Raw genomic sequence first — 51,686 nt, 5'->3', positions numbered from 1 at the left:
TTTTAGAAAATGGTCTTATATTCGTGAGTACGCTTAAATCAATTTTCTCCTACCTTCCCTTCCAACTTCACCGCAAGAGGAGAAGCGAAGAGTGTCTGCAAACCTGGCAGTTAAAATTCCCAGTGAAAATTGCACGGGGACCAGGCCTCAACTCTTGACCCGCATGAGTCTCAAGTTTCATGTGGGACAAAACTTTGCAACCATTAGTACACATGAAGACAATGAAGAGATCTCGCAATTTTCAGGGTCCCCACCCTTTAAACGGTCAGCATTCTGCTCCTGCAGGTTTCTTGTGACTACTGTGGTCACCGGGCAAGAACAGTGACCCGTGAAGAAGGTAACATGAACTGAGCTCACCTGAGTCTCATGAACTTGCATGATCCGAGATGTTGGTCCACAAGACCTGGGGATCATGCCAGAGATCCACCGCCATCAATGGCGCTGCAGTCCTTGGTCTGATGGCCAAGTGGACCGTGCAACCAGATCACCATCTTGTACCAAAGCAGAAACATGGCAAGCTGCAAGCTTTAATTTCTGCAGCGCTGGATTGCCACAATGGGTATATCATATTGCTTTTCTGTGGGCGTTGGAGTATGACAGACTAAGGTGCACTGTCAACTCCAAGAAGTTGGTAATTTAGTGAATTCATCTGTTTTTGTATTTGCCCATATCTGAAGGGCCATTCATTGCCTACAGCTAATTCATCTCACTTTGCCACTTGGGTATCCCAAATTAGTTCGTGAGATATAGTTTTCCTTCATTTGGATGTAGAATTTATCAAGTAGAAACAGTTATTCTTCTTCAAAGATGACAAAAGAACTTTTAAAAAGCAAGAAGTGGAGTCAAAACAATGACATGCACCTCTTTTCTCAAATGGCATAAGCTGAATGATGCTGTCTTTTGACTATATAGCATCTTAAAACGCTAACCATCACTCAAGAAAGGATTTCTCTTAAATGCAAGTATTAAGGGATGGTTTTATCAACTGCCTGTGAGAGAGGGATGAAATTAGGGAAACCTGTTGATTTGTTCCTCTCTACCCTTCATGTGAAAGTATTTATTGGCAGCAGCAGACTTCTTTAAAGGCTTTTATTTTTTGTGGGGTAAGGTAAACTGCTTTATCTAGTATCTTTAGAACTCCACATATATACATAATTTATACTGTTGAGTTTCTCAATAAAGTTCTGTTGGTCCACTTGTCCAAACAGAAGTTCTTTGAAGGATGTTTAAAAAATAAACCAGATTTTATGTTAGTATTTGAGTTACCAATGAGCTAGAATTTAGGATTAAAATTCATGACTTTCTGTTTTACCTGTTTGAATCCGTAATTTGGTTGCAATGTAGCTCTGTTTGCTTGTGAACTTCAATGGTTAAAAACGTATGGAACAGTGTTAAGTACAACGATAAAGACAAATACCTACCCATTATTAGTTTGGCACTAAAATAATCAAAAGGTCTCAGTTTGGACTACTTCGAGCCATCTCCAGCTTGCTGACTGGGAAGAAACTTTTCCCGAAATGAAAATGGCAGCCGCATTAATAGTTTTTGTTTCCCAAAGGGGTTTCCGTTTCAGCTTTCATCATGTGGAAAACTCTCCCTTGATATGGAAGACCTCTTTCCCATGAGAAAGAAACAGTTGGATTTTCCTGTTAAATACATAAGAAAACAAACAGAAGAAGATCTGCAATTGCTTAGTTTCTTACAATGGTCATGGGTGTCCGTTTGTCTCTTTCATATGCTCTCACATCAAAGGCTTCTTTCACATGGTAAACTTCTCCCTGCGGAAGAAATCAAGGGTCCTTTTCATTAAATATGAAGAAACAGTTCAAAAAAGAGACAAAATTTTAGATCTCCTTGATTGCAAAGTTGATTAGTTGGGAGTTGTTTCTGTCACAAGAAAAAGACGTTCATATGGTGCCAAAGCAATGAAGAGACCTTTGCTAAGAAGCAATCTATATGATCGGACTAATCCCAAGAATATTTATCTCCAAGTTGAAGCGGCGGTTTGATTGTTAGACAGAAGACCCTGCCCTAGAGGTCCTATTTCATTCCAGGCGTTCCAGGGCAAGGAGCCGCCTCTGATGCCTAAAAAGTGCTCATATTCTCGAAAAACACCTTTTCATGTTATTGGCATCCATTGTTTGATGTGGGAACGTAGGAGTTAAACGCCTTGTTCTTGTAAAAAGCCTTCCGTCTAGCATCAAACGACCTTCAAAGTCAGGTCTTCCATTTGCAGTCATCCTGTGTGTTCCTTAAACTCATTCCCTTTGCAGGTCCAATTTGAGTTCAAAATAACAACTAATCACAAATTTATCTTCAAGAGAATAACCAATCACATTACTCTTTTTTTTTTTTTAGTTGGCAAAGTACCTTCAGGAATCTATAAGCTCAAAGTTTAGGTACAAATATCCTCACATAAAGTAATTGTTGCATAGTTACTATTTCAATGTTTATGCACACAAACATGCACATGGAAGCATGGGTGGCTATGTTTTATTTGTGTAAAAGACCCTAAAGTTGTTTTGAGATACCTTCAAACAACATTGATTTATGAGAACTTGGTCTTTTAACCAGTTCTTGTGACTTTGATTTGTGTGTCTGGATGACAAGGCTAAAACCTTTGCGCCTACGCCTAGCTACACGTCTTAAATGCTGTTTTGGATGCAAAATGACATTTGAGAGTCCCACACAAACACACCCTAAGTTTTTGTTGGGTGAGTAGGAAGAGTAATTCATCTTCCCGTCCAAAAAAAAAAAAAAGCTAAAACTCCCACCCTTCAAGACATGTAAAAACTTAAGCACACCCTAAATTTTTACAAGATCGAACTGGTAAAGCAGGTACATTTATGTAAACACTAAGCTGAAACAACTCATCAATTCTTTGCTTGACCTGGCTTCATGCCCAACCCTATGATAGATGGCACAAGCATTTATTAGTCCATTGAATTACTTTTTTCCCTAATGACTAGTGAGGCCATGTGGGGCTATAGATGAGAATCTCATTGTAGGCGCTGAAGCAACTGTACAAAAGAAGAAAAGTGTTTGACAAAGCGATACTCATCCGTGGCTCGAGAAGCCAAGAGAATCCAACGATCGAGAAGACAACAATAATAGCGCCCATTTGGGTGTTCATGAATAAAGATCCACCATGGGAAGCAACTTCCATCCATCACAATAATGGTCGTCACCTGATCTTAGCCCAATCACCAAGAAAGATGACATATTTGAGCAAGTGGATCCCATTGCCCACTTTGTTCAGTTCTCCAACCAGTTCTCACATATCCGACCATACACATCGGTCTTGTTCAAATTTACATACCTGAAAAAGAGATGACTAAAAATCTGATGTGCACAAACTTAAAATGATCGAATTAGTGATTAAGTTTGCGGATGGAATCCCTCAAGAAAGGTTAGAATGGCAGTTCCCGCTCCTTGGAAGGTACCCAATAAATGACTACTGGAATCCGGTTTTTGAGTGGATGCATGAAACCCCAAGCTGAAATATGACCAAAATGCAACCAGATTTATATTTCTTCAACCTTTAAAGAGAAAAAGAAGCACCAACCACATGGGTGGATGCGTGATGTTTAATTGACGGATGTGTCGCTCCGCACTCACGTCTTACAGCAGCCCTGAAGGCAGAAGAACAGGGAAAAAGGAGGAGCTTCAATCTCTCTAGAATATCTCTCCCCGTCATAATATCAAACCAGTGATTTCCTTTCAACTCAAACCACGGTTTATAAGTTGCCACAGGAGCTCCACCAACATTATTAAAAGGTTTGGACTTAAAGAGTTTCCAAGTAAAAATAAAAGATCAAAAGTTCAATACCATGGTGTGCCTCTTGGCATAAACTGTCAAGGTTACCAAAGAAAATGTCCCTCAAGACACGACAATGGAAAAAGCATTAAGCGTTAATTGACGTGTGCCCAACGGCGTTAGAGTTCATTTGAGCACGCCAACACAACTTTTACCCTTTTCTCGGCACCTTTCCTCTTTTCCCCATGAAGAAAATCACACGATTGTCAAACTTTCCAGAACTTGCGAACCGAAGGAGACTCAGTATTTCTTCAGATTTTGAGGACAGATACACGAAACACATACATGAAACACTAACAAAGCATTCCTCGCTGTCCCAAGAAATACATGTTACTGAAACCAATAGGATTAACTTTTCCTTTGATAATTATTTCCGCCTAACTTTTCCTTTGATAATTATTTCCACCGTGGATGTCAACTGCCAATCAGCAAAAGAGAGTTGAACGGAAAGAAAAAGTGGGCAGCATTTTGAAAAAGCGAGATGCGTACAAAGATTTGAGAAAAAAGGTTATCAGATAGAGCCGAAGGACTCCTAGTAGGGACACGAAGTGCCGGAGAAAGAACAAAAAAGGCCTACACCATGCCAACGATACTCCAGACACGTGAACCCAATTGTCCAAATGTGGAATCCTCACTGTCCCATAGAGACTTGACATCTAGAAGGATGCAAAAGTCCAAAGGGAGAAACAGTAATGGAATTGGAATTAAGGTTGTTGATTATTATAGAGGTAGGCTTTTTACAGTGACTGTACATACAAAAGCCGCAGAATTCTCTAATCCTCTTCCACACATCAAGTGAACGTCTGGAAAAAAAAAAATTCCCATCTCAAAAGAAAATTTTTCCATGCAAGTTCTCATGTAAAGACTTCGTTCTGTTTGTAGTATGAAATACAGAACAAACAAAGAGGGAGAGAGTTATAGAAAGTCTGGAAAAGTATACACTTACTCATGTCCTTGTTGGCGCCCACCCGCTCTCTGTCCTGTGCTCAAAATCTGAAGCACCCGTAAATGATCAATAAATGAATTCATCAAGCGTCCCACTTTTAAAAGGGTCATCTCTATTTTTCAAATGCGCCTGAGATTTGAGGGATAATGGGTTCAAAATCAACCTTTCATCAGTAACATAAAAATGTGACGTGAAGTGTGCACGGCAAGCCAGAACAATAAGCTTGTCACATAGAAGAGACCAAGGGATGCAAAATATGTTATAATGAATAAGCAAGGGAGAGGAATAAAAAGCTCAAACATGCTAAATTTCCGCAATGAAGATAAAACCATTTGGAATAGAAGTCTAGGATACCATGGATAAGCCAGTAAAGATCTGGCTTTGAACAACAGGCACAAGATGTAACACCAATTACCTGTGACATTACAAGATAGCAAAGAATATAGGATCAAGCAACATAGATGAGAATGATAAAAAGCAAACGTCATGGCAGAGCCGGCATCCAAAGAAGAACCATTGCTTGGGGAAAATTGCACGCCATAAAAAAATCTGGCATTGGTAAAAATTGAAAGATTCAAAGTCCAGCCAGCCAGAAATATTTGAATGGAGGCCTTCAGTGTCATTAAATTCTGCTTACCACAGTCACGCTGGCGATAACCTTTCTCTTCCAATATGGGATACATACAAAAAGCACTGAACACTTTGGACATGCATCTGGAAGGAAAGTATATCGAGCACATGTTCAGGTGAGTACAAATCAAATAACTGAATCTTACCTCAGATGACAACATGGGGACTTTGAAAGATAACATCCTAAGGCCGGAAAGGAGAACAGAAATTGTATTCAACAGACAGAACCAATTACTTTTACACTTTGGTAAAGAAATCTGAAACAGTTGTAACATGCATTTTTCTTCGAAATTGTAGAGAAAAATTTTGGATAAATACTAATTAATTCATTAGAGAATGCGAATAGTCGGTCAGGCACCTAACTTTCTCCAGAGAATGCCACGTTTTATTCAGCCAGTTAAATAAACCCACGTCAAAGCAATTTTCGCCCATTCCACTCTGAAAGATGGAACACTGTAACTTCTTCAGGCAAAGAAAAGGAGCAGCAACAAGCAACAACGAAGGAAAAATAACACATCCATAGTGCCTTCTGCGACAGTTACTTGGAATACTGGTGCAGCATAAAATGAAGCGAAATTGGGGCATAGTTAACATGCAAATGGAAAAGAAAATAGTAACCAAGGAGTAAGGACGATATTGCAGCATCAGTCTCTGATAAAAAGTTAAGAACTGCATGATTTTATATTGGACAAGGGCTGCAATAATTAGTTTTAAGATAAATCTTCACGGTAATATTACACATCAACAAAAAAGCCAACATTTTGATTATAATATAAAACAAAGGACAAGCATAGTTGCATAATTGTGAGAGACAGTAAACAGCTCGCTGATATTCAGCAGAAATTTTAGAAATAGAGCCAGCATTGAGACTGCAGTTAGGGCACTAACTGAGAGGAACTTGGGATAGAGAGATACCACATTAGAGGAACTTATAATAGAAAATGAGTATAATGTACTAGGCAGAAAATCCACCCTGTTATCTCCCGACTCGCCATTGGGGCACCTTCTTTGATACCAATAACTTCAATCGAAGAATAAACAGAGCATAGACATTAAAAAGAAGTCGGCCTGTAAAATATAACCACCAACCTCCACAGACCCTAACTACTAAGATGTCAAAGCCAGTGCCAAGCCTCCAATTTGAGAAGATGACCAGAGACAAAATCACATGTAGCAGACTTACAGACGTAAGGCCAGAAGCAACAAACTGCTTGCAGAAGATCCCAGACAGCAACCGTCAAATAAGGAACAAAAGAACTGATGAGCAAAACGAGAGTTTCAAACAGCCAAGAAGAACACGAAGCTATTTTCATATCTTGATAACAAAAATCAGATTTGACGACACATCCGAATCACTTACAAAAGAAGAACAAGAATATATAAGAAAGCAAAACAAAATGAACTCAATCTTGACAGCAACTTGATGGTGCTCGTACTGGGAAATGGATTTTCCATCCTACAGAGCACTTGAAGATTAGGCTGATGCTAAGCAAAAATATACCTCTCTGACTATTAGTTTTACAGCCTCATTGCATGCCGCCAGTAATATCATCTATGTGCAGTATGAGAGGTGGAAGAAGACCCACTTCCCCTCTTGACCAATAATACTGAAGCAGCGCTGCTCAACTTAGACCTGAGAACCATCGTCCCTTTACTACCACAAACCAAGTGAGTAGCCGAAGAGGTGACCCTCCTGCTTCTACCATGCCCACCACCATCTACACCTTCCTGTGCCGCAGCTTCTTCCTCCCTACCTCCGGTCATTGAACCTGCATCCATGGATACAACAAGCCCCCTTCGATGCAATTTCAACCAGCAGATACTGGCCTTTGTGACCGATCGACATCTCTTCACCTTCAATTTGATCAGATTGGGACACCCCCATCCGATCACCTCGATCCCGGAATCGGTGATGGGGCAATTCTTCACGCACAGCTTTCTCAGAGCCCCAAATTTCTCTGCAACACATAGCATCTCCGCATCCCCGACGGAATCAGTATTGCAGAGCGCCATCCTCTCCAAGTTCCGGCAGTTCTCTGCCAATGAATTCAACCCGGCAGCACTCACAGCAACCCCCATTAACAGAATTTCCTGCAAATCCAAGCACTTGGCAGCGATTGAGGCCAGGCCATTGTCGCCGATACGATTGAATTTACAACCATCCAAATGGATCTTCCTTAGCTTCCTGCACCCGTTTGCGACGGCCGAGATCCCAGCATCGGTGCAATCAGTCGCCCGGCTGATGAATAGCACCTCCAAACTCCGGCATTTTGAGACCGCTGAGAGACCCCAGTCCCCCAATTGCACATTGTCGATCTGTAGCTCGGTGAGCTCAGTGAGGGCGTCGGCCGTCTCCTCGAAGATCCGGTCCCAGTCCCCGGCACTCCGGCAGACAATAAGTGTCCGAAGGCGCTTGGAAGACCGGATGAGCGGCGAGAAGAGCTGCCCATTGTGGAGATCCTTGAGGCAGAGCCTCTGCAAGCCGTTCTCCACCTCCATGGTGGCGGCGTGCGACTGGGGTTGGAGGTCGAGTTTTCGGAGACGCTTAACGGAAAGATCCTCGAGCCCTTTGCAGTTGGAGACGATCCAATTGAGGCCGCGGACACCGAACCCGCAAGACCCACAAGAGAATTTCTTCAGAGATGGCGAGCAGGAGAGGGAGAAGGATCGGAGGCCGTCGTCTGTGATCTCCACGCAGCCCTTCAGCTTCAGTTTCTTAAGGCGCGGGAGGCCGGAAGCTATACGGGCGAGAGCCCGGTCGTCGAGGGAGATGAGCTTCCGGGAGCACTTGAGGGCGAGGATGGAGACGTTCTCGAAACGAAGGAGGAGGTGAGGAAGGAAGGGGGAGAGGTCGGAACGGGCGCGAAGGATGAGGCGCTGTCGGCATTTCGATTCGACGGCTTTCCACCGGCGGCAGGCAAGGGAAGAGGCGTTCCGGTCCTCGCAGCCGAGCTTGGAGAAAATGGTGGCGAGGCACTCGTCCGGGAGGAGGAGGGTGAGGTCTGCGTTGGTGGATTCGCCCTCAGTTGCAGGATGGGTCGTTGCAGAACAGGATGGTGAAACAGAGGAACAAGAGGAAGAAGAAGCCTGGCCCATATTTCCCCTTCTCTTTCTTCTTCTTCTCCTCCTTCTTCTTCTTCCTCCTCCTACGAGTTTTAGGGAGCCGCTTAATGGAAGAAAAGTAAGCGGGTAGTCAGATTTTTGAGCTACAAGCAGGGAAGGAGGTAATTTTCAGAGCGATAAGGAGGGTTCGAGGAAGAACAAGGGATTTATGACTGTGGAATTGAAGATTGAAGGTATTTTGGCTACTCAACTTCTCTCAAGTTGCCATGAAGATGTGATAATCTTTTTTTGCCAGAACCTTTTCAATTTTAGTACATGAGCAAAAGAGAAACTCCCAGAAGATACGGAGTGGGTGAGGAGTTTCAGCTAGAAGCAACAGAGGACAAGGATCAGAATAAGCATTTCCTCGCCATTCCTTTCTTACTCAGTCGAGAGAGAGAAAGAGCTCTAGAAGTAAAAGGGTAAGGCAGAAGATAGAGAGACGCTTACTTGCAGAATGGTAGAACGGTGGAATATATATCGTAGCAGAAGCTTTTTATGAGTTGCAACTTTCTTAACATAAACGAGAGAGAGAGAGACTTGTGATGCGGGTTTGGCTACTTTTCTCTTACCAAAATATAAGGCGCCATTAAAGAAGCAATGAAGCCCAAAAAAGGCAGAGACAGAGGGTTAGGAATATAAAAGGAACACAGAAAAGAACAAAAACTCATCGTTGCAACTGATGACAAGCAGGAGAAGAGAAAAAAAAAAAAAAAACTTTCGGTGGCCTCCCCGTCATAAACAAGACGCCATTGAAGGAGAAGCTGAAGAGAAGGCTCAGCCTGTGATGGCAAAGGCGCTGGAGAAAAGGAATGCAGGCGTGCAGGAACCCAAAGGACAAAACAGAATTCCTTTAAGATCGAAGATGTGAAACTGAGCCTTTTATGGCGCATGTCGCATGCCCAGATTCATTCTTTAGTTTATGCCTATATTAAAATCTTTTACTCTGTTGTCTGCCTTGAAACTACCGATGAACACATTGTCTGCTGCAGTAAGAAACAGAGAATGTAAACTTAGAAAAATTACCAGTTGCAGATTTTGTTGTCTTTAGAGGTGGAAGATCGTCGTTTGGGCCAAAGACAAGAGCGGAAGAAAGACTGAAGCCCAACAAGGATCCTATGAAGTCTAACAAAAAACTTTGCTGGAATTAGCTGCTCTTCTTCTGTCATATCCATTAAAATATGAAACTGATTATATTTGCTGAGGTTGATTCTGTAATTTCCAATGCAATAGCTCAAATCTGTCAGGAATATGCTCTTACCTGCCGAGAAATTGCTAAAACCACACCATCTCTGCGACTCTGCTTCACTTGTCAGTGAAAAAGTACAAGCCTTGGGCTTGAAAAAGTGCTTTTGGAAATTTAATTTTGAATCACAGTGAAGTTTGAGGTGGTCCTCTGCCATTGCAAAAGCCTCGAGTGTTGACCATTTCCTTTTTGTCAGTAAATATCAGGTTCAAAACTTCAAATAGATTGTCATGGCTTCTCCTCGTTAGAAATACCAAGGCCTATGGATTCATACCTTACAAAGGTTTTGGCTGAAGTTCAGAGTTTCGTAGAGTTGTTATCAAGCTTCATATCGTATCTTGCTGGTTCAAATTTGAATCTGTTGATGTTATTGTCATTATTATGTTGATTTTTATTTTCATTCTTGCTGACATATCCCTACTTTTGGTTGAAGGCTTAAAGCTTCACCAATTCGTTTCTATTGTAAGATTCGTTCAAAAAAAAAAAAAATTCTTATAGGATGATATTAAGTATTTAGAGATGGAAACGGGAGGGATTAGTTGAATAAAGATTAGCACACAAACGATTCTTCAAGTAGCAACAGAACCACTTCTTAAATTCAACACTTCACCTGGTCTGATTTAAAGCTATTAAATGCATTTATTCAACTTAAAATTGAAATTGTCATTGGTCTCTTCGAGACATCCGAAACCTAAAGATTAATCCGTGCTGAATATATATGAAGTCTTTTGAAACAAATTGTCATAAATATCTTAGGAAGAAAAAAAAAAGATACATTTTCGATGTCTTGTGTTATGTTATTTAATCGTCCCAAGTAAGATGACATTACATATTACGTCAAGAATGAATCTGAGAAAAATAAAAGAAACTAAAATTGAACATTTCTTTTTTTAGTTTGTACGCCACGTTGATTTATTAGGAAAAGAGGTTCGATTCGAATTTAAATGGAAATAAGATATATTCATGGTTAAAATGACATAAGTACCCCACTTTATATATAACAGTACAATATGGCCCCCGTGTTGGCCAACGAGCCAGCAAGCTGCTCTGCCAATTAAGGTACACGCTGCCCAAGAACTAAAAGCACTTAAACGAAATCTTCTTAAACATGAGCTGTCTTTTAGGATTTGGCAAAAATCATGTGGCTTTTAGTAAAATATCCGTTTATCAATTAGGTATTTACATTTTAAATGTCTAGTTAAAAATTAAAATTTTATCATAAAAAAATAATTAAGACTAAAATTTTAAAAAATATTATTAAAAAAATAACATAAAAACTTTGAATGATAATTCATAGCACAGCAACAGTTCATTTTGCTTTTTAGCAATGGTTTTTGATTCTCCCTGTCATAGATCTTTAATTTTCAACTATTTGATTTGAATCATATAGTGTGGTCTATATATATATATATATATATATATATATATAATGCTTAGTAAAGTTTGAATGTGAAACAGCCGTTAAGAATCATCATTTCATGAGCCGGTGGAAACATCTATAATAATTATGACCAACTTCTCTCGAACACGATAAACCATGAATCATCACTAACACCACCACCTTCTCTCTCTTTCTCTGTGTAAATGATGTTTCTGAATTCATATATACACACTCATTAGGGTCACTCAACTGTCTAACTAGGATCATCTGATCTATCTCAATGAATAATTAAAAGAAAACAATGAAAAAAGTATGATAGATATTTTCGTCATGTTAGTTCACACATTTTTCATTTTATTTTTCTCATATATATCCATATATTTTAAGTGGACCTGGCTGATTAAACAGATGGATGGCTCTCTCTCTCTCAAGGGGTTGGGAATCTGCCACACCAAGTTCAATTTCCAGTAGAACTTTGGTGAACATTTTAACTCAGATTTAACCTCTTCTCTAGCCAAGATCCAATATAAATGCAATTTTTATGTACAAGATGCAAGTCCTCTATCACATTTTTCCAGTTCCAATACTCCTTTTTGTCCTTGACGACCAAGTGATAAATGAAAAGACTTCTACGAACTAGTCTTACTTTCAGGTAATCCAATCTATTTGAACCATGTTCGGATGTACTAGTAAGCATTCCATATCCAGATACAAATTCACCAACATCCAATCCAAATCTCCTCTGAAACCCCGTGGTGAAGGAAGACAGAGGATAGATATTAATGTCAAAGCCTTTCTGGTTTCGATGGAATGGGACATATGATAACTCCAATTCATTGATTAATTGTTTAAGATATTTTTAAACGACATTAATTTCACAGTTCTTAAATGCGACACTGCACGATCCTGTTTGGCAGTTCGGGAAATAAATTAACAGGCTGAAATCTGATCCACAAGAAAACGACTCTCCACCCAAGTTGGCGCCTGGTACACGAAACGCTGTACATGAGAAAACAACTGCTCAACCTTCCCACGCCATTGATTCAAGTCAGACATTGTGATTAGAAAGGATGAAGTGGAAGCAGTCAACAGGAAAAGAACTAGCTAAAGTACTATGGGCCCCGTGCGTGCATGCACACACATACACACAGTCATGCTGAATTAAGTTGGTGGTGCTCCATGGCGATGAAGGTCATCCATTCTTATAACCTTTGGGATTCTTTGATTATCCTTAATCTTAAGTCTAAATCTCTCATTTAACATGAAATTTGCCTTAAACCCATGTGGATTTAAGATACTGATCTCAAGTTCAAGGGAAGAGGAGTCTTGACTAATCAAGATACAAGACCTGGAATTCATCATGTCTCTTTTACTTCTTTCAAGCAAAGGATTTCAAATCCTTGTTCAATGTTAAGAGCTTGAAATTCTCAAATCTAGAATCCTAAGATTTCAGATCAACTCAAAACAAATATATGTCGCAATCAAATGCCCTGTTTAAGTTTATTTATAACATCTGATATGAGTTTAAGCTCCTTTTCCTCCTATACAGTGGTGGTCATCCTGTGTTAGGCAACCCAACAGTAGTGGCCTTGAAGCTGCCGCAGATGCACTGAAAATTTTAGCGGACACCTTTCAACTTCGTGGATTTGTCTAAAAGTGTAGATTTTTTTCAATAACAAAGAAACCATTGTTGAAGCGAGAAGCTTAGCATAGCGGGTCAGGCCATTGGAACAGTTCAATTCTCAGAGGTGCTGAATCTCTGTGTTGCAAATGCAAAGGCAAACATACATTAGTTGGCATATAATGCAGGCACATCCCCCAAGACACCAAACAGTCATAGACATGAGAGTAAGGCAGCACACAAGCAGAGTCGAGCTCGAGTTAAATCAGCTCAAGCTTGACTAGACTCGAAGTTGAATCCAACTCGATTGAACAAACAAGCTTGACTTGACAAAAACACATTGAGCTTAAACTCAATTCGTTTAACTCATTTATGTTAAGCATGCCTCAGTTTTTATAAACGATTGCTACTTATTTAATTATTTTTCATTATAATTCAATATTCATTGTGTGGTGTCGAGTTTAAAGGAGTGAAGTTCTCATAACTCAAACTCAACTTGTTAACATTTCGAGCATACATACAAACTCAAGCTAGACTGGTTTATAAATGAGTCGAGTTCGAATGGCGTTCTAACAATAGCTCTACTAGTTGTGCAGCCTCACTTGAGAGGAGGGGGAAAAGGGGAAGGGTGCTCAGCTCTAGTTCTCTCTAGTTCTCGCAGTGGGATTCTCCACCCACTCACCCAAAAGACCTGCATTCATTTCTTCTTTTTAGTAAGCTTAAGATCAAACCTGGATCACTGATGGACATTGGAAGTCCTCTGATTGATAAAAAAAAAACTCATTTCTGCCCATCAAAGAACGACCAAGCCGCGACTCTTAGACGCTTCTTTGCAGGCTTCAGACCCGTAACATCCTCACTTTTATCAAGACGTTTTACAGTCACAGAGCATCATGCGATAAACAAATGAAAAGAATCCATTGATCACACAATCAATGACAAACCCTTGATATATCTAGTAAATGGTGGTACAAGCTGTTTTGACAACAAATGACACGAAGATTTGACATATCAGACAATTTATAATCAACGGAAGGGGAAACTGCCAACTGTAACGGCTTGACACATCACCTCAGCAGCTACTGTTAGAAAGGTTGATAATACACATCCCTTTGGAGCAGTTGAACTAGAATCCCCCTCCCTTTTCTCTTTTCAACGAGGAGGCTTTGACCCCAATGCTTCAACTTCAAACCCCAGCTATGACTGTGTGCCTATCATCAGGTTATCTCACTGTCTGCACTCAAGGAGCTCGATCAATTGTTGAACAACATCTGCATTTTGAAATCGAACGAGAAAGAACCCGTTTAGCAGAGCAGAAACTAGTATTCTTTTAACTAAGGGAGGGATGTCTGAGAACACAAGCACAACCGTTTCACATATCTGGACAAAGTACCTTGTAGAATTGCCGGCGAGGTCTGGAACTCCTGCCACAAACTCTGACTCGAAAACAGGTCTATATTAAGAATTTTGGACGCAAGAAACACGGCTCCAGCAGCAATATGATGTGGTTTAAACTGAAGCCATAAGGAACTTCGAAGCCTAATCACCATCAAGTTAATACCCATTAGCCGAAAATGAACTGCTTGCACATCAGAACACCACAGATTACAGAGGCAGTAAAGGTAACACAGAACAAGTACAAAGCATGCAGGGCAGCTGCACAATGCTGCAATCACAAAAATTTCTTCTCCTTCACGATGCATATCAAAGTCAAAGCAAATTCTGTCTAATGAGAAAACAATAAATAAATCTACAAGTACTCGCTATCTAGCTTTCTTACCAACTATCCGATGCAGCCATCCAGGTAACACATCTTCCATTGATGCCTCAGAAGAAAAGTTGCAAGCACTACAATGTTGAAGCATGGAGCTCCTTGAGTTCTCACATCAGTTTAAGGGCATCATATGCCCTTGGGGCCTGTAATGGATCTTAGACCCAACATTTGTAATGTAGTGTTTCAGCGAAGGATCTTGGGAGATATTTATGGCAAGAAGATGGCCTTTGAATTTAGCAAGAGTGGATTCACCCTCTCCGCATGGAACCTCCAACATAAGTTACATGCATACATATATATATATATATATATATATATACATATATATGAATATATATACATATATATAAATTTCAAGAATGTACATTTTTTTCTCTTAATAGAAATTCTGGGGTCTGCCATAGATATTTCAGCATTATGCCAAGAGATGCACTCAAAAGCATTGAACTCTTGACCTCACCTAGCAAATTATGCCAAGAGATGCACCCAAAATACTGTAACTCCTGGACCACCTTCAACTTGACAGTCTTTCAGTTCACCACCATAAGTACCAGGATGGATCTATCAATACACAAGTGCAACAACTAGTAGCCTCAAACACATCAACTAATGGTAGTTGAAGCCACTTATAAGGCTGATATTTGTGAACCTATAGCACAACACTATTCTTTTGAAACTGCGTGCCGCAAATAGATGCCCCGGAAAATGCATCTGAATAAGGATACTGAAGCTGCTCATGAGGTTGTTATCGTGACATCAATACCTTTGAAACTTGGCGAGCCCTAAATTTGTGACTGGCTTCAAAATGACAATTTTAAGATGTTAGTGACAGTGCCAAAAGGATAAACAATAAACCACTTGAAAAACCAATGCCTCTTAAGGTGGCAAGTGACATACTCATTGATGCTGCAATATTTTGAAAACATCTTGATGACATCAGCAACTAGCTGGAGCCAATAACATTGGAGAGATAACATGATATTGAAAAATATCATAAAATATGCAAAATATTGTGCTATTTATGCAAGAATTTTTGAAATTGTTTCTTCTAACATTTTTTAGTACCTTTCTCATGGACAACTAATCCTTCCCACTTTTATCTTGCCGACTGTACCACCTGGCTCCCCAGTACAGTTCGTGGTGCTTTGCACAAATCTAATCATATAATGGATACAAAATATCCAAATTTATATAACTCAAAGAAAAATGAAAATCAAATGTGTAGGAACGATTTTACGAGGGTTTTGAAATTACCGATCTTGGATGTCCAACTCATAAACTCTAATCAAGAGACCAGATTTTTATGGTTTTTGGATCCTATATCTTGGTACATTAGAAGACAAATTTGAGGTGGCACAAGCAAAGAATCCCCTTTTTCATTGTTTCTTCATATTTTCCAAGAAAAATTCCAGAAAATGTATTATTTTGCCCTTATTTTATTTTCAAATTTAAGGCTTCCAAGCTTTCCCCAAAGAAAATGCTTCAACAGAAATATACCCGGAAAGAAAATGGGGACTAGTGACTCTAGTATCAATCTTTATCTGACCAGGTCAGTGATTTGACATCTTATTACACAGATGAGGAATAACCATAGCCCTTGGTAGAATAGATCATACCAAATAGTAAAAAACAGGAGAAATTCTGAGCCCACGTAAAGGAAAACAAAATAAAAGCCGCCATTTAGAGAAAGAGAATGATCTATGGATCACTAATCCCATGTTCTATGGAGTTGTTATTTTATGTGCAATCACATGTTATCACATCAGTGCTGCAAATAGGCTGCCACTCCTGAGTAGAGTGCATGCCAGGTGCCATGTGGATGCAGTTACCAATAATTTATGGTTATATATTTGTTAATTTTGTTTCATATTTGTAATTTGTACACATATATATAGAGAGAAAGGTGAAACAAACGCATAACCATAAATTACATATATACATACACCACCCACACCCAAGATCCTTTTGTAAAATAACAGACCTGCACCCACATCCACACTCTGCACTCATGCAACAGGCGAGCATGCCTATTTATGTTACAGAGAGAGACAGCAAGAGAAAGAGGAGCTGGAATAAGACCAAATAACTATTATCACTAGTGATCAAGTTCACGTAATAAAGCACAGGATCATAAAACAATGGATAAAAAGGACAGGCAATGATTCCTTGCACCATATTCAGAAGTACCTCCAGATTTTATTCTCTTACAAAAAGAACACTGCTAAAAGTGAAAACCTTACAAATATGAAACAGTCCAAAATGTCAAATATTATATCATTTACATTATGGTATTTCACCTTTCTGTTGACAAAATTTTGGAATGAAATCACAAAAATTTAGCTATATTATAGATTTAATCTTTGAACAGGATTTTTTTCCAAAGAAGCTTGAGAAAAAAGTCTAAACACATTCCAAGAATTACACTTAAATTGAGTTCTCATTCTAATTGTAGAGAAGATGCCTTAGGACAGTAAATAAACAGGGCAATGGTGCATATAACACGATAAAAAACATAATTTAAAGTTAAAAAGCTACTTTCATAGGACAGGGCTATGCAGTGGCACAATTCTCAATGTGACCACCTCGAGAATGCAGCAGTTCAAATAAATAAGGGCTTGAAGTTGGTAAAAATGATCAAAAAGTACTTCCCCATGATCCTGATTCAGAGTATCGCTCCTATCAACTGACAAGGAATAACTCTGAGGTGATGTTACTGTTAAATGATTATGCTTCACTTATCTGGAGCAAATACTAAGAACCCTCTAAACTGAAGAAGCCAGCAACCATGACCATCATTCTTTTCCATTTAACAAATAACTAGGATAGTTAAGCATATCACTCTAACATAAACCATCATTCCTATTTTGAACCTAAAAATCTTTTTCCCTAAACTACCTAAAACAGGCAGAACATCAATAAGTTTTCACATAATCAACATACAAAGGATTTTCCAATTTTGTCAAATACTTCAAATAAGATAGCATACAAAAAAAGGATATCGGCCGGCCAAATTTTATTGAAAAAACAAGATAAACAAGGGATAGCAGGGAAGAATTTGGAAACTGAAAAGTTTCAGGAGAGGTATATTATGAAAGCACATGGTTGCAAGTTGCAACAAATAAGAGAATCTCAATGGATAAATCAGAAACAATGCTAGTGCATTAGAGCATATATACAAAACAATGCTTGCAAAGATATGCACAGTTTAACACAGAATGATATTCCTTTCAACCGATGGTGTCTCCTTTTGTTGATAGACTTAAAATCAACAAGATTATTTTTAAACTTTAAATGAACAAATCCACAGGAAAAGCAAATTTTTATTGACTATTCCAACGTGCAGAGTCTTCCTTATTTTAAGACATAAATTACCAAAGTTAAATTTAAAGCTTGCTAAGGAAGCAAATTCATTGAACAAACCAGGATATAAACTTTGACTCCAAGTAGAACAAACCAAACACAAACTGGAAAATCTACTTTTTGGTCGTTGGACATGTCCTTCTACAAACACAAATTTAAGACGTCCACAAGAGTCCGATTTTATTGAAATTGAAAGATTGATGTCTTATCATGAAATTGGCTCAATCCTATATCACGTGGGTGTGGATGCAGGTACAACATTTCTAAAAAGCTTAGGTGCAGGTGAGAAAAGTGTGTATCTCAATTGTGTATAAAAAGTTGAAAGGAACATTTTGTAAATTGTAAAGTAAGCCCCTCTTTGGAAATTGTAATGAAAAAAGGTTTAAAAGTCAAAACACCAAAAAATATCAAACCCTAACAATATGCACTGTCTCCTCTCCCTCCACCCATGGTCAATCCCTTGCTGCCGCTAACTCCCCTTCACCAGCCCCTACCAGATATTTTTTCCTCTTCCTTCCTCTTGACTCTGTACTTGCTTTACTCTTCTTCCTCTTCCTCTTCCTCTTCCTCTTCCTCCTCCTCCTGCTCCTGCTTGTGGACTTTGCCACACCCAAGTGGCAACCACACCCACAGCCACATCATGTCATGTCAATGCAGGTGCTAACCATGTCCATGTGACATAAGCTACATCTACATTTCAATTTCATTCATGTTACATATGTTCTTATGATAGAAACCCTTCTATCAGATATGCCCTCCACCAGTAAACATCACATGCAATAAGCTCTGCCAGTAATCACACCATGCTGAACACCAAATTGGACGTATATAAACCAACCGAGCCCATCATGGAAGCGGCAATCGAACAGAAAACAGAACAGGGGAATAACAGCATTGACAAAGACCAATTTTCTAGAATTGAAAGACAATTCATTGACAAGAACTTCCCTGCAACATGGAGCAGTTTACCTTTATAAACTTGTTACAGTCTTGTGGATTTTCACAGTAACCAGGGAGAAGTTGATATTTACTACTTGTGAATGAGCCATTCACAGAAATGACAACACCCTATTATAGACTACGGAGAGCCAGATAGGCTAAGTTACTTCACAGAACAGTTATGCTTTCCTAAAAATTAGGATCACTTTGAATCTTCCTTGACATTCCATTAAAAACAAAAGGCAAAATTTTCACCAACTTCTGGCAAGTTAACCAACTGCTATGCCATATGACACAACGATTAGCATGATTATGTCATTAGAAGGGTTAAGAAAAGGTCATACTGATATATTTACCAGGGAAAATGCAGACCATGGAACACAATTGTGTCCAATGAAAATAATACATCTATCACCTCAAGAGATACCTTGTTGATAAAAGCATGACAAACCAGGAACCAACTCAAGGCTGCTGGCCACATAAGAAATTTGCCCAGATGGGATAAAGAAAAGCAGTCAACCTCCAAATTGTATATCAACAATAAGTAGAAGCCTTTAAGACCTTCGGGCAAAGTCAGTGATTATGTTATTAACTAATCTCCCTTATGGTACCCTTTTTTTTGGAAAGGATTAACTATCATTTTTCTTGGCACTTTTCCCTTTTAGCTGACCACTAATCTACCCGCTTGACCAACTAACAACTCAAGTCTCAAACATCTTGGATTGACCAAGCCAATTGCTAAATGAGACTAAGACCGGAGCATACTGGTGCCAATCAAGTACCATTTCACATCTAGATACTTGCTCCACCTTCCAAGACTTGAAAAATATCCTTCTTTTTTCTCACAATTTGGAAAAACTTCTACAAGTTAATCTTAAAGTTACAAAACAACATGTTGTTTGAAAGAAACTAGACGAAGTTTAGGTGCAATGAATCTTAAGATCTATTCAATAATAGCAATCATCTTCTTTTCTCTATCATCCAGCAAGTTGACAAGTAACAATAGTTAGCCATAACTATGCCTTCAATAGCTTCACTCAGTAACAGGTGCAACATAGATTATCTAGCCAACATTGAACAGCGGAAGGACAATGTAGCACATTGAAAATGGGTTGTCTTCGACCACCAAGCAATCTGCCAACATCAATAACAAGACAATTTTTTGGTGCAGAAGTCAGACAAAGGAAAGCAACAGCATAACAAAGCTAAGAACAAGAACCATTTAACTGTATCAACAGATTATTCATTTGTGGCTTATAAAACTTCCAGTATACTAAGTATCATTCTAATGAAAGCAGCAAGGAAAAATATGGTTAAAAGGAAGGCCCTCCATTTTTAGTCAGAAAAAACGAGAAAAAAAGATGATAGAACAAACCTAATTTGATTAATAAGCTTACCCTTCATTGACCAAGTCCAAAGCCAGATTCAGTAGGACAGATTTTGTAAGTCCTAATTTATTAAGGACAGAAGTGAGAGGACCATATGGATGTTGAACACCAAGTTCAAAATCCAGAGTTGTCAATATTATGTGCTCAGCGCCAATAACACGTTCCCTATACTCTTCGAACCAGTCCTATTCAAAAAAGAAGTCCAAACAACCAAAGGAAGCCTGTGTCACAATTTGAAAAGAAGCAAACTGCTAAAAAAAAAAAACAAAATCACTAAAGAATTAATTTCCATATGCACCACCCCAGACAAAAGGGAGACATAAAATGCAAAATTTCATCCAATATTGAAAAAACTCACAAAAACGCAGAAGAGATGAAGACACTTACAAGAGAAAGTAAATAAGGAGGGAGAGAAAGACCCTGTTTATGGCAAATTTCAAATGCTGCCTTCAGCACAGTGTTCAAAGGGCAAGGAGTCTCCTCAGACTTTGCCGCTAAGAAAAGAGAAGCTGTAGCAATTAACTGCATCAACAAATGCTGATGTATTAGACAAAGGATAAACTCAAACAAGGTAAAAATAAAATATATATGGGAGCAGAATTGGAAATAATAACATGAGATAAAAAAGAATTCTTCCCCAATACCTCAGAAACGTAGATTTTTTTCGACTTGATCCTAAAATTGGGTTGTTTAAGCTTTCAATGCAAGTCAAAGGCTAACAAAAATATTTCCTAATGCAATTGAGGAAATTTGAAAAAAAAACTTAAAAACTTAAAACAAACTGCAATTTTCTAGAAAAAAAAGAGAGGAAAATATCTTGCCTACAAACACCCCTGATGCACAGAGAAACAGGAAATGTGAAATCAAAGCCAGTGTGAAGCTTAAAGCTCAAGCTTCAAAGTCCAAGCAAAATGAACCCCCAAATCCATGCAAAGAATGGCTAGAAAATAAGCCAAAATCACTAATAGAAAAGGTATCAGATTTCAAAAGATTAAGAATGCATTTCCACAGCAACCAATGTTAAATAAGATGCCAAACACATTTCTGTCAGAATATATATATATATATATATATTATACCAACATAAGAAAAAGTCACCAGGAACTCACAAATCGGTCATGGCAGGCATGAGAACGATGAACAAAGAACCGATGGCAAAGGATGATTGCAGTTCCAATTGTGGTTTGAGGCCTGCAAATATTAGCAATGCACTGTTAGAAATTAAAACAGACAAAAAAACCATATTTTTAATGAGTTAACTCTACTGCCAGGACAGAGAAGACTATGCAACTACAGCAGAATGAACAGAAAGAAGTGTCATGCAAAATATTGTGATTGAAAGTGAGAAGTGCATAGCCGAACTTGGAAGCAAGTAGAAATCAGTTTTCTAAGGCACGTGATGATGTCCCAAGCTTCTTTATTTTAAAAATCACCAAATGACCACAAGCAAGTATCTAGAAACATGTGATTTTTTTGCAAACGAACCCAGGTGGATCAATCATACACAAACTGGCTGTCTTCTGTAAGTATAGTAACCCTAAACTGGTAAGACAACAAACCCACCCACTTCCATTTGCCATCAATATCTGAGACAGTATTATAGCATGCAGAAAGACCTCAGAGTTGGAAACATGGAGTATCACTACACAATTCCATGATTTAAGTAACAATGACCTTTCCATTTAGATGTCTCCACATTAAAATTCAAAAAGCATGTGTGTCTATGTTGGCAAAAGCCTTGAACACAGCTAGCAAAATCTGGCCCTAGGTGGACGAGGCACGTGCAAGGGGTCACATAAAAAACCAATAAAATATGATCCTAAGTGTTAAGATGAACAACAAACTGAAGCATTTCAAGAAAATTTATATCTATCAACTCATAAGAACAAGGTAATCAAAAGCCATGATAATATAGATATCTTAGACATTTCATGACATGACAGCAAACATAAAACAAAAGCTTGAAAGGTCAAATTTGATAAAGTTGAAAAATTTTAAATTAAAAGTTACATAACATAAAGGAGCATGTTTACAAGTTAACCTTAATGCTTTTTAATTGTATAGAGCATGTAAAATCTTTTAATTCCTAAAAACTAAATGTAAAATCTCTAATTCTAATTTCTAAACCTAAAATCCTAAACTAAATCTTAAAATTAATAAAAATACATCTTAGAAAAAAAAGAATGAACATAAATCCTCTAACATAGTTACAAATTCCAGTTATAAAACTGTCTTCATTTGTAACTCTGATAAAAAAGAAAAATATAAGGAAAATCAAAATGAATAATATGAAAGTAGAGTTAAAAACTTAAAACCTACAATAACATACAGATATCCAAAGCATAACTACATGAACTATAGCTGTAACTACAAGCACGCACACACATACATGGCACAAAATGCACACACACACATACATGGCACAAAATGCACTCGCACACATATACTTCTATAAATTAACACATGCAATATAAAAAACTGGAAAGAAAATCCTCGTAAAAACAAAAGAAGAAGAAGAAGAAGAGAAGCAAAAGGAGGAAACAGCATCGGATAGCAGAAGAAGAAGAAGAGAAAGAGAAGAGAAGAATGACAAAGATTAAAAAATTTAGGCTGCTGAACAGAAACGAAAAGGAAAGCTAGGTTGTTGTGTGCCTATGCAAATCTAAGTGCACTAGAGCATTGCCTAGGTATTCTCAAGTGAGGTGGTTTAGGAAAAGCCAGCTTAGGTGACCACCCAAGTCTAAGGGCCTAGGGCTAACCCTGAACTACATAGGTCAGGGAGTCATAGTTATAGCTATCATTTTTGTCTAAGTTGCCCCTAAATTAGGCATTGTCAAGAAGATAATATGCATATGCACCTGAGAACACATAAGAAAAGGCACGTGCTTGTTTGCATGCTTCCACCAATGCGGACAAATGTATGAATGTAAAATTAAGATAAACGATTCCCTCATGGAGCCATGCTTTAGAGAATTTACAGAAACACAAAAGGGAGCTTCTGCAATTCAAATTGCAGTAGCCCCTTTAGAAAAGAAAAGGAAAACCTCAAACTAAGTAAAACGTGTTAACCGAGCAGAGAGAATTAGTTCATGCAGTATCCTAAGACGTTCCAAATCAGCTTAGCTATCAAGGCATCTCGAATTAGGACAAATACTTATAAGTTTTTAACTATTATAAAAGGGAACAAAGAAACAGCGACAGATCATGCACTTTTCCAGATATAAAAGATGAAACAGAACAAGATTATAAAAAATCCATCAAAAACTTAACAAATTAAAATCTCGAATACTCACAATTCCAGCCGCAGTCCAAGATTTTGAAGGAAAGAACAATATGAATATCTCAAATATGTTTCCCTATTTGAATCGATGCCATCTTTCCTTGAAGGAGAACACCGTTCAAGCTCTTCCCTGGACATGAAACCTTCTGAAGGTTCGCAACAATTCTCAACCGTCAAAACAGTATCTGAAGAGCTTATAGTGTCATAACCAAAGCTACAAAATCTGGCATTGCTATCTTCTGCTCCCCCGAGATCGATGAATCTATAGCTCGTTGACGGCGGAACACATCGATGGCCATCATTCGTAGCCATTACAGCAGCCGAACTGCCAACGGCGTCAGTCCGAAGACGTTGACCTCTCGGGAAATCTCCAGTACGGGAATTGAACTGATGATTCTCAGCAGATGAATTCTCATTCGCGCAGTTCTTGTGCCTCTTAAATGCTGGAGGCACACCAACTTGTCCATTTTCATTACCAAAATCCCGAAACTTCCTCGTTAGATCATGTACACTGCTATAATTTCTAGTCGCCGTTACACCTCCATTAAACGACGATGATTGCACGCTCTGATACCTCTCTTGCAAAGAAGGACGAGGATCGTGATAGCCTCCTTGGAAAGATATCCGGGTATCGTAATACCCACCTTGCAAAGTCGTACGACGATGATCTTGCAAACAAGCCATACCTCTGATGCACAAAATCAAGACGTCCCAACTTAGAAAAACTCCAAATTCACCAAAATTTTCAGAACCCAACTCAAGCAACGAACAAATACTCTCAAATATTGAGAATCTATAAAGAAAAATGGATTTAAATAATTCAGTATTCAATTCGGACATGGAACATTTAAACAAGTAATTCATAAAAAGAGCTAACAAAAAAACGAAATTACCTCATGCACTATTCGGAATCTGCTTCCCCCAAATCGCAGAGAAAGAGAGAGAGAGAGAGAGAGAGAGAGAGAGAGTAGTATCAGTCTGACGACGTCAGCGATCCCCCACAAACAACGGAAAGACGGACGAATCCCCTCTCAATCGCAAAACATCTAAAATCAGGGCATATGATTTTCCACACGGGGTTCTTCCCCATGCCAAGAATTTCCAGAGGGAAACTGGGGATCGACTTTTCTGGGCCTGCTGAATCAACGAGTATTGGTCTTCAAAAAATTCAGGCAGGAGATGAGAAATCTCCCGTAGATTAAAGAACCACGAAGGAAAGAAGAATAGGAGGACGAAGAAAGAAAGTCAAAACACGATCCTTCGTGTTCCGCAACGCCAAACGCAGGAAAGAGCCCGAGATTCTTTCCTCCCCACCTTCCGATTTTCCACGGAGACAAAGAGATTTCTTTCCGCCTCCCCGGTTTCACCCCCACCTTCGGATTTTCTAGACGAGAAAGAAGAAGAAAGAGGAAGAAGTTTGACGGGGCAAGCCGCCGACGTGTGTCTAAGTACCGTACTGTGTGCGTATCCGTATCTACAACATTTGGTTCGAATTCATCCGTATTGTACGTTGACTGGATTCATCCGTATCTAGTATCACCGGAGTGTGAAAAGAACGGATATACTTAACTACTAATTTAATTTTATTAAATTCATTTGATCAAATTTAACCAAGAATTTGAATCCAGTTATAGCTGAATCGAAAAATCCAGTCTCAATTTGAATATAATTGCATTAAAATCCAATTAAATTGACTTTTAAGTAAAAGAATTTAAAAAATGCAAGTATTGTAACCGAAGGTAAACTTTGGGATGTGACGCACAAAAGAAATGAGGGGGAGATTTTAGGAAACTTTTTATTAGATTACAGGAGTGTTTTATTATATTACTAACAATCAGTTTATTTGAAAACTTTGGTACATCTTCAATGACTTTCTTAAAAAACTCTTCATATGTCATAGATAGCACTTTTAGAAACTTTTCATATGTCTATGGCACTCTTAGAATCTCTCAATACATCATTAAGGGTTTTTGAGATATTAAAATATAAAATATTAAGGGTTTTAAATATAGGTGGACATCGAACCGAGTACTCGATGGGTATAAAATTGACAATTGAGCCCGACCCAATAACTAAGCGGGCTAAGTTTGGACCTTCGTCACCGACAAAGGCTTCGGGTCAGCCCAACCCGGACTTTGTTGAGTCTTGTGCCAACCACCCGGACTTTGTTGAGTCTTGTGCCAACCTGCTGCGCAGCAGTAGTTTTCAATAATGCTTCAGCCGGATGCCAAGCTTTAGTTCAATAGTGTTGGTCATGTATAGGTCAACGCCTACAAAGGTGAGGCTATAATGGATGAGTGGAATTGACTTCATGTTGGATTTTTTATTTTTTATTTTTGTCTTTGATTTTTAATTGAAATGCATGATTTTACATTCAATTGGATTTAAAATAATTTTGATTTTGATTTAGTTCTACCAATTAATTATCTGTTTTGAAAAAGAAAAAAAAACACAGTTCATTTCAAAAACCGTTTTTACTTGTGACAACTTGTCTAGTCAGAATTAACATTTTCTAGTAATTGGACATGCCAACCATAGTATATATACATATATAAAGCGTTAGGAATAAAAACCAGTCCATTTAATTTTTCGTTAAAAAATTATTTTAAATAAGATATGAACACCCTCATATATTTGTAAAAGCTATTTTGATATAAAACATGCTTTGAACCAAGTTGTATTTATGAAAAAGTGTTGACTTTTCTGCTGTCAAATATTGATGCTATAAGAGCCATTCATAGTTTGCTTATTATAAAAACATTATTAAAACCCCCAAAACGATAAACTTAATATATATTTTGCATAACGTTAAGATCATATTGATATTGATAAGGTTAGATTAAAAAAAGTACTTTTAAATATCATATTTAAAAGGTCAGATTTTTGTCCCTGACCTATTGGTTTGATTTCTACAAATCACTATATATATATATATATATATATATTTCTGAGAGATTACTTTCACTCACTTTTTTCTCTACAATTGCTAGTCTTCACTCTAAAAATTAGTACTGAATCTTTAAAAGAAAGATATACTTGAAATGTATGTATGTGTGTGTATTGAATGTTTTTTGCAGTATTAGCGTCAATTAGTTAAAAATTTGTATCCTTAAGGGGGTTGGCATAACAACAAAGGAGAGATGGTAGGCAGTTAGTCTCTATTTTAAATTCATGATGTACTGCAGAAAAAGAGATACTGATATGCAAGTTGAAGTTTAGTAGGGACATCATTATAAGACATTAAAAGTGGACTTAGTGCCATGAGGAAATAGGGAAAAGGTGGATGCTTTGGCTTTCTTGTCGAGTGATAAGATAAAATACTTCTCATGTTCACCAAATACAGATTGATTAACAATTTCTAAAACTTACTTTTCGCTTTCCAAGTTTATAATGGATCTGGTGTTCCGCCATAAAATGCCAAGGAACAAGCGATCCACATTAGTGTATTCTTGGAAGGGGAATCACATGTCCTCTCTAAAATACAACAATTGCAAACAACCAAACTCAAATCAAGCATCCTCTAAAGCAGGGCAGAGCCATAAATTTTTTATGAGGTGGGGTGAATCAAAGTTTCTAAATTTTGACTAAGGCCAAAGTATTATTTTTCAAAATTTTTATATATAACAAGAGAAATTTTTTAAAATTTACATGTAAACTTTTTTTTTTTTTTTTGAGGTGAGACTATGGCTCATGCGGGCCCCACCCCTACTCTAAAGGAAGATGCTTAAACCATTCAAAATGTTCAATTATTCATTCTAAGGGACAAGAAAGGGTCAGGAAGACTTACCAGCACATTATTTTTTAAAAATTTATGAAAACCCCACCAAACATTAGTTGCTTATATTTTTCATTTTGAGGATCAAAGCTAACTTGAAGATAGGACTTGATTATCTCCCAACTTTCATTTTTTAAATAGGTTGGACATGCTGGGCTTTAGTTGACCTGATCCCACCAAACCACTTCAACTGCAGACAGCAGGGTCTGTCAAGATTAATGCACATTATTCATGCTCATAATGGTCACTGTCTATTCTCAAAATATAAAAAAGAAACAATTTGATGTCTTTCAATCAACAATGGAGTAAAAAAAAACAAAAACAAAAGGGCCTATTATTACTTTGTGCAAATTTTAAGTAAAAAGTAAGTTAATCCATAGACACAAATATCAGTTTTGCAGTTTTGGAAAAAATAGGAACATACGTTAAATTTTTATCAAATTTAAAACCTTAAAAATTAGAAAAAAAAAGAATGAGAAACTAATAAGACAACATCAAGAAATAAGTAGGTAAACAACAAATAAAAATTAGAAAATGGAAACAAGTATTTTGACATAAAGAAACGTGAAAGACACCCAAAAGGGAAAAACATGAAAAAGTGTTTTTTTTTCACATTTTTTTTTAAAAAAAACAACAACTCTTGGCCGTTTTATTCAGCTGACGTATTTTTGTGATTTTAACATGTTTTTTAAAACATGTTTTTTTGTGACTATGATTAGATCCCTACATCACGCTATCTTTCAAATCATTATAACCTTGGAGGCGAATTTAATGAACAGGGCTGATAAAAATGAGAAAACATTCAAATGTTTGATCATTTGGATATTTTGTTGTTGAAGGAACATTTGGATATATTCAAATGTTTGTTCATTTGGATATTCTATAAAATTGGGCAGTTTGATATGGAACATAATCACATCTAGGGATGTCAATGGATCCGACTTGAATCACTTTCCCATAGTTGATTTATTGGATGCTCACATAGCTGGATTTGAATATGAATGAAGAAAATCTATTATATGAATCTGATTTTTAAATCTACAATTTGAACCAAATCTGATCTTTAAATACATAAACAGATTCGAACTATATGGTAATATGTTCAGAACCAACTTTCAAATGTATGGGCAATGGATGTATTTATTTAAAAGTGAATCCTAATCTGAACCTGAATTCACTGGGATCTTTGTTTTAAACCAAATCCAACCAAATGTTTAAATTGGAGTCCAGTTGGATTTCTTAATCGGATGTTAAATTTTTCTCGACATCAAGACCAGTTATATAATCAAAGCTCCATTTCTCCTTATATGGGATGTTTGATGGACATGAAACAATGTTCAAACTACACTGCATGAAGTAAATTTTCACTCAATTGTACACCACCATGTCCTAATTATCTAACACTGGTCAAAGTCTTTTTGAAAGTTTTCATTTGTGCTATATCCTTAATTTATAAAATTTCAGGGAAAAAAAATCATATCCAAAAGGTCAGACAAAAGTAGGAATGTCAATGGATTAGATTCAAATCAGATGTTCTCCTAATCATTTTTTTTTTGTATATTTATATGTTCGGATTCAAGTTTGGATGAAAAAAAGGTCATATCTGAATCCAGATCCAAAATCTATTTTCACAATCCAAATCTGATCCATATTTGATTTTTACATTCACATCCAAATTCGAATTTTGAGCCAAATCTGACCAAGTTTCAAAATGAAAGGGTGTTTAGATACATGACATTTATTTAAAACTAAATCGGATCTAAAGCTAAATTCTATCGGTATTTATGTATGTATGAATCTGATTGGATATCATTCCAAATCAGATCTGATTTCTTAATTGGATATATATATCTCGGTATCTGACTTCAATGATTTGGTCAGGTATCCGAACCAAATCAGAAACATCCTTAAGAAAAAGGACACATAATACTCATTTCAGGATATCAAATGGCCACTAAAGAGAGAGTTTCATTCAAGTTGACATCCTAATTGCTCAGGATCTCAAATATTTTTTAATTAATGTTTAATTATTTAAAAAATGGTTTTTAAATATTTATTTACTAATTGAAAACTGAGTTTCAGTCGACTGACTCGTTGGCTAGCTTCATTCTATTCCAAAAGCGACTCTGATAAACATTGGATCAAATCGTTTGGAAGTTGCCGTTTTTTTTTTTTTTTTCAAATACTATGAAAGGGAAGAGCATATAAATCCAATCTCGATCATCTTATCATACAACTAGAGTCTGTTGAGAGAGAGAGAGATTCATTAACAAAATGACTTTACGGCCAGCATGGTTTGGTCAACCACCAAATAAATCTTTTGTCATATTCTAAATAATTATCTTATGATTTATGTAAGCTTTCGAAGTTTTTCCCAACTAACCAAATGTATGTGCAATAAGGAATGCAATTATATATCCGTGCGGGTATGTGCGATGGGCGTGAGAATTAAACAGGGAAGACTGCAAAAAAGGGAAACCGGAGAAGATTGCAAAAAAAGAGAAACCAAAGTGAGAAGAAAGTCATATGGGGATGAAAAATATACACGACATTAGGAAAATATCTAGAGCACTATGTTATACACGACATTAGGAAAATATCTAGAGCACTGTATGTTATACACGACATTAGGAAAATATCTAGAGAACTGTATGTAATCCTGACAAAAAGAATCCTAAAATACTTTGGTGGTCATGTACCACACACACTCTTATCTTCCCTCAAAGGCTACTACAATGGAGGTCGCCTCCAGGAAATAACTGGAGACTCTTTTAGAGCCAGCTGCAACCAATCATCTTGATCATCCAAAATAGGGTCATCTTCAGCAGGCTTCAATGGTGACCGCAATGATGGGGAGTCACCCCACCACTCAAGCTTCATTTCCGGCAAATATTTCCTTTCGGGACTACTCTGGAAAATTCGTAAATCAAAATCAGCCTGAAAGTTCATGGAATCATAGATAGACCAAGTAATCATAGAACTGAATGCCAATAAACAGGCTTTGTTAAGAGAAGAAAAAAATGACAAAAAGACAAGAAAAAAATTTTGCAAGACAGGATTCAATAGCAAGCAGTCAAAATAATACATATCCAAAGAGGAGGTAGCCCTAAGTTCAAGTCCCATAGTGACTTTATTATAAGAAATGGTCAGTTGCAGGTCATTTTCAAGAGGTGATTTCTCAGAGTATATAATATGCTCATGCTATGGTTGTCCAAAATAATACTTAATACTTCTTGTACTTTTTTCATACCTCATTTTGATATAAGTCAGGCCAAGGTATGTGCAAACGAGGCTTGAAGGATGATACCACTTCCTGTACTTTCTTTTCAACATCTAAGACCAAGACCAAGCCTGAGCAATCAGAAAAAATGCACCAAATGGAAGATAAAAGATTAATGCAGTTTTGGTTGCTGCTCTACCTTTCTCTCTCATTTTCTTCTGATAGTGCTCCATATCTGTTCCTGTAAAGTGGAAGCATTCTGTCGGTTCATTCAGAAAATTGCTTTTGCCTTTTTTGTTAACGACTACTGCCTTGGAAGTTTTTCTCTTTGGCTGATTTGTCTTTGAAGCATGTGTGGTCAAAGATTTGCCCACATTTGTGAGATCTGACAAGGGCTTTCGCACTACTTGGCCACTCTTTTGACGTGTTTTAGTTGATAACATTTGATTGGCACCTAAAAGAAAATTGTTCACTTTAAATTTGATATCGTTTTCACCAATGAAAGTAAGTGAATAAGATGAAATGTACTGTACACAAGCTTTAACTTGAACTGAGCTCGTGAAGTCATGCCTTTGATATGAAGCTCTGAGTTCTGATCTTGAACTTGAACTGGAACACGACTAGCCATTTTTCTCTGAAAATATCCAAGTTACAAAAAACATGAGAAGGTAACTAATACACGCAGACCATGCTGGAAGAATCTAGAACATGCAATTTGTTTTCCAATATGATATTCATCAAACTGAAAAAAGGAACTCTTTAGCTGTCAGATTATCAATTTTATTCCACCCTATGATTATGAAGAAAAAATTTATATAATTTTTTCTAATGATGCAGTTTAATTTCAATCTGAAATGTTCAAAACAAGTTGGACAGAAACCCTTTGGTTCTCAAGTTCTTTATTAGTTCCATTTTAAGACTGAATGATAAATGACCAAATAAAGAATGATGCCAATGGCTTCAATTTTATGCAGTGCGGAAGTTGCATCATTCTAGGGGTTCCTTTTACCAGCGATTTGGCATATGACATAAATCTTACTTTTGGCATTCACAAGTTGAAACAGTGACTAGTGAAAAAATGTGATCCAATTCCTCATAACAGGATCAAGATTTTGTGTGAAACTTTCATTATTTTGTACAAGCAAAATAATTAAAATTTGTAAATTTCCAAGGCTATCCATATCAAGATTCAAGCATATGACATTTCAAACAAAAGGCACTGAAATAATTCAAGTAGCAAAAACATAGAAACAATGAAACGGTTAGCTGCTTGTGTTAAAAGCAAACAACAGATCTTCATTTGAATGGCTTTTGCAGATGATGGTGGCAGTAGAAAATACATAAAAATAACCACAAAGAAAACAATATTTTCAATTTAAGGATTTTTTTATTATAATCCAATGTCCCACGCCATGTTATGCAAAATTCAAGATGAGGAGAATTGAGGATGTAAGCGTCACAAAGAAAGCCAAAAGTTCCAAGCTAGGACATGCAGCAGGTAAAACGGAGGGAATCATCGTAACATTAAGAAAGTCGACAAAAAGCTTACCCAGAAAACTCTCGACTTTCACTTTAAGGAATCAAATAATAAGATGATGTTTTGCCAATATATCCTGCAAGTACTAGAAAAGATTAGCATTTCCAGCTAGAAAAAGCCAAATATGATGTTATATTATAATAGAAACCGTACTCATGTACAACCAATTGAAGCATGTGAGCCTTTAATGCTTATTTGTAATAACCAAAGAAATCCCACCAGAACAGCAACAAATAACAATTGAATTTATACACTTCGCTGATATGAGATGGTTAACTGCAACGACATCATTGAGCACTAGTAAATAGTCAAGGTAAACTGCAGATAAAACTGCAATTCCACTTGAAAGATGACTCTGTTATCAATTATCATCCCCATGATACATTGAAGTACTTCTCAGTTATGATTCATGTATCCAATGCAGGTTTCTGCCAGACTTCTGGAGCTGAGGGTGAAAATAATACATATCTTTGTACGATGTCAACTAGTGCAAAACCTCTCTTTGTAGCTAAACTGTTGTAAAAATGGCAGTGCGCGCTTGGATTTTCTTGTGTTCTTCGTTAAAGCATAAATTTCTTGCATTATCAAGCACGCAAAGGCGTCCGGAATGTTCTCATTACATCGTCCGAATATTAATTCTCAAATGGGCCACATTTCGATGTTCCAAGGCTTTGATGCCAGAGCAATATGAAACAAAAAAGTAAGAAGGGTCAGATTAACCATTCTTGGATCTGTATCACTTCAAGAAACAGATCTCTTACACCAAACTTCATATTGATCCATGCAACAACCAATGCCCTGACGATCGCATCTGCCATCTAAGGAACTTGATACTGGCCGTTCAACATAGGTGCTCATGTGAGGTTCTGTGATTGAAAGCCCAGACTCATGCTATCGGCCACATGAAACAGAGAAGAGGACTGAACATAATCATCTGAGCTAGAAGGGAACAGATGGCATGGCAACACAGTCCCTATTTGTGACAAAAGAGATCAGTTTTTCAATCGATGAACTCAACATAACCTCAGGCCAGTATATTACGCCAGATTACCCATGTTAGACTCAATGGTACTGACAGACAACGAGAAGATGGCCCTGACCTCCATACCCACTCCCAGCCCTAAAAATTAACAAACCATTGTTTTGTTATTATTTAACTTAGTTTTGGCTTCTTTATGCTGTGGTTGTTAGGAAGGGAGCTAGGTTTCTGGGTAAGCTTTCGTGGATATGGGGAAAATGTTTTAGGCTTTCACGGGGCTCTCTCGTTCGTTTTGTGGGGTAGATGGAGGAGAAGCAGTTGGGTTTCAAGGCACCACTTCTTTATGTGAGGAGTCATGCCGCTGCCCTTGCGTCTGCTTCTGCTTCTGTGTTGCGTGCATCAGATAGGAAATGGAGGACAGGGGCAGCGAACGTGAGTAACTAGTCGCCGCGCGTCTATAAGACTGAGTTCAAGTCCGGGCCGGTGAGGAACCCAGGCGCTTCCCCGTTTGCCTGGGAGCAGATCCCCAGTAGGCCCAAAGCTGGCTCGTTATTTGGCTCTAGCTCGCCGAGAGGCCGGCGACGGCACCGAGGTTGCCGCCTGGTAAGCTGAGTCCCAAAAGGGAGAATGTGAAGAGTGCGGAGCATAAAGATTCTCCGGCACCTGTGCGGAGACTGCCGCCTGGTAAGGTGGTTGATTCTAGGAAAGAAATTGTGAAGAGAGAGGAGGACGAGGCCATGAGGGTCGTCAAATTGGGAAAGTGGGGAGGGTTGCCAAACGACCGTACCGTGCAATCAATGCGGCCGGTCGGAGGAGGACATGATTCCGTGCCGGATTCTTCCGCCAAGTCCCATGGTGGTTACGGCTGAAAGGAGGACAGGAAAAAAATGGATGGCGACGATTGTGATGCCTTCTCGGATGCAGCAGAGACTCCATTATTTGGAATGTATCATTCTAAAATTAGAGAATCGAAACCCTAAAATCTGGAGGCGGATCTTCGTTGTTGAGGAACTGAAAGGCAAAGAATAAAAGAATCCCATAGATTGGTCATTTCAAGAACTTAAAGTGAAGAAATTACCTGATTTGGGGAGCGCGCTTGAAACGAGATGCGCAGAAACAATACAGGAAGAAGATGCAGAGGTGGAAGAAGACGAAGATCGACTCACGAATATAGTTGGGAAAAAGAGAAGCAGGCGATAACGGCTCAACAAGAAGGAGTCTTTGGGGCCTCCAACGGTCACTTCCCCTTTCATTTAAAACCATCTCCTAGAAAAAGGCGCTCAAAACTTAATGTATTTACAAGGACCCGCTTATCGTTTCACAAATTTGTTTTAACCACACTTTTAGTTACCAGTTTCTATTAACGTATCTATCTAATAGAAAGGCCCCTTTGATGCACAAAAAAAAAAAAATACCATACATTTTTCAACGAATTCAGAAAAACTTCCCCCTCCTCTTCAAAAAAATCGGACTTCTCTTGATTTTTTTTTTTATGAAAAAACCTTCCTTCTTACATCTTCTGTACATTGAACTGGTCAGTGTTCATAAGTTTTATTTTTTTAAACCCTAAACGGTAGGGCTTACATGGGTCCTGCCCCCACTCAAAAAATATATTATTGTAAAAAAAATTTACATATAAATTTTAAAAAAATTCATTTGTCCTATATAAAAATTTTGAAAAATAAAATTTCGGCCTTCGTCAAAATTTAAAAACTTTAATTCGTCCTCTTCATGAAAAATTCTTGCTCCGGCCCTGTATAAAACCACCCAGATCCAACGTAACCTTAAACCCTTGAGGCAACAGACTGTTGAAAACACAAAAGCTTAAACATGATCCAATGGGCTATTAAGGTGCTCATAGATGAATATGATTTACCGAGGAACAATCTCCAATATGATTTAGAACTTAAAACAAATAAAAGAAACCAAATCTTTTGTCTTTTAAAACAAAAGTAATATAAACTTGAGAATTACTGTAAAGCGATAACAACCTCAAATTCATACCATTTGCCTGACTACTAAATTACACTCAAAAGAAAGAATTTATCCTCAGTTAAAAATAGATCCAAAAGTGAGGTTTTTTTTTTTACTCTAACTTGCATGGAGAAAATAGCGATATTATTTTCTTCCAGCACCGTCATCATAAAAGGGAAAGGAGGAGATGATCACTTAAGGGATAGTAAGCCTGGGCATCGAGCCGGGCCGCTGGTGCCCAACTCTAGCCTAGAAAAAAAGGGCACCGGGATGACTCAAAATATTATCGGGCCGGCCCGAATGGGCCCGAAATAGTCTTTTAATACATATTTAATTATTTTTTATATATAACCATAATAATTTATTATGGTTTTTAATATTTATATATTATTTTATATTTAAAATATATATTTTATAATTTAATCGACCCTGGCCTGTGCCAGGCTCGGGTCAAGGTTTCGAGTGTTGGGTTGGCCCGACCCCTATTTCTTATCGGGTCTACCCCCGATGCCCAGACTTAGGTGATAGTATTGCGTAGTAGATTTATTTTTTGATAAAAAAGGATTTGCACTACTTAGATTTGGATATTGGATCCAAACATAATCCAAGTATAGGCACCTCCCATTTGGATCTTTTTTACTCTTTTCTTGATCTCATGCACTTTATTTGATCTTGAGGTTCAAAACTATCATCCTAATATTGATTGAAGTGAATTATCATCTTATTAGTTGTTTCATGAAAAGTTGAGGACAACACCCCTTAGACTAACCACACTTGGCATGAAATTTTTATCTGTTTTAAAAAATAAAAACTTGAGGACAACATACCTTAGAGTAAACATTACTTGGCATGATAATAATTACGTGGATTTAAAATAATAATAATGCATAGAATCGTTCAATGGAAAAATTAATTGATCGATCCATGTCTTCTCAACAACCTTTTGATGAATAAATATATGAAACCACAATTTATTATATATTTTTGAAAATTTTAACTTGGCAAATGTAAAAATTCTGAAAATTGTTATTCGGCCTTTGTACAAATTTTAAAAATACTATTTGCTTTCCCAAAAAAAATTTATGGCTCCGCCCCTTGGTGTCTAGCATATTATATATTATCTGATGACTACAGCTTACATCTTCAATCATTTATATCAACTTCCTCAGAATTGGAAGTAAATGAGTATCTCATTGTTTTTATTATTGAGAGTAAGAAAATAACCCAATTATTTTTATTATGACCTTTATGAGTGTGTGTGCGTATGTATATATATATATATATATATATATAAGAGATTTGTCCATGACAAAAAATTTGGTGCCATACCAGCCGTTTAGTGTCATTTATTATGAATATAATATTAACTTACAAAAATAATTAACTTAATATATGTTTCTTATCAATTTATTTTTGATATTGTATCTGTAAGGTTAGATTGCAAAAGATATACCTTTTAAGCAGTCTGGTTTTTGTCCTGACTTAGTGGTTTGAGACTTACCATCTCTCTTTTTTTTCATCCTTTTCCATCTTGTTCTTACAGGAAGGTAATTTTTCTTCTTTTCTCATGTTTTTGTGCTTTGCATTTTTTTCTCATTCGATCTACTTAAAAAAAGCCAATTCAGTTTGAAAGCAGATTTCACTAACGCTTTGACCACAGTTAAGTGTGTTCTTAGTCAAGGAGGACAACAGATTCAAATTGGATATACTCTTAACTGAATCCACTTTTTCGAATGTTCATATGTTCGGATTCGAATTCGGATTCAAATACGAACGAATAAAAGTCGTGTCTGAATTTGAAATCCGATTTCATTGAATCCGATATGTGTTCGATTTTTACACTCACATCTGAATCCGAATTTTGAACCAAATCTGTCAATTCTCAAAATGTAAAAGATGTAGGATATTTGCTTAAAACTAAATCTGATTATATATATATATATCTGAATTCGATCAGGTGTCATTTCTTAAATATGAATCCGATCTAATTTTTTAATTGGATATGAATTTTTTTCACATCTGATTTTTTCATAACTGTTTAATAGAATATCATATTCAAATAAGATACATTGACATCTCTACACTTAGTTCCTCTCGAGGCCAACGCGAGCTTACCAACGTGAATGATGCTTTGAAAAGGACAAATACATCGTTTTCGGCCTATACTTATCACTACACATCTTCATATGGGGTTCGCATCGCTTTATTTTTTTATTTTTTGAAAAAATTAAAAATAATTTAAACTATTTTAAATTAATAAAATAAAAATAAAAAAAGGACAATAAAAGGACTAATTAAGGGGGCTGCTTCGTATATGCAAAGTACTTATATGGTGGCGACATTGCCCATCTCTATCAAATAATGAAAGAAAGAGCCACCTACCAACCTTGCCTATCGCTCTCTTAATTTCTGCACATAAAAGCTGTTCATTCATGGCGTCAGCTCTCGACTTTTGCTCTTTAATATTTGCTGAGAAGAAGAATCTTTGCATAAAATATGTGCATGAGTTTCGTGGGTATAAACTTCATTAAATTCAGTTGACTACGGGCACGTCTTCTCAGTGCAGACGTCCACACGTAATTAGAAAAGAAGAAAAATATTAGTACTATAACAATCTAACGATGAATGAATCATACAAGTGAATCTCACGATTCAGTGAATTCTTAGGTTCAGCTGAATCGGCAAGAGATACTAACTATATATCATTGTCATATAAAATGCGTATTATTCGTATAATACTTAGAGAAAATAAGTCAGTTGTATAAAACGGTAATTAAATGTGTCTTTTTAAAAAACATCAAAAAATAAAAAAACGTAAAAAAACACGTATTGTTCATGTCTTTTTTATATTTTTTTATTAATTTTTATTTTTTATAATTTTCAGAATTTATTAAACGTTTTAAATTTAAAAAAATTTGCAAAGATTTTTTTAGAGATATTCTTGAGATATACAACTTTTCGGTATTATAGTTGAGAAATTCCTCATCATATAATACTTGTATACAATATATGTGACAATGCTATAAATATATATATATATATAAAGCTAATTAAAATAAAAAGGAATTAAAAAGTGTTAAGAATTTATAAATAGCACTCGAATCTAATCAATTTTAGCACTGATTTCATCCGGATCCTGATAGCACTAGCACTGAAGAAGGTGTTTCAACTTTCCTTTGGGTATACGAATGTCAATGAATCAAATTCATATCTGATATACATTTAAGTGTATTCACTTTTTTAGATATTCACATGTTTGGGTTTGAATATAAACCAAAAAAGTTATATATGACTCTGAAATCTGACTTCACAAATGTTTTACGTTTACATTGTAACCAAATCGAATCCAATCGATTTTCAAAATGTAAGAGCATAAGATATTTATTGAAAACTAAATTTGATATGAATGCAGATGTCACTCAAATGTCATTTCTTAAATTTGAATTTGATCTAATTTTTTAATTAGATTTTTTTTTTCATTTTAAATTTTTTCGAAACAGTTCGATGGGATATTTATAAGTTTACAATTATTGGAAAAAATCTAGTTGGTACACACTGAACGAGCATCCTGAACCAGGAATTGGGATTGATGAGTTTTCATCAAGAAAGTTGCGCCACATGATGCAGGGTTCGCCGGCCATGTCATGTTGCTGTCTCCATGGTCTGGGCGAGATAATTCACTGGCAGGGATCGGATTGTATCTAATGGCTGAGGCCGATGGCCTGACCCACGGCCATGGATGATCCAAGGAGACGGGTCCATGCGTCGAAAATGATGAGAGAATTTCTCTGTGGGCGTTTGGTAAAATCACATTGCTCTGGAAAAATGGAGCCTGGTGATATCAAAAGGCTCACAGATTACTCATTTTGTAAGTCATGGGGAAGAAGCACTGCCCCAGAACAGCGCCTCCCCATGTGGCCCATCCGCCCTTCATCATCACCCTCTCTCTCTAAATTGGTTTTAAGCAGTTTCAGCCATGGACATTTACTTCAAACTCTCTCTCTCTAGCCAAGAGTCTTCTGCTTCCCTGATACTCTGTGTAGTCCCAGAGTCTTGAAGGGCCTCATCACAGAGCAGTCTGAGAGTCATGTCTCTCTCCTTGTCTTTCATCCCTCACTTTCTCTTTGTGGCTTACTCTTAACAAGCTTCGTCCTCTTGTGCTTTCTTTTTCGTTCTTGAGGTGCATCTCTCTGTCTGTGTTTCGCTACATGGGTGATGGGGAAATCAGCAGAGCACCGCCACCTGAGTCACTCCTCCTCTGCTTCCTCCTCTACCTCCCAGGACTTCGAGTTCACGGTGTCTCTCTCCCCTGTGGTGAAGAAGACCTCCCCTAGCCTCTGCCCTGCTGATGATCTCTTCTTCAAGGGCCAACTCCTCCCTCTCCACCTCCCACCTCGCCTCCATGCCATTCAGACCCTTATCACCCCGTCGAATGCAGCAGCTCCACCTCCGCCGTCACCACCAACCACGAAGACGACAACCACCCGGTCCTTTTCGCGATCGTCAGGTTCCAACTTCCCCATTCCACCGCCGCCGGCGCTAACGCATTCCGCGGCGGTCGAATCTAGTGGATGGAGTTCCGAGGCCACGAGCTCCCGCGACTCCAACAGCAGCTCCTGCGACTCCTCCCGTCGCCCCAGCTCCGCCACCACCGACGACGATGACCCCTCCCACCCGACCACCCACAAGAAATTTCGCCACTTCGCCCGCTTCCCCCACAAAAAGCAACCACCACTTCCCCCAATTAGCGCGCCGCCGCTGCCGCTGCCGCCACCCCCAGCAGCAGCGGCGCAACAGAAACCCCAACCAAAGGCTACACTTTCGTCCATCTTCATCACCAAGAGCAAGAAAATGAGCAAATCGGCAAAGCAAGTCTTCCAGAAATACCTCAACAAGATGAAGCCCCTGTACGATAAGATCTCCCATCACAGGATCGAAGATCGATTCGTGAAGGGAAGAGACAGTTGCAGCAGCGGCATTAGCTACCACAGCGTTGGGAGCCACAGCTTCCATGGCCACACCCACTCTTTCTCCGGCAATCTCAGGTCCAGCAAGAGGAAGGGGAGAGGAGGCGGCCACGCTTACGCGGGCAGCTGCCCTTCTTCCATGAGGTCGTCACCGAGCCACAGTGGGGTTCTGAGCTATGGGGAGTTCTCGTCTTACTCCATGGACAGCAGCAGCATGCAGGAGTTGCATAGCGCTATACAGGGGGCAATTGCTCATTGTAAGAGTTCTGTTGGTGCAAATGATGGTCATGGTGAGTATGACACTGTTATCACCCTCTGAGAGTCTCAAGCTCTTGTTCTGTGTCCTTGCCCTCCTTGGACTAAAAAACTGTTCTTCCTTTGGGGAGGAGCCAAGGTTAATTAAGGTTATTTACATTTCAAGGTGTTGTTGTTGATGCTGTTGTTATCTTTGTCAGTTGTCAGATGGATCTGCATAGCTATGTTCATAATATGATACAGCTTCTTCTATCAAATCTCAGAGCTCTCTCTGTGAAAGATAATGGTGATTTCAATTGTTGTATGTATCTTATTCTTATCCATCTTTCTATCTGTCTTTGAACGTGTGATTTCAAATGTGAAGGGACAATATCTTTACGGATGATCTGCTAGAATTCAGTATTCAAAATGTTGTCATCTTTGAGATGAAATCCAATGGCTTGCTTACTAATGGTTGGTTTATAGGGGCTCCATTTTTGGCAGTAGCAGGCTTCAGCTCTTTTGGACTTTTGAGGGAGAGAGAGAGAGAGAAATTCCTGTAGGCTGCCAGTAGAGAGGTCCACATTGGGAATTGTGACTATAGTTCACTTGTCTGCTTCCTTTTCTATACGGCAACCCTTCACAAAATCAAAAGAAAACGTCTCTCTCTGTCTGGTGAAGCAAGCAGCAAGCCTCCCAGTCACCTCAAACATGTCCACAGTCCCCAACTGCTTGGGTTCATAATTCCCCTGATGATTGTCCTGCAGTAGGTAACTCAGACTCACGCCTATGGAATCCAATGATCCTGTTTCTCATGATTGGTTGTAAAAGGAGGCTTTCTTTGGCATTCATTTTTTTCATGAAGTGATATTAAGGGAACCTCTGACCTTCTTAAACTTTAGAAAACGTGGAATCAAGAGGTTAGGATATTTGCTTTTTCTGTTCTGTTCATCAAAGTTTATTGGGGCATTTAACAATAAGCCTGCAACTGTTAAGTGAAAAAGAAGCCATGGGTCCCTTTCACTTTCTAAATCAAAAATCTGAAAGGCAGAAGTGAGAGAGGTTGCTGCAGGCTAATAATTAATGTGATTACGTGAATCGTGTGATCTTCATAAATTGGAAGCTCCTCTCAGTTTTCAGGTGAGATTCACAAGGCTCTTGCTGCAATTACATGAGCTAACTTGTGATTCTACACCTTTTTAGCCCAAATGGTATGTACCAACCTTGATTCTACACCTTTCTTAGCCCAATTGATGTGCACCAACCTTGTCTTCTCCTTCTCAGATTCATGATCTGTGCAGAGGATTGGCCTGAAATGGATTATGGCCTAGGCTAGTGTTTGGCCCCTGTTTTCTCAAATCTGCGGAAAGATATTAATGGAATCAAAAGCGTGTTAAATTTCATTCCCTTTCACAAGATGACAGAGAGTTTGACTACCTCGTATGTTAGATCAATGGATTTGAAGTGACATTCGCAAAAAAATCGGCAATAAAGTTCATGGTTCATTAGGTTTTTCATTTTGCTTTGTGTTGACAAGTCTGATCTAAGACATGAGGAGATGAGGTTCGATCTGAAATCTATGGATCTCAAAGTGTGTTTGTTTGTTTCACCATGGATCTGAGATCACTACAGCATATTTAAGGTTTGCACCCCCACCCCTATCTAAAAAAAAAAAAAACTCATCTTAAATCCATAGTTTTTTACATGTAACATGAATTTAAAATCTAGGTTAATGAGATCTTTAGTTTAAAGAAACTGTGAATTTTCCAAAACGGCGTCATTAAGGGGCGGAGCCAGGTTTTTTTTTAGGGTCGGGCCAAACTGTCCACGGGTCGAACTAAGAGGAGCGACGGGTAGGGCCAAACTAAAAAAAGTTAACTTTTTCAATATATAAAAAAAAAATTCCTGCACTCACCCGGGCCATGGCCCGAGCGGCCTCCCCCCTCCCTCCGCCACTTGCGCCATTCAATGCAGCCCTCAGATTTAAGATTCGGGGTTATCAAACGCAACCTCAAATTCTAATGGTTTAGATTAAAGTCAAAAAGTAATCAAAAAACCAAATCTCACTGTTTGTGTTCAAGAGCATTCATGGTCATATTGAGTGTGCAAGTTTGAAGAAGGCATGCCATTTATGAACACAATATTAAGTTCATTCATAGACGCCAACATTGAATTAAGCTCATTTTGTATTGTGGGCATACTCTAAAATCATCGTGTGATTACGTAAGTTTTCCTTTGGAACTCTCAAGAAAAAGAAGTTCAGGTTTTGATGAAACATCAAAAACAAGATCAAGTCTTGACTTTTTTCATGTTCATGGAAAGAAAGAATCAATGCTAAGAGCAAATACAAAATTACGAAATTAAATAAAAGCCCTTGCAGTCAAAATTTATGCGTGTTTTCCTTTCTTTGACGCAAAAATTAACCAAATTCATACTTTATCTGAATGAAAACCACAAGTTGGATCACTATCATAAACCAGCTATCATCTTAGCCAAGGGGACCATCCGCGTAAGAGTATGAAGACATTCTTAGGTTGTTGTTACATAGTGGATCCATCACTATCAAAAGCAAGTGGGATCCACAAACTATGCCGGACTTCAGATCCAGCTCAGGTCCAACCAAGAACATGTTTGTCATTTACACAATCCAATGGCCAGCCGAAATATGACATAAAATTCAATAACTATTTGATTATTTCGTCAGTAAATTTCTCAAACTAGAAGTGCTAATGATTTTGGCTGTTCCTTCTACAGATCCAAGTTCGGTGGATCACCACTATGATTCTTACCCTTCCCCTTCCTCCCTCCAATTATGCTTGTCTTCAGGGCCCTGAGCTTCATCGAAACTTAGGTGAGACAATAGCGTAGTCGCATGTGGGCTTGTGCGGCAGTTGCCCACACCAGTTTCTTAAAATTCTTTTATTTTTAAATGGCATCTTTAAATATTTTCTTATATATATATATAGACACACACAATTACCCTCTCTATCATATATAAATATTTTTAAACAAGTGCCTCTCCAGCCAATTTTATTGACTCGACATTGAGGTTGCGTATGGTACACCCTTTAACTTAGTCATGAAATCACACATTTTAGAGTTCAGAAAAGTAGAAAAGTAGTAACTTCAGGAACCAAATTTGTAATGTGCCTACTACATTACATTCCCGACCAACTATGGTATGACCCTTAAGACAGACCATATAAACAAAACAAAAATTCTATGCTGGTTTTTTTATAAGAATCTGCATAATTCTTAGATGAGTTTGGATTGGATCCAACTCATCTTATTGGATCTTGGTAGCATCTATCTAAATCCAACGTTGTCAGAATTGGCCGGAGTAGGCGGTAATGGGCCACGTGCCCTTTTATAATTAATTTTCAAAAACTTTAAGATTTTTTTTTTGAAAAATCACGATTTTAATGTTTTTGCCAATGACATTTTGCCGAATTCAATCACGACAATCACGGGCCGAAGTTCACGAAAAGTTTCAATTAGATCTACCAAGATCGCGATTTTTTGTTTGTAGTGCAATTCGTTGAACTTCTGCGATCCTTCTCGCCCGCAAGAGTACACATTCCTGCAAATCCCCATCCGTTTAATTGATGTGAGGACACTACAAGTTAAACCACTAAAATCTATCTTTTTACATTTTTGAAAACTTTTTACACAACTGAGACCAAGGTTTTTTTTTATTGTATGAACAAATGGATTAAGTTTTTAATTTTTTTTTCTTTGGTTTTGTTCTTTTATAGTTTAAGTGGTTAACTAAAAGACAAAAAAAAAATTAAGCATGTATTTGGCACTCTTTCAAAATTTGAGCATGTTTTTTTGTAAATTTTTTTTTCTGGCCTGAGTCGAAGGTGGTATACCTGTCAATTAAAGTGCCGTTTATCCACAATTCAGATAAATAGCGCCCACAAGAATTGAACTGAACACACAGCTTCCGATCGATGTATCATCTTCTGTCGAAGGAGTAAAAAGAAAAAAAAAAGAAAGAAAATGTTGTTTTATGAATCTCAAGAACTGCCCAAAAGGGACTATCAGATGCTTCCTTCTGAGACAAAAATGATTTTCAATTCTTTTAATGATCATTGATCACTAATTTCGCTGCCCTATGACCTTTAGTAGCCTTGACCATTTCAAAGAAGAAAAGGATAAACATTTCTTCTTAAAAGTTGAGAACTAAAAATGTTAAACAGTTCTTAGAAAGTAGATAATCAACAAATCACAAAGCAAAACCTCATATCAACATTTTTTAAGTACAAAATCTTTAACCCTATTTAATTATGTGCATGGACCCAGTGGGTCCATTTTGGAAAAGGAACCCTAAGGTTGCGTTTGATTATTGTGGATCTGAGATCCGCGGTAATCTCAGATCACTGCAGATTTACAGTCCGCGGTTCTCAAATCTGACCAACCCTGTCCGATTTCAAATCGACACTTTTTACATTAAAGCATGAGATTTAAAATCCATGTTTGGGGTAGAAGCTGAAATCCACACTTTGATACAACTATGGATTTCAGCCATCACAGATTTGAGATTCCCTCAGATCTGAGATCCGTGGGGAATCAAACAAGGGTGTGATCGATCAAACCTCGGACATTAGATCCGAAGTGATCAACGATTTTAGGATCCTAGATTTGGGGATTTTAGATCTTTGATTTCTAACGATGGTACAGAAGATAATATTTGAAAGATCCAATGTTTATATCATAGATTTTAAAACTTAAAACTCATAAATATCTAGTCAAGTCAGACTTGGCTCATTTGGACTTGAGATCCATGGATTTAAGACATAATTGTAGCCTTAAATCTACGATTAAAACCACTACAGTTGAGATATTTTGTTAGATGACCCACCATAAAACCCTTAAGGATTACCCCCCACGGGGCCAGGGGCCGAGGGAAGGGGGAGGGGTGGCGGCAGGGGGGGCAAGTTTAAAAATTTATGTAAATATAAAAAAATTAGTTATATATATATATATATATATTAAAAACTTTTATTTCGACTCTTTTAAAATTTTGAAACTATAGTTTGACCCCTGCAACAAAAAATTGGTAGCTCCGCCCCTCATTACCGGAGATATTGGCTTATGTCAATTTTTACAATAAACTTAGTGCCTCTGAGATTTGAATCAACAACTGCTGCGGTTCGTTCAATCAGGTGCACCACCACACTTCATGGTCAACGCTAGGCTCTTTATTACAAATTTATAGTTTATTAGAAGAACTATATATATGTAAGGAGGAATTAAAATCAGCCGACTCACAAATATTATCAAATGACACGAAATTTGAAAACCATTGCTAAAAACACTATGCAGCCTAAGCAATAGCAACTCTTTATGGTTATATAATAGCGCTTTATAATGTTTTTAATGGCACATTTAGCTATGATTTGTAAATATTTGGTCTCCCAGTCGACATATTTCTATTTTCCTATATTTAAGATGAACAGCACGTTAAGTCAAACTCTTGGAACTTGATTAAATGCCTCGTAAATAAACTTTTAAGCCCAACTAATGATCATCGATGAACGTGATCGAGCCTAGTGTTCGTCACTGAGGATGCTTGGAGTAGGGTTTTAGTTTCCAGAGGCTTGATCACTGGGTTTTTAGGGAGCTGGGTCACGCCTAGGTCAACTTTCTTCTCGTCAAAATTTTCGAATTTATGAAAGAATGCCTGGTGAACTGCAGCGGACATGATTGGACCCATCAGAGAGATACGTAGACAGACGGTAAGAGAATTTTTCAATCAGAGGCCAATCTTTTTTCTCTAATTCAGATAATGAGCCTCATTTTTTCTAAATTATCTGATTGGTCCGGCGGTAGTTCTGTTGAACATAATCAAGTAGATGCATGAAAATTTTCATTGAGGGCAGCTTGCCTCTTTTATCTCCATAAGTGGCCTCTTGTCAACAAAGGGAGGAGAGGGAACGGGGCGGGAGGGAAGAATTTCTTATAAAGGGTTGAATTGTAGTTTCATAATTTTTAAGAATATAATTTTTCAAAATTTTCTCAAATATTTAGAAAATAAAATTTTTTATTTTAAATTTTAAAATTTTAGTTTAACGTATATAAAAAATCTAAAAAGTTATATTTGAATCCGTATTAAGAATTTGAAACTATAGTACAAAATTTTATAGTTTTGCCTTCTCCCCTCATCAAAAGGTTTTGACAACGAGATTTAGCTTTGCCTTCTCCCCAGCCAATTGAAAGAAAAAAAATTATATTAAAAAGTAAAAAATTTTAATTGTTTAGATTTGGATTCGTTCCTTCTAGATTCAGAGGTTGGATTGTTCGGCATGCCCCTTTAAAAAATACTACCTCCGCCCCGATTTTAAGGTCTATCTTTGTTCTACTAAAATGTTAAAATAAAACTACTTTTCTCAATTTTTTCATCTTTTACGTTTTTCATCAAAATTGTCAACTAAGAACTTCAAATGAACTTTCCTTACCATAAAAAGTAGAAAATTTTAGCTGCAAACTTTTTTTGAATATTACCTTCAGTGAGTGGATTATGTTCTTATCGTAAAGTAAAACTCGCTTCAGGCTTTAATTCGACAGTTTTATTTAGAAGAGGCTATATATATATATATATAAACAAGGGACGATGTATTTATGAGTTGGTAATGGCCAAAATATCTCCATTAATTAAATTCATAACATGGAAAGCTTCTTCCTTACGAATTTTATTGGAATTATCAAGGGCTATGTTTATTTTTTGAAAATAAAAAAATATTTGGTAAAACAAAAAAAAATATTTGATAAAACGATAAGAACGCAATCTAGGTGGTTGAAATGTGACTGTGGGCCGTTTTCATACGGATCATTTTAAAAAGCTGACAGGACAAGGGATCAGGTCCGGGTGCATTGGACCTGACAGTGCTTCGTGAACGGCCTGATTCCATGTCAGGTTAGCGGCGGACGGAAGTGGGTCCGAACCCATCTCCAAATTTAAAATAACTGGTGCCGGACCGTCATCTGTGTCTGCCGTTTCTAATGCTGGATCAGCCCATGTCTAGGTTCGAGATATCTGGACCCCAACGGTCCAATTCCTGATAAAATAATAAATTTTGCAAAAATAATTTTATCATTGAAAATTTGCAGATCACGTTTACTAAAATGTATATACTCTTTAGAGTATTTGTTAGATTTGAATTTGCTAAAATGTATATGCTCTTTAGAGTATTAGTTAGATTTGAATTTGCTAAAATGTATATGCTCTTTAGAGTATTAGTTAGATTTGAATTTGATAAATGGATATACTCTTTAGAGTATATGTTAGATTTGAATTTGAATATTCCGATTCATACTCGGTTAACAGCACCAAGTTTGTCTAAGAAGACCATTAATCTAAAGTAATAGTCACAGAAAATGCGTTTTTTTGAAAAAAAACTCGAAAAACATGCGATAAATTAAATGCCCATTTAAAACTTAAAAAAGCGTTTTTTTTAACTTTAAAAGCAAAAAAATGTGTTTTTAACCCGTTTTTAAACGTATTTTTCCCGTTTTTTTTTTTGCTTTTTTGAACGGAATCAATTGTAATTGATAAAAACATTATTATATTTATTTTTGAAAAATATAAATGGAAAATATCTGAATAATAATAAAAAGCTCTAAAAATTTTAAAAATAATACAAAAGGAATAGTATATAAGACGTCACGCGTTTGCGTCAGTTAATATTGTGGTCCGAACAACCAGAAAACCCCTCGTTGAGACTCAAAGGTACACTAAAATTTAAAGTTCAAATTTGAACATTTGAAAAAACTCGCCTTATCATGGTTGAAGAGCCCATTCACGTTATGGCCGACGATGAGGACCGTTAGTTAAATCTCACACTCTCTCTCTCCAAATCCATTCTTCAACCAACTTAAGAAACAACATGATAAAACTTCAATCAGATTTAGTTTTAAACAAATATCAATCCTGCATCCAATGCCCTTACATTTTGAAAATAAGTTAGATTCAGTTTTAAATTCAGATTTAGAATTAGATGTAAAGGTAAAAGTCCGGTTGAGATTATGAAATCAGTTTTCGAATTCACATTTGGATATAATTTCTTTTCGTTTATATTTGAATTCAAATTTGAATCAGAATATATGAATATCCAAAAAAAACAGGTATAGTTAAGAATATATCAAATTCAAATCTGATTCATTGACATCCGATTTATATATCATAAGAATTCCACCAATTACTGGCACTAAAGAAATGTTATTAAAGCGGTGTGAAATGTTAGCAAAAGCTTTACTGCGGCGACTTTTTGGTGTGGCTAAGAATGCCACTGAAGGGTCATACCACTAATAATTTCCTGACAAAATGTGAATGTGCCAGTGAAGATGCGCCATTAGTGGCGCAAGAAAGCATACGAAAAAGCATCAGAAGGCCGGTCGACCATCAATAATGCTATGCAAATAGTGCCACTGATGACCTAATACGCCGATTATTTAGTGGCACGACAGCAGAACCGCAGCAATTGCTAGAGGTTGACGGAACCATAAGTGATGCGCTGGTGCATACACCACTGAAAGCGTCATCACTGAAATCTATTCTGACATCTGACCAAACAGCTTAACATCTCGGATCAAATTTGTATTTGAAAAATGACATCCAACTGGATCCACACATGGATTTAAGTAAAGATAGGATTGGATTTGGATAATGATTCAGATTCAGATGCATTTTTGAGTAAATATCCTATTATTGTAATACAGTTTAGAATCAAGTTAAAAGTTGGATTCAGATCCGGCCGGGAATTCAAAAGTTGAATTGAATTGAGATCGAATGGGGAATGTGAATTCAGATTAAACATGGTATAGGTTTTTCTCTATTCGTATTTGAATGCCAAGTCCAATATGAATATGTGAACATTCTCAAAAGTGGATTTAATAAAGAATACATCTTATTAGAATCCAATTACTCACATTCTTGTGACCTTTCTAGACATTTTCAACTTCAAATGGGCTTAGAACTTTCACCTGAAATCTAGAGATTTTTTAGTGGAAGTTGCCAGGGTAAAAAGTACGGGCAGGATAAAAAAATTTTCATGAGGGGGGCCAAATTAAAGTTTTTAAAATTTGACTAGAGTCGAAATATCATTTTTCAAAATTTTTATGTGGAACAAGTGAAATTTTTTAAAATTTACATGTAAGTTTCTTTTTTTTTTTTTTTAAATTGAGGTGTGGCAGGGCCCATGCGAGCCCTACCTTTTCTCCGCCCCTAGTAAAAAGTCACCCCCCCTGGGCAAATTTCAGCCGGCACTAGGGCTTCTGACTTTACACAATCGTTACATAGACATCGTAGAGACTATAAACTGTGGTATAGAACGGGGCGTATCCCCACTAAGCTCAATTTAAAGCATTGAATTTACATGTGGGAGTCCCACGAGACCTGGGTTGCCGTCCCAAGGCCAATTGAAAATTTGTAAATTATATAACTAGAGCCTCATGGCAAAAAATTTCTGGCATATACCAGTGAAACTTTCATTATGAAGCTTCCTCTCCAAATTAGGGTGTGCGATTAATCAAACAGTGCCTTAATTCTAGCTTTACGACCAATGATTCAATTTTACACATCATACTTAATGGAAAGAGACATACTCAGGCCACGAGTTTGGCATAGGTAGCAGGTCAACTGCTAGTAGGCGGCCGGTCATCGGTTCAAGTTCCACAAGGACGAGATAGTTAGTTCCAAAAACAAATGTGCAATAACTATCCTCGAAGTAAGTGAACGATGACTCTAGTTATGTAGAGTCATCTGACCATCTAACCAAGGCTGTTCATCTAAAGCAGATGGATGGTTGAGAGAAAAACAAAAAAAAAAAGAAGATGGAAACTAATATTAGATGGAAAAAATACCCATCACCTTTTTCTCTTTTTTTTTTTCTTAATCATTCATCATGTTGGATCAACAGTGCAAATTAGACGATTGGGTGAGTTACTTAGTACGTATGGTTTTTGTTTTCACTTGGTTTTGATTAGGGATGGTAATATATCCAAATTGGATTGGATATCTGATTGAACCATTCTGAAAAAATCAGATGTGAAAAACTATTTAATATCCATTTAAGAAATAAGATCAGATTCAGATTAGGATAAGATTTAGGATATGACATTCAATCAAATTTGGATTTTCATCTAGGTATACATAAATATCCGATCGGATTCAGATTGGATTTAGTTTTAAATAAATATCCTATATTTAATGCCCTAATTACATTTTGAAAGAAAGTTGGATTCAATTTAGTTTCGGAAACCATTCCTTTTACCGGCTCAAATTTTTAATGTAGGAAAATTTTAAATTTAAATGTGGAAGAAGGGGATTCAAATGGCTTACAGGTGCTTCACTTGAAGAAAGCATTCTACATCCTTCCTTTAAATGTAAATTGGCTCCTAATATGGGGATTATTTAGTGGCAAGTTTCGAGGAAGGAAAATTATGACGTTCGGGATCGGGCTGGCCCAAGCCTTGCTCGAGCCCAGCTGACCCAGGTCGAATACACAGCCTGATACCCACCCTTATTTTAAGGGTGGTTGGCAAATGAACCTTTCTTACTGTAACATTCAGAATTTGGTAGGTTAGGACCAGAGGCAAAGGCAGGTGTGGGCAATTGTCCATACAGACCGACCGTGAAAAGCTTATTATTTTTATATTAATATTTTTGAGCATTTTTTCTCATTTACACACACATATATATAAGGGACAACAACTGGATCAATTAAAATTAATTATTGAAGTTTTTTTTTTTGGCAGTATAAGTTCATGGATATGATCGAGCGATTTGGTGAGAAACATAGGTTAAATTAGTTATTCTTTTACGTTGTTTAATAATTGAAAAAATGAACTGCTCTTATAAAAGTGATTTTTCTGATATTTTTTCCCAGTTTTCTCACCCACTTCTTCTCTTGTCGTACTATTCTTTTTTTTTCTCATTTTTCTGTTTTGACTGTTGGTATTAAAAATTTCTTTGACACCAAGCGAAATTTTATATTGTATGTATAATTGACCAACAATATCACTTGAAATTATATTGCCATAAGTTACCAAAAAATTTCAAACTTCGTTTAAGAGTGACTCTAGACTCAAATTTTGTCACGTTAAATGACCTGTCCACATCACAGTTCTAAGTTTAAATAACCCAAAAATTTAAAAATATATAAATACTTTCTATACATGAGCAGTATATGTGTGTGTGCATGTAGGAAAACAAAATCCTAATGATATCTTTTATAGTTAACTAATTAACCATAATGATAAGGCATTATGTACATAGACCCGAGATATAGAATTGTATTGGAATTTGAGTGAGTGTGGTGTATCCACCGTTTGCCGTCTAAAATAGTAACGCCCATGAGAATCCGATGACAAATATTTGCTCATCAATAATATCAGCAGAAAAACTATAATTAAGAAGCTCAGTGGTTCTAAAGTAGTATGAGTTATTAATGCTTCATAAATGGATGGGATTATGGCTAGGGATCAGAATGGTTTAGATTCAGCCGTTACTAAAT

General features: G+C 37.2%; 4 protein-coding genes across 7 annotated transcripts; 1 reads left to right on the top strand and 3 right to left on the bottom strand.

Moving 5' to 3' along the window:
* Nucleotides 1-6,941: 6,941 nt before the first annotated feature.
* On the bottom strand, nucleotides 6,942-8,489 carry LOC116247575 (putative F-box/LRR-repeat protein 8). Its single transcript, XM_031619748.1, has one exon. It carries the CDS (start codon nucleotides 8,487-8,489, stop codon nucleotides 6,942-6,944), a length of 1,548 nt encoding a protein of 515 aa, XP_031475608.1.
* A 5,174-nt stretch (nucleotides 8,490-13,663) lies between these two features.
* Nucleotides 13,664-24,908, bottom strand: LOC116248843 (cyclin-T1-4-like). Of its 4 annotated transcripts, none has more exons than XM_031621844.2 (7): nucleotides 24,378-24,907; nucleotides 23,498-24,277; nucleotides 21,314-21,395; nucleotides 20,592-20,726; nucleotides 20,214-20,389; nucleotides 14,137-14,282; nucleotides 13,664-14,014 (listed from the first exon to the last, which is right to left on the bottom strand). In XM_031621844.2, the coding sequence occupies exons 1-7, from the start codon at nucleotides 24,380-24,382 to the stop codon at nucleotides 13,971-13,973; spliced, it is 1,368 nt and encodes a 455-aa protein (XP_031477704.1). In that variant the 5' UTR covers nucleotides 24,383-24,907; the 3' UTR covers nucleotides 13,664-13,970. The 4 variants fall into 4 exon arrangements, 3 of the variants coding, with proteins under 3 accessions (XP_031477704.1, XP_031477707.1, XP_031477706.1); XM_031621847.2 differs by having other exon boundaries at nucleotides 23,498-24,172; nucleotides 24,378-24,905; XR_004171064.2 differs by lacking the exon at nucleotides 13,664-14,014 and adding an exon at nucleotides 14,524-19,950 and having other exon boundaries at nucleotides 14,142-14,282; nucleotides 24,378-24,908.
* A 4,902-nt stretch (nucleotides 24,909-29,810) lies between these two features.
* LOC116248720 (uncharacterized) lies at nucleotides 29,811-34,216 on the bottom strand. The gene is made up of 6 exons (XM_031621670.2): nucleotides 34,074-34,216; nucleotides 32,029-32,092; nucleotides 31,050-31,113; nucleotides 30,679-30,933; nucleotides 30,510-30,592; nucleotides 29,811-30,169 (listed from the first exon to the last, which is right to left on the bottom strand). Exons 3-6 carry the CDS (start codon nucleotides 31,105-31,107, stop codon nucleotides 29,990-29,992), a joined length of 576 nt encoding a protein of 191 aa, XP_031477530.1. The 5' UTR covers nucleotides 31,108-31,113; nucleotides 32,029-32,092; nucleotides 34,074-34,216; the 3' UTR covers nucleotides 29,811-29,989.
* Nucleotides 34,217-38,674: 4,458 nt separating this feature from the next.
* LOC116247024 (probable membrane-associated kinase regulator 1) lies at nucleotides 38,675-40,499 on the top strand. The gene has a single exon (XM_031618968.2). The coding sequence runs from the start codon at nucleotides 39,185-39,187 to the stop codon at nucleotides 40,253-40,255; it is 1,071 nt and encodes a 356-aa protein (XP_031474828.1). The 5' UTR covers nucleotides 38,675-39,184; the 3' UTR covers nucleotides 40,256-40,499.
* The last annotated feature ends 11,187 nt before the right edge of the window (nucleotides 40,500-51,686 follow it).

Source organism: Nymphaea colorata, chromosome 2 (assembly GCF_008831285.2).
Source record: "Nymphaea colorata isolate Beijing-Zhang1983 chromosome 2, ASM883128v2, whole genome shotgun sequence".
NCBI lineage: Eukaryota > Viridiplantae > Streptophyta > Magnoliopsida > Nymphaeales > Nymphaeaceae > Nymphaea > Nymphaea colorata.
This window is presented reverse-complemented; position numbering and strand designations above follow the sequence as displayed.

Coding starts and splice junctions, on each gene's coding strand:
- LOC116247575 (XM_031619748.1), bottom strand. CDS start 8,489: ATGGGCCAGGCTTCTTCTTCCTCTTGTTCCTCTGTTTCACCATCCTGT.
- LOC116248843 (XM_031621844.2), bottom strand. Junction 20,727..21,313: donor ATGCCTGCCATGACCGATTT/GTGAGTTCCTGG, acceptor TTGTTGATGCAG/TTAATTGCTACAGCTTCTCT. Junction 20,390..20,591: donor CTCCTTATTTACTTTCTCTT/GTAAGTGTCTTC, acceptor TTTTTTGAATAG/GACTGGTTCGAAGAGTATAG.
- LOC116248720 (XM_031621670.2), bottom strand. CDS start 31,107: ATGGCTAGTCGTGTTCCAGTTCAAGTTCAAGATCAGAACTCAGAGCTT. Junction 30,934..31,049: donor CTCAGAGCTTCATATCAAAG/GCATGACTTCAC, acceptor ATTTTCTTTTAG/GTGCCAATCAAATGTTATCA. Junction 30,170..30,509: donor CTGACTTATATCAAAATGAG/GTATGAAAAAAG, acceptor CGAATTTTCCAG/AGTAGTCCCGAAAGGAAATA.
- LOC116247024 (XM_031618968.2), top strand. CDS start 39,185: ATGGGGAAATCAGCAGAGCACCGCCACCTGAGTCACTCCTCCTCTGCT.